The sequence below is a fragment of the Neomonachus schauinslandi genome, chromosome 2 (assembly GCF_002201575.2).
Source record: "Neomonachus schauinslandi chromosome 2, ASM220157v2, whole genome shotgun sequence".
NCBI classification, from domain to species: domain Eukaryota; kingdom Metazoa; phylum Chordata; class Mammalia; order Carnivora; family Phocidae; genus Neomonachus; species Neomonachus schauinslandi.
Window position 1 is genome coordinate 144852714 of NC_058404.1, and position 71863 is coordinate 144924576.

Sequence of the window (71863 nt, forward strand, 5' to 3'; positions counted from 1 at the left end):
CTACACAGGTGTTAGACTCTGGGAAATCTACATAAAGGTCATATCTTCCGGGCTTCCAGTTATCAACCACTTACTATACATTCTTTATCATCATACCTGTGCTAACTGTGTTAGCTTTAAGGAACTCAGTAAAGCCTCATTTATTATTGGGAGAGGGAAGGAGAACATAAATTGCTTATTTAAATTAATTCTGTAGTTTAAATTACTTCTATAGTTTTCAACTGTACTTCACAGAACCACAAATCTCTACCTCTGAAGTTCATTACATAAAGACCAGATCACGATAAAAATGATAATGATAATAATGTAATAATAACCCTTGAGCAAATTGCCAATACAAAGATGGCCACAAAACATCAAACATAATAGTGAAAACTTGAAAGTATTCCCTCTGAATGCAGAAAGAAGAGTGCCTGCCATCTCCACAAAGCTAGAGAGATAAAAGGCATAAGCTTCCAAAGAAGGAAACTAAACAGACATTATCGCCAGATGACTGGACCACCCAAGTAAAGAATTGACAGTTGCAAAATCAATACAAAATTTTATGTCTAAATCCTAATAACAACGGGAACATAAAATTTTATAAAGCTATTCCTTACAATAGCATCAAAAAATATAAAGTGACTAGAAATGTGCTTTTTTTTTAGTAATAAAAAAGACACAGAAGGTCTTTATGGAGAAAATTACAAAACTTTGTTTAAAGACATTAAGGAAGCCTTTGATAAATTGAGAGCTATTTTATATTCTTGAAATAACTTATTCTTGAAATAACTTCTTGAATATGAAATAATTCATATTCTTGAAATAACTCATGATTATTGACATCACAAAGATGTCAATAATTCACAAATTATAATTTCAAAGAAATTCACTCAAAATTATAATTAAATTAGTGCATATTTGCAAGCTGCTTCTAATATTTATATGGAAGAGCAAACAAAGCTCTAAGAAAATCCATTCTGAAGACGATGGGAGAATTTTCCTTTCTTAATGTCAAGAATTAGAATAAAATTAATAAGGATGGTGTACAAGTATAGACAATTTGATTAATGGGACAGAATAGAGAGGTCAGAAATATCCTTACACATTGATGGGAACTCAGTTTATGATAGAAGTAGCAGTGCTGGATTAATTGATGAACCATATAGAAAAATAAAATTGTATCATTCCCTCACTTCACATACAAAATCAGTTCCACTTGGGTTAAAGTCTTAAATACAAAGGAAAAAAACTAAAAACTTTAGAAGACAATATAAAATATTTCCGTGAAGTCTGTGGAAGAAAGTTTTTTGAAACAAGACACTGAATGTGCAAACCAGGAAAAAAAAGCATATTGCTTAACTCAGTATACTAAAAACACAAGCTTACATTAATTGAAAGGACACCATAGAAAGAAGGAAAATAAGAACCACAAATTGGAAAATGAGCTTTGCTATACATAAATCTGACAAGAGATTAATATCCAGAATATATAAAGAATACCTGTGAGCCAATAGGGAAAAGATAGTATCCAGGGAGGAAAAGAAGCAAAGAAATGAACAGAAATTTCACAAAAGGAGGCACACAAATGCTTATAAACATATGAAAAAATATTCAACCCCGTTAATAATGGATAAATGCAAATTAAGAGAACAACTAAAGCATACCATTATATACCCATCAGGTTAACACCACCAGATATTGGCCAATATATGAAGCAACAGATGGTTTTATGTAGGAAGGAGTGTTCATTGGTACCTTAATACAGTAATACAATGTGACATAACCTAGTAAGGTCAAAGGTGTGCAAACCTTAAACCCAGCAAGTAATTCCTAGAGAAACTCTGATATACATGAACCATATATAGAGAATGTTGATAATAGCAAAAATCTGGAAAGAACCCAAATGTGCACCAATAGTGGATTGGAGAAGCAAATTTCATATTTATTGATTTAGTATTCCTCTGACGGGATGCTGTGTCATTTAAATTGAATGAACTACAGCTAAACATGTCAGAATGCATGTATGCAGAATAAAATATTGAATAATAAAAGAAAGTCCCAGAAGAATATATTCAGCATGGTGCCCTGAAGTTCAAAAGCAGGCTGTCTTATAGAGAGAGGCAAACCATGAGAGACTCTTAACTATAGGAAACAAACTGAGGGTTGCTGGAGGGGAGGGGGGTAGGAGGATGGGGTAACTGGGTGATGGGCATTAAGGAGGGCACGTGATGTGATGAGCACTGGGTTCTATGTAACTGATGAATCACTAAACTCTACTCTGAAACTAATAATACACTATATGTTAACTAACTTGAATTTAAGTTAAAAAAAAAAAAGGCAGTTTGTCTTAGTTCATTTGGGTGCCTATAAACAAACAACAAACAAACAAACAAACAAGAAAACAACAAAAACCCCCACCAGCTGGATGGTTTAAACAACAAACATTATTTCTCACAGTTCTGGAGGTTAGGAAGTCCATGATCAAAGTGCCACAGATCTGGTGTCTGGGGAGAACCTACTTCCTGGTTCATAGAGGGCCACCTTCTTACTGTGTTGTCACATGTTGGAAGGTTAGGGAGCTCTCTGTGGTCTCTTTTTTAAGGGCATTAATCCCATTAATGAGTGATGAGGGCCCCATCCTCATCACCTAACCACCTTCCAAAGGCCCCTCCTCTTAATATGGGGTTGGGAGTGGGAACACACATTCAGTTCATAACACAGGCAAAATTGTAATTGCTTTAGATTTCATACACAGATGGTAAAACTATTTAAAAAGCAAGAAACAACAGCTCAAATAGTAGTTATTTCTAAGCGTGGGGTGGGTATATGATTTTGGGGGGGTTCTATTAGTTTGCTAGGTCTGCCATAACAATATACCACAGACTGGGTGGCCTAAACAACAGAAACTTATTATCTCTCTATAGAGGCTATAAGTTCAAGGTCAAGGTATTGGCAGGTTTGGTTTCTTCTGAAACCTCTCACCTTAGCTTGCAGATGGCCACCTTCTTGCTGTGTCCTCACAGGCCTTTTCCTTGTGTGTGTGCATTCCTGATGTCTCTCCTTCTTATAAGGACACCAGTCATATTGGATTAAGGCCCAGCCTTGTGACCTCATTTAACTTTAAGCACCTCTTTAAAGGTCCTATCTCCAATTACAGTCACACTCTGAGTTTTGGGTGTTAGGACTTCAACATAAAAAATTTAGAAAGGACACAATTCAGCCCATAATAGGTGTTTTACACGTGCAGGCTTCTGATGTACTAATTATGTTCCAGATTTTGGCCTGGGTGGCAAGTGAATGGGTGTTTATTACTGATCTTTAAACTGTATGTGGATATATTTATAGTCTTTTGTATGCTTGTTAGGCAGAATTCTAAGAAGAACCACCAAGTTTTCCTCTCTGGTCTCCAGGAACATGATGAGATATTACATCCATGATTATGTCACATTACATGGCAAAGGGATTTTGCAGATGCAGTTAAGGTTACTGATGAGTTGACTACATTAATCCAAAGAGAGATGACTCAGGTGGGCCCAATGTAATCACATGGGTCCTAAAGGCAGAGAGTTATCTCTGGCTGGTAGCAGAAGAGAAAGAGAGATTTGAAATGTGAGATCAGTTCAACATGGGGCAGATTCTCAGCTGCTGATACAGAAGGAGCTATGTGGAAAGAACTGAGAGTAATTTCTAGGAGCTGCAGGTGACCATCAACCAATGGTCAGAAAGAATCTGAATACCTCAATCCTATAACTGCAAAGAACTGAATTCAGCCAACAACATAAATAATCTTGGAAGTGGATTCCCCCCAGAGACTCTAGATGAGACTTCCACCCTGCTGACACCTTAATTTAAGCCTTATGAAACCCTGAGCAAAGAACCTAGTCAAGCCATTAGACTACTGACTTACAGAACTTTGAGATAAATGGGTTTATTTTATGCCACTAAGTGGTGGTTAATTTGTTACTTAGCAATGAACCGAAAAAGTATGTATGATCCAGTCCAAAATTTTGAAAAGTTGCAGTAAAATTCAGAAATGTTCCCCACAGCCTCTAAGCTCTATATTTCTAGGCTGACGCCTCAGAAAGGTTGTCAAGTCAGCTTTGAGAGCCACTAGGCCATGCTGGATTTATTGTGTTCCCCAAGTGTCTAATAGAGACATCTCGAGACAATCAAGATTCACCCATGTATTCTCACTGAGGCCATGTATCTTTGCTCGTTGTACCTGTTCATTGACTTCAAAGGCCACTCAAATCACGTTCCCACGTGAGAGCTTATTCTTTTTGGAGAGGGTACATGATGTTTTCAGAAATGAGAACATGAGCACTGGACAATGATTTTCCCATGCTGTGCATGAATAATGCTCAGAGCCCTGGTCTCCTGTCTTCTCAATCTAGCACATTTTTAATACAAATGTCAGCTTTGAAAAGCCCGGTACTAGAGGCTTCAGTTGTCCCCCACAACTTTACTACTCACATGATTTCTTTTCTGCTGCAGTAAGCACCTTCAGGTTTCAATTGGACATTTGTAAAGAATTTAGGAGAAATAAAGTCAGAATGTGTCTGAATACACTGACATCGCAACTCTTGGCCCTCACAGGGATCGGCTGTGTAAGAAAAGAATGGCAAAACCCTGAGTGAGAACAGAGACAGCCCCATGCTTATCCTTTAATTATCAATACAGCAGGACCCTCAGTTCACAAAATAAGTACTGCAAGGGTTAGAGAGGCAATCACACAAATCTAATCATCTGCTCTATTTATAATCAACACACATTTATGAAGCATCTGCTATGAAGGATGGTTAAGTACACTAGACCAATAATTCGTTGTTTCAAATTATGCCTGGTCAAAAAAATAACTTATTTCGTGGTAAAAATCAACTTGATTTCCTATGAAAAGTTGTAAACATAAAAATTTTAGGTGAATTCTATCAGTTGAAAGTGGCAATTCCCGGGCGCCTGGGTGGCTCAGGTGGTTAAGCGACTGCCTTCAGCTCAGGTCATGATCCCAGGGTCCTGGGATCGAGTCCCGCATCGGGCTCCCTGCTCTGCGGCAAGCCTGCTTCTCCCTCTCCCGCTCCCCCTGCTTGTGTTCCCTCTCTCGCTGTGTCTCTTTCTGTCAAATAAATAAATAAAATCTTTAAAAAAAAAAAAAAAGAAAAGAAAAGAAAGTGGCAATTCCCATCTGCCTACCATCGTTAGAATAAACAAATAAATAAACCTATTTGCAGGAATGCTCCTGTGGTTATCTCTAGTAAGACAAGCACAGACCCTTACAGTTACATATCTTCTAAGAAGTTAAAATTTTTAAAATTACCTCAACAAGAAATTCTTTGACACTCCACAATCTAAACATATGTTCTGCTTAGGTTTTAATTTTACAGCTTTTCCATTTTGCTCAATGCTAAATAGAATCTCATAAGATCTGGAATCTTTGCTAAATTTTGCAAAGGAGAATATAAATCTTTAGCTGCTTTACCAAAGATGCTCAGGACAAGGACAACCAGCAGGAGTGTCTGTGGGCTCTTGGCAGCCATGACTGTGCTCAATCTTGACCCTTGTCTGAATGGTGGAAACAAGGCAGCCCTCTTCTGTGTGCCTTCTGTAGCTCTGAGAATTTTTTGTTGTTCGTGCACTCTCTCCCCACTGAAGAATGAAAGTAGCAGCTTATTAAGTAGTGTGCTTGTCACAAGTGGATAAGGAAATGGGGTTTGTTTTTCAAGCTTTGTTTTATTTGGAGGAGGGCTGAGGTTTGGGAGCAGGATACGAAATTTATTGAAAGGAGAGATGAACCTATTATTTCCTGGGGAGGGAAACTGCATAATCCTGAGGAGTTCAATGCCAGTTAGTTAACGGTGACTTAAAGAATGGAGTCAAAGGAATGCCTATACACTTTCTAGAGGTCATGCTTGTACAAAGTAAGTAATTAAAATGCTTTTTCCTCTGCAAGTATTTGCTTCTGGTGTTTGTACCTCTTTGCATAATTCCACTCAAGGTGATAATAGAATCTGCCAAGCTCCAATTCCACCTTTAAGTAACCTACAAAGAAACTGAAGTTCAGACTACAATAACCCTTGTCCTGTCAAAAATAGCAAATTACAGTTTGCTTGTGGTTTGAAGGCAGCAGTTGTAATGGGCTTGAAGCAAGTAACAGTGAACTATGAACTTTTTCCTTAAGTAGTTTTATAAATGACCTTAATTATTATTCCACACTGACCACATTTTTTTTTTCATTAACAAATCAAATATCAAAGCATTGACGTTACTCTCCTCATGCTGTCATAACAAAGAACCACAGACTGGGTGGCTTAGACAAGAAAAATTTTTTGTCTTGACATTCTGGAGGCTAGAAGCCCACAATCCATTCCAATGGACCATGGTGTTGGTAGAGTTGGTTCTTTCTGGGGCAGGGAGGGAAGGAGCTGCTCCAAGCCTTTCTCCTTGGCTTATAGATGGTTGTCTTCATCTTCACATGGTGTTCTCCCTGTGTGCTTATCTATCTCCAAATTTTCCCTCTTTATAAGGACACCAGTCATGTTGGGTTAGGGCCACCCTAATGATCTCACTTTAATTTGGTGGCCTCTGTGAAGACCCTACCTCCATATGTGGTACTGGAGGTTCGAACTTTAACCTATGAATTTGGGGAGTGGCTGTGGGGGGACACAATTCAACCATAACAGCATTTAACTGAAGAATTAGTGCTTCTTTAAGGGCTGATATAGTTTGAAGGTAAACCTAGCTTAAATAAGGTCTTTTCTTTTGACAATTGTCATTGAACATCTGTTACCTGCCAAGGCCTTTGTTGGACATTAAATAGTCAAAGAATAAAAACTGAGTTTCTGCTCTTGAGGAATTCACAGACTGTTTGGAGACAAACATGTAAATAGACAGAACTAGAAGGTGATCTATGTTAAGTTAGATGTAAACCCGAGGTTCTCTGCATGCAGAGGAGGGGGGACTGGGAGAATTCACTGGGGAAGTCACATTGGAGTTGTTCAAGATGAAAGGAAGTTCATCACAGCTAAAGGCTGACAAATATTCCAGAGAAATGCACAAGAGCTCAGGTTTACAAAGGGTTGCTATGGTCTGAATGTTTGCTTCTCCTCAAAATTTACAGGTTTGAATCCTAAGCCCCAAGGTGATGGTATTAGAAGGTGGGGTAATTAGGTCATGAAGATGGAACCCTCGAATGGCATTAGTGACTTTGTAAAAGAGACACCAGAACCTTGCCCCTCCTGCCAGGTGATACAAGACCAGTCTATGACGCAGAAGAAGCCCTTCTTTAACCATAGTGGCACCTTGATCTCAGACTTCCAGCTTCCAGAATTGTGAGAAATAAATTTCTGTTGTTTATAAGCCACAAGTCCATTGTATTTTGTTATAATAGCATGGACAGACCAAGACAAAGGTCTTGGCATATTAAGAAAGAGAAAAAAGTGATTCCAATCTCAAAATCAGGTAAGTTTTAATAATTTGACAACATTCAATGGACTAATCAGATATTGGCCTTTATAGAAACCAAAAAGCTGCAGATCAGTTAGAAACACCATTCAGATGCAAACTTGATTTCTTTGAGTTTTATTTTCCATCTTTACCAAGTGAAATGCTGTGTCTAGATATTATGGTGAGAATAAGATAATACAAAGATGAGATAATCAACTATCGAAAGATTCAAAATAATTTAGTTTCCTAAAACTTCAAAAACAGGCTTAGACATCATGGCTGTTAAGGAATTTGTTAAAGAAATAGTGATAAAGATCCAGAGATCTTCCTTATCAAATATGGGTCTCTCATTCTAGAACTACTAAAATCTCTGCCTGATCTGGAGCACAATTAATGTAGAATTGGATCTAGATTGTTTAAAATGCTCTGATTGTCAGCTTCTAAAGTTTTATAGATGATCTATTTTATTAGTTGAATTTTCACACACACCTGAGACCTGTACACACATGCAAGTCACCAAAAAAAAAAAAATCCCATTTTTAACCATAATCTTATGTTTCTTTCTTCAAAATATTTACCTACCCTAACAGAGGTACAACAAAATATAATGGTAGTAACAACCATTTATTGAGTTCTGCTTTGTGTCAATACAACTCTATGACCTTTTTGTGTATTATCTGGAAACTTGACCAGGGATGTTTCTATCTTACAGATGAGAAAATCGAATATTCCAGGGAGGATAAATAATTATGAAAGATTAAAAAGAGCTGTAAATTTTTAACAGCTCCTCACTTCAAGAAGTGGAATTTATTTCCCAAACCCCTCGACCCTGTGCTGATATTGCTTTGGGCAGTAGAATGTGGTAGAAGTGATATGGATATTTCAAAACAAAAATTCCAGAACCCTTGAGGGGATATCATGCTGAGCACTAAGGAATGTATAGAATTGTTGAATCACTTTATTACTTTATTGTATACCCAAAACTAATATAACACTACATGTTAATTACATTTGAATAAAAAAATAAAGGGGAAGAAAAACGTGAGAACATTAGGAGCTTCCACTCCTGCCCTCCTGCAAAGCTGCTGCACCATAAGAAGAGGGCCAAGCTCATCCACTAAAGACATGAAGCCCAGCCAACAGCCAACACCAAGCACCAGACAAGCGAGCAAGTCAGTCGTGCTCAAGCCACAGATGACTGCAGCCCCATGAATGACCCAGCAGAGACCATCAAAAGAACACTTCGCCCAAACTGATGACCTACAGGGTCATGAAGCGGGATGAAATGGTTGTTGCTTTAAGCCACTACATTTTGGGGAGGTGATAGATAACTGAGAGAGTAACTTTGCAGATCACATAATGTGGCTGAACCCGTCTTTTACTTCAAATTGTTTGGCTACAATATTCATCGTGTTTTCTTTAGAATACCTTACAGAAGCTTGTGGTATGGATGGACTACTAGCTATTATTTAGTACCCTGAGACTGGTTCTACACATTTTAGAAAGCCAACCCTAGAACAAAAACTAAAGAAATTTAATAATGATCTAGTTAGTGAAAATAGTCCTGTACTAAATATCAGAAAGCTGAGTCTTAACCCGTTGTGAAATAGAACAGTTCTGTGACATTTGGTAATTCCTTGGTGGTCTCTGAGCCTCCACAGTGTCATCTATAAAATGAAAGAATTGATTTTTTGTGTGATCTCTCAGGTTTTTTTTTTTTAATTTTATTTATTTATTTGACAGAGAGAGACACAGCGAGAGAGGGAACACAAGCAGGGGAATGGGAGAGGGAGAGGCAGGTTTCCCGCCGAGCAGGGAGTCCGATGCGAGGCTCGATGCGGGGCTCGATCCCAGGATCCTGGGATCATGACCTGAGTCAAAGGAAGATGCTTAACGACTGAACCACCCAGGCACCCCATGATCTCTCAGGTTTTGAACTAAACTCCTACCTGGCTACTAAAAGATCGGTTCCCAGTTTTAGTGTGCAACTTGTCTATTCTTCTCCAAACTATGTGGTTTTTGTTTTTCAGGAAACTATTGAAAGCCAAAAAAACAATCCTAACTAATTCTCACTTAAAAAAGAAAATATTTATCAATTTTAATTTTGAGGACAGAATGTCAATAGGCACATCATCCTCTTCACAGGGGAAGATAAGGTCCTGAATGTGGGTTTGGTAGACGGTTTCCCCCCAGACCCATTTTAGGGCCTTACGGATCCAATTTCCAGGTTTTGACTTCTTCCCTGCCCCACTTCACATTTTCCTACCTCCTGATTCTCTGGGAATGTACTCCTTAATAAAATAGTTGTACATGAGCCCTAGCACTGAAATCTAACTTCTGGGGAATCCATCTGGGGAATCCAAGTGACCAAGTTCTCCTGAAAGCAGATATTGATACTGAGACTTGTGTGCAATAGTTTAGCTTGGAAAGAATCACAAGAAGAGCAAGTGAGGGACACCTGGGTGGCTCAGTTGGTTAAGCATCTGCCTTCAACTCAGGTCATGATCTCAGGGTCCTGAGATTGAGCCCCACGTCAGGCTCCCTGCTCAGCAGGGAGTCTGCTTCTCCCTCTCCCTCTGCCTGTCTTCCCCAGCTTGTGTACTCTCTCTCTGAAATAAATAAATAAAATCTTAAAAAAAAAAAAAAGAGCAAGTGAGGGAATGGGGGAATGTGGGCTAGGGAAGAAAAAAAACACTAATAAGGTCTATGTAATAAATGGGCTACCACTATAAGATTAATCTTGCTATGGAGCCTCTGAGAAATCTTGTAAAATATTCCTCAGAATTGTCCCATTGAGACTTTCATTTCCAGCCATATTGAAATAAAAGGGAACAGTCCTAACCTCCTGCCATAAACAACTAGAAAACGCGATGGAAAACATTGAACAACTGCTCTTAGACATTGGAATAACAAGCAGCAGAAGACTAGGATCCCTGAGAAAAGGAAACAAAGAAGATCAGGTTCATGATCACCCTGGTTTTTTGCTGGAACAATTCTGGATCATTGTGCAGGGAGGGAGATCCCAAGCAGAGCACAGTGATTTTGCTGAGTTGAGGAGACAGAGAATTGAATTCAGGTAGGTGGATGTTAAGTTGGAATTTCTGGGTCTTGGAGGGCAGGGAAACTGAGGTGACTACAAGTTATGGAGTAGGGTTGCAGAAAGGAGAGATCCACGGAGGAAAATAGAGTTCTGGAAATCCTCATTGAGGTTCCATTGGGTCTCCCTGATCAATACTAAGTCACATGCATAAGGTGAAAGTCCACCGGGTCAAGCAGAGAGTGGCCAGAGATCTGCAAGCTGAGCAATTCTTAGACTACATGGGGTGGGTAGATATTTGAGGTTGGACTTCTTAGAGTGAAGGGACGTTGTAAGCACTCAGGGCATTCAGCAGAGACACAGAAAGGGCATGATCTAGTAGTACAGCTAAACAAAACTTGGGGAAAAGAACTCTCTCTAGATCATCCTAATAAATCTTCCAAACAAGCCTACAAAAAGATCAAGCTGATTCTCCGGTAACTTAACAGGCTGCCATAACAGAGACCAAGATTCTAAAGGAAGAAAAAAAATCTTGACACTCAACAACATAAGATTCAGAATTTCCTGCATCCAATAAAAAATTACTACATATGCCAGGAAGAAAAACATGATCCATAATGGGGTGGGGAGGTGGAGATCAGTCAATAGAAATAAAAAGGACAGAATGATAGAATTAATAGACAAGGATTTTAAACTAGTTATTATAAATATGCTCAAGGATATTTTTAAAGAATTTATTTATTTATTTTAGAGACACAGAGAGAGAGAAAGCTTGGTGGGGGAGCAGGAAAGAGAGAGAATCTAAAGCCAACTCCCCACTGAATGCAGAGCCCAATGGGGACTGGATCCCATGACCCTGAATTCAAAATCAAGAGTCGGATGCTTAACCGACTAAGCCACCCAGGCACCCCAATATGCTCAAGGATTTAACAGAAAATGTGAACATAATGAAGAGAGAGGTGGAAAGCATATATATAATAAATATATTTATAAATAAATCATTTAGCAAACAATGAAATGAAAGTCCTTGTTAAGGTAGCTATAAGAATGTAAATGTTTTTGAAGAGATAAAGTTGAGTAGCAAGGTAGAAAAGAGTTCCTCTTAAAACACACACCCACACGCACGTGCACATGCACACACATATAGTGTAATTTCTAGAATTGTCCAACCAAGGGACTGGAAAATAGAATATTCATCCACTAACACCTGCCTCTCAATGAGCTGGCCTCTGAGGGCATTAAATCACAGGTCATCCTGCCTCTGAGCTAAACAAACTCTCTCTGCCTTTCCCCTCCTCCCCACGCCCAAATGGAGAGAGCCCTCAGGAAGAGGATCAGAAGGATAGGGGAGCTTGAGTTGGGAAGTTGTCAGCAAGGATAGATGCTGTCCCACAGCAACTGTGGAAGTCATTGGTAAGTGAAGAAAATACGGAGTGGGGCATCAATGGTGAAGATGAGATAAGATCTTCCCCTTATTATTTGTGTGGGTAGTCAGAAAAAAAAGAGAAACAGTATCACCTGTTATTCTGGATTGCCCCATTATACTATCGCAGGTTTGCTACCTCCGCCATCCCCCAGTGTCTTTCCAGTCATGTCTGGAAATCCTGCGAGGACATCTCAATAGCATTCAAAAGAAGGACTCATAATGACATAATAGGATCAGCCATATTTCCTCCTTTCTGGGTTTAGCTCCTTTGGTAACATTGCTCAAGAAACTTCAGTCGGTGTTGCCATTGCTATTTCCTGCTGATGACTTTTGGAAGTTGGGCTGTGTCACCCAATAACCTTTCCCCACTTCACTTCATGACCACCACCTCACACACCCTTGTGTCCCATCTCCTGCCCTAACAGTCTCAGTAAGAGACTGCCTTGTACTTGCCAAGTCTCAGGGCCATATGGTGTGAAAAGTATAGTTCATATCCACTTGATCCAGGACAGACACTGAGACAATGTCCATGGAATTGGCCTGAGGACCAATGGCAGATTTCTGGAGCCATTGATAAAGTTTAATCCCTGCTAAAACTTCAGCAAGTGTATTACGTTATTATCTCCATTCTATAGCAGGGGAAATGAGGCTGGTGAAGTCAAGAAACATGCCCAAGAGCACACAGTCAACAAGTTATAGAGCTGGAACTTTGGGAATTTATCCAAAGTCTATCTGATTCTTTGAAACCTATGTCCTTAACCACCATATGAACAGAACATCTCCTTTCTCCTTTCTATGCTGCATGTTCCTTATTGACAAGAGCTCAGTGGCCAGTAGAGCAAGCTCAAGCCAGTGTTTGAATGTAAGGACTTCTCTTAGGTGTGAGGGCTTGACTGAGCCCTTGGTGTTCCCCTTATGAATAATTTCCAGTGTCCCTTGACTTGGGGTTAGGTTAGGGAGTGAATGCTGGAATTTGTGGAGCTGCTAGAATGGCTGACATTTACTTACTTCTGTACCATTCACAAATTTTCTTCCTTCTTATCTCATTGGTAACTAGTAACATTAGAGTTATAAAGAGGTTACCATATTAACTTTATGAAAAAAAAGCTCACAGAGGTTGTTTCTCGCTACGTGGAGTCCTTATTTACCGAGCTGCTTGGGCAAACTCGAACCTGATCTCAAGTATTGAGGGGGCCAGCCCTGCCTTCTTGCCTCTGCTGAAGGCTTTTACCCAAGGCTCAGGATTTCCTGAATGAGTCCCGACTCAGGGACAAGCACACTCCGCATATCCACAAACATTCTTCCTTTTCAGGTTTGGAGTGCGGTTTCAGATTATAGGGATCTTTCCTCTCTTTACATACAAATTTTGTTTCTGTCTTGGTGTTGGTATCATCCCGGGGCAGTGTTGAATATCAAGTACCAAAGGACTTTCTCAGGCTAGACAATCTATCAGGTTCCAGAAAAACTGTGCCAGGAATGATGAGAACTAAGGCACTCAAATCTTAAAACTATTCTATTTGACAAATTGATATCAAGAATTGGAGTAACATTAAACTGAGTGTTGTTACTAATAAATAAAGGTTAGAAAATTGAACCCAAATGTCAATTAGATCTTTTCATAAGTGAAGTACTCAGCCACTCACTCTTTGTGTTTCTCTGAGTGACACAAATTATTTGAGTTTTGAAGGAAAAATCTACTTTACCACCATTTCGCTGCCAGCCTCGTTAAATTGTCAGTAACTGAAAAATCATTTAGCAAAAGCAACAAAATGAGAGTCCCTGTTAAGATTGCTATAAGAATGTAAGTGTTTTTGAGGAGAGAAGATTGAGTATTAGGGTGGAAAGGAGCTCCTTATCAAAAAACAGCAATATATATCAGTGACTCTCACACTGAGGGGCCGAGGGAAGCCCACACTTCGGAAAAGCACATTCTTGGGTTTGTGAAACTCAAGGGGAGTGACAGCTACCGTCAGATAAAGTTAAGCATAAATTATAGTTCCATTTCTCTGTGTAGCAAACTGAATGTCCAGGAAGAAAAATTTTTTTAAAAGGTCAAGGAATATTGGTGTAAATCATCAGCTTGTCCAGTACAGATAACCTTTTTCCCCTAAATGAAACAAACATTTTTTTTTTTACTTTGAAGTACTTTATTTTCAAGTTCTTTGCAAAAACAACAATGAATATTTGAACCTCTCTGTTAGAAGACATAGAGAAACACCACGTAATTAACACTAAACAAGGCATTATGCCTTACAAGAAAGACATAAAATGTCCAAAGGATATTTAGAACATTGTAGTTCCTAAAGCTTCAACATGAGAAATGTTGACCACATACTGTGAAATTATTTCAATAAATAATAGCTGACATTCTTTTAAACAATTACAGAAATAGATGTACACATATATTCCTCAAACTGACAATGACCTCACTCTCTATTTGCTTGAACACCCCTCTTGCCCCAGCCTCAGTCACAGTGGCTGGCAATGCTGTGGGCCCCTCAGAAGTATTAACTTAATGATTGGAGAATATTTGCAAGCCTTTTACCTTCAAATTAGATAAGAATCAGGGCTGAACTAAGTTGGGTTTAACATAAAATAAACAATAAAAATAGTGGTACAGTGCACAAATAGATTCAATTACATCCTAATTATTTTATATATAAAATATTAACATGGAAATCTTTGAAAACCAACCAACCAATAAATAAATAAATAAACAGAAGAACTCTCCTAGGAGATATTAGGCCCAGCGGAGGTGGCATTGGGAACGGATGATTCCTCTTGGGTTCCTGTAAGGGGGGGGCCTGATTCAGGTATTCAGCCACCAATCAGTTTCCTCCTTCCTCTGGTCAGTTGGAGCTGCCCAATAATGAGAAAAATGTCATCCTTAATAGCTGCTCAGGGAATCTGCCTGCACAGCACTCTTCCCTGTCTGACCCGGAGGTTCCAGAGTTTTCTGAATCTAGTTTCCCTTGCCTGGCATCAAAAGGCTACTCCCTATGTTGTGCAGCAGAGAACTCTAAGCTCTTGGATGCTTTTATTTAGGAATGCAGGTGGGGCCTGTGGGGCCTAACTGAAGCTTTAGATGATGATGATAATAATTAATAATAATAATAATTGTCCTTGAGTCACATGGCTAATAGGTGATAGAATCCAGATTTGTTCCCAGTGTGGTGTCACTACGAAGTGTCTGCTCTTCACCTCTAAGTTTAGGGCCTATGTTGCAGAAAACCAAGGGTTCTGATTTTCAGATGTGAAGTCTAGAAGGAATTGGGGAGGGGGGTGCCTCTGTTTTTTAACAGGTGGAAAACTTTTTAATATAACTGACCAACACCAATAAGAATTTTAATGAAAGCAGGTTTACCCACACTCATTTGCATGGGGATGGAGGGCACTGGAAATAGCCTTCTGGCACCAGAACAGATGAATGATCTTACTAGCAGAGTTCATTGTGAAATAATAATGATTTTCAGTCCTTCAGCTAAACCCTGGGTTTCCTTGGTAAAAATGTCCGGAGGCATTTGCCAGGATGTGTGACCAATGACTCTAGTCCCACGTGTGAACAAAAAGCACAACTCACTTGTTTAGCATCTTGTTGATGATTTTCTTGACCATGGGGGCTTCGGGGTTGAGACAAACCTCCTGCCCATTCTTGAGAGTGGCTCTGCAGGGAAAAGGCAGAATCCGCGTTGGCAGGAGGTGGGGCTGGGCGGGGGGTCGGGGGACCGGGGGGCATCGGGGCGGTGGGGGCCACAAGGACGCGAGCAGCCGCAGCGGTGTGGGGTATCACTTACATGACTTCGGTTTGGGCGCAGTGGGGTCCCGAGGGCGTCACCTTGACGTTCTGGATGTTCTTGAGGTGAATTCCCTGCAAGGTCTGCAAGCACTGGCAGCGCAGCTCGGCGACCACGGGCGCACCTGCGGGGAGAACAGACCGCGTTAGCGGACGACCCCAGGGTGGGCGCCCAGAGCACCCCCCCCGCCCTCGTCCCGCCCGTGGGCTGGGGGCGCCGAGTCTCACCTGCGGCGCGGCGGCCGGCGGGGACCAGCAGCAGGAGCAGCAGCGCGGCGCCGAGGAGCCGGAGAGCGCGGGGTGCGGCGGCGGTGGCGGCGCGGGCCATGGGGCTCAGCTCGGAGAGTCGGGGCGGCGGGGCCTGGAGCTGGCGAGCTGGAGCGCGAGTGGCGGAGCGGATTCTGTGGCTCCCGGAGCCGGGAGAACCGCTTTTATCCCTGGTGGGCGCGGGGAAGTGAGCAGCCCTGGGGCCGGGGAAATTCCCGGCACCGCACGTCGCTTCGGGGTCTGGAAGGACCGCGCGGCCCCGCCCCCGCGGTGAAGGGGGACCCGCCCGGCCACCCGCATGTCCCTGCGAGTCGGGGACCTTCTCCTTCCTGCGGAATCCCCATAGGAGGCGCGAGGGGCCGTCACGCTGCAGCTGCAGCCTGCAGGGGGCACCGTGGGCGCCCAGCGATCCCCGGTGGCCCGGCCAGGAGCCGGAGGCGGATCTGTGAGCCCCCGACAAGGGTGGCACCACAGCTTCAGAGGGAGAGTTATGTCTCTTTAGTTATCAGTTTTGGGGGGAATTAAGGACGGTGAGGGGGCAAATTTTGCTTAACTGTCTATCCTTTATTTCTATATATTCTGTCTCTAAATTTCGTTTTGCATATTCCATACACCTGAAATGAAGTCTGTCAAAAATAGCTTCTCAGATTCCAGAGAAGAATGTTCAATCTGTTTCTCTTGTGTATTCTCAACTCACACTTAAATCATCTTGGTCATGTTTTCCATTTGGTGGGAATAAGGATCAGTGTCTAAAGTGGATTCCAGTGTTGATTTTTTAAGTGAGAGTTGACCGTAACATGATCTCTTTTTTCTGTATCCTGCTGCACTTCCTTCTTCCCTCTGAAATATTGGAACTCCCCGAATTCCGAGGAGATCTCCTTTTCCAAATGCAGGAGGGATTCAGATTTGATCTATGAAATACCGGACTGGCGGCCAGTCTGAAGCTGCAGAGGGACTAGTCCCGCAGGCTCACGGAATTCTCCCTTTCTGGTCCATCCCTGGACAAAATAGCACATGGTCCCCAGAGAGTGGGTACCTACTGTGTATCACCCTTGGTCCTGTTGTGTGCGGATGAAGCATGAACCGCCAATCACGCTCAAAATCCCGTTCCATTTACTATGGGGCCTTCAGTGTTCGTCCCCCTTTCTCTAGCAACAATGACATGTCTCTGTTTTCTGACTAGGAATTTCAGTCTTTGAACCTGACACCTTTACTATTTTTTCACCAGAAGCTTTAGAGAACTCTTACTAATTCAATATTAGGTATAGAGGGCTTAAGTGTAATAATTCTCCGGGGTGGATTCAGACCTCTTGGAGGCATGGAATGCGATGGGAAGCGTGGGGCCGGGGTGGGGGGTGGGGGGTGGGGTGGAAGGGGGAGCGGGAGGTGGAGGGGGCAGATGGCAATGGCTTCTGGCCGAGGTGTGGGTATCTAGGAACCAGGCTCCAGGCAGCCTAGTTTAGTGAATAAGCCTGCACGTAGTAGCGAAACTGCTTACCTCCGGTTGCCACCTTTCACCTGCAAGTTGTTAAACATTTCTTTGTCTACCCCAAGGTAATTATCAGAAATGAGTCAACATTTGTGAGAGCCAGCACAGATTAAGCGCTTTATAAATGTTCGTTAAGTGAGATAGCTTTTCCCAGCATTGCCTAAACAGAAACTCAACCTGTTGTAAATCCTTTCATAAAGAAAAAAAAAATTGTAATAGAAAGGTTCACTTCCCAATTATTCTCTTCACATTTAAAATTTTCTGTATTAGGAAGGCACATCTGTACTCTACTAGGAGACACCCTTACACGGGATTTTTAAAAAATTTTACTGTTGAGATCTACCACTGATTTATTTTGTAGTCTTATTTTCTTTTTCTTTCTTTCTTTCTTTTTTCTTTTCTTTTTCTTTCTTTTTTTGGTAAGATTTCTTTTATTTATTTGACAGAGAGAGAGAGCACAAGCAGGGGGAGCAGCAGAGGGAGAGGGAGCAGCAGACTCCCTGCTGAGCATGGAGCCCATGCAGGGCTGGATCCCAAGACCTGAGCTGAAGGCAGATACTTAAGGGACTGAGCCACACAGGCGCCCCACTGTAGTCCTATTTTCAATCACTTCATCTATAAAAGGAGTTTGACCTACTCTCCATCTCATTGGTTGGAAAAGATTTACAAAATGAATGCCTACCTTTAAAGACATTCTAGCCTTTATCAGTATGATCCTGAGAGGGAAAATGAGGGAAATTAAAAGATTAAAATTTGTGTTAAGCAGTAAGAAGTGAGAAAAAGTTGTAAATATGTGACTAGCTTATGAATAATTGAGTCTGTGTGGTTCTCTTCTCATTATAAATTGTTTTCTGGGATTTGATGGGAAACTGGCTCAAAAATCCAAAAATATTCTTTAAAATTTGAAAGATGTGTTGCTTTGTTTTTTCCTTGTACATGTAAAACAGGCTCATTTTATGAAGTTTATAGAATCAGAAAGGCATGAAGAGATTATTTTTCCTATAATCTCTCTTTTGTTTGTTCTACAGAACAAACTTTAAGAAAATCACTGAAATTCGCTGTTTTCTTCAACAAACATAGTAGCTAACAAAGAAGAGTTTACAGGATTTGAGTAAATATGAAACAGGCCACTTCCTTTTAGTTGCCACATACCATGAGCAAATTACTAAGCCAGTGCACCCACCCCAAGGCACAGCATGTTTATTTTGTGCAAATTGTAGGTGTTCTTCTAAGAGTTCTACAAATATTAACACATTCAATCTTCCAAACAACCCTGTGAAGTAGATATGGAACTTTAAGATTATCTTTATGGGGCTTTAAGTTTACAAATATAGAAACTAAGGTGAAGAGAGGTGAAGTAACTTTCCCAAAACCACAAGATGTTGAACCTGGGACTCAAACTCAAAGAGAATGCTATGATAAAGATGCTCTGTGATATATGGTTAAGAATTTCTAGAAAGGAGTGATTTAAAAAAAAAAAATCTGTTTTGTTTGGACACCTGAGTGGCTCCGTCGGTTAAGCATCAGACTCTTGATTTCTGCTCAGGTCATGATCTCGGGTGGTGAGATCAAGTCCCACATCAGGCTCTGTGCAGTGCCTGGAGCAGGCTTAAGATTCTTTCCTCCCTCTCCCTCTGCCCTTCCCCTGACCCGTGCACTCACTCTCTCTAAATATAATAATAATAATAATAAATAAAAATAATAAAAATTAAAAAACTTTGTTATTCCCCTAGCTGAATTTTTCTAATATTCAAACACAGCAAAACAATCTTATAGCTGCATAGTTTTGTTTCACTCTACAGCATAACTCACCTGTTGTAACTTGTTCATATAGCTTGTTGTACTTTCTTAAACTGTCCAATTCTGAGAAACTAGTCACTTGACCATGCAGAAATCTGACAAACATCCCCTTAACTAAAGGATGAAGGTTAATGGTGTAATGTGGTGTTAAGTGGATATCATGTGCCTCCTGATATAATGTGATGAAAGGAGCACTTCAACTCTTTGGTATTTTCCCCAAAAGTTCATAACTCTAGGCTAACAATGAAAAAAACATCCTTCAAACTTAAATTGAGGAATATCAAATAGCTGACTAGAACTCTTCAAAAATGTCAAGGTCATGAAAAATAAGGAAAGACTCAGAAACGGTCATAGTTCAGAGGGAAGTATGAGAGGTGACAACGAACAGTATGGTAACCTGAGATGAGTCTGGACCAGAAAGGACAGTGAGTAGAAAACCTGGTGAAGTCCGGGGGAGTCTGGAGTTTTCATTAATAAGAATGTGCCAATGTTGGTTTCTTCGCTTTGGCAAGAGTACCCTGTTAAGGTAAAGTGTTTGCAAAAGGGGAAACTGAGTGAAGAGTACAGGAAACTACTATTTTTACCAATTTTGTCAATTTAAAATTACTTCAAAATAAAAAGGTTGTTTTTTTAAAAAGTTGCTCTTTCTAAATCCATTTAGAATACCACCCAAATGAAATCAGTGGGCGTGCATGCTTTACTGTTAGCTTCCTAGAAAAAAAAAAAATGAATTTTTGTTGAGTTCATATTTGCTCAGATATGAAAATCTGAACTATCCGCTGCTCCAGTTTGGACACTTCGTCATGTTTTATAGGCTTAAAGAGTTTGACTTCAGCACCAATCATGCCGTGCAAATCTCTCAATTTCATGTAATTAAAGAAAAACAGAAAGCGTTTGCTGTAATGATCTCTAGACCCAACCCAAAACTGACGTAAATGAGGGTGTTCAGGGATATCAGAACTCCAACTTATCTACAGAAGCTGCCAAAAAATGGGACCAAATGAAGCACGTTAAGAAGCAGTTAACACTTGCAGATTGTATAGAATTTGACTTCCAGGAAGGACTTCACATCTCTTGTTTTTTGGAAATGAAGTAAAAAGGAAAGGTTTCTTGTTGTTTGTTATTTTTTCTTTAATATGCCACTTAAATCCATGAAATCTTTCTCAACCAAAATGCAGAAATGTTTATAAGCACAGGACTGCTGTAGCCTACTACAATAAACAAGCTCAATCTCTTGTTTGAACATGTACCTCTCCAAGCTGATTACTTCTGCAAGAGTTAAACACCAAGTTTTTTTGTCTGTTTGTTTTTGTTTTTTAAGATTTTATTTATTTATTTGAGAGAGCGAGAGAGAGCTTAAGAGCGAGAGGATCTGGGGCACCTGGGTGGCTCAGTTGATAAGCGTCTGCCTTCAGGTCAGGTCATGATCCCAGGATCCTGGGTTTGAGCCCCCCATCAGGCTCCCTGCTCCGGGGGAAGCCTGCTTCTCCCTCTCCCACCCCCCCTGCTTGTGTTACCTCTCTGGCTGTGTCCCTCTCTGTCAAATAAATAAATAAAATCTTAAATAAAAAAAAAAAGAAGGGAGAGGGTCAGAGGGAGAAGCAGACTCCACACTGAGCAGGGATCCCCATGCGGGACTCGATCCCCGGACTCTGGGATCATGGCCTGAGCCAAAGGCAGTTGCCCAACCAACTGAACCACCCAGACGCCCCTGAACACCAACTTTTTATGCACATTCTTTAAGCCAGTAGAAGCAACAACTCCTAAGGAAATGGAAGAACCTTTTAAAAAGGGATGCTTTGGTGGTTAAATTCCATTTGCCCCCTGTAATTATTATAAATCTTTCGGAATTGACAATTAATAAAATCCAGGACGTTCACAGCCTCTGGGCTCACCGCTTTGCCCTGGTCATGACAGCAGCAGCAACCAAGCGCACGCAGGTGTAAACTTACACCTCCTCCCCTTGGCCGCACCAGGTGACTTCCTGCCCCAAAGTTTCTCCGTCACTGCAGTGGAAAATCTCTTGCCAATAAGGAAGAAGAGGCAATGATAACTACTTCCTCCTCTGTCATGTTTTAGGCAGATATTCTGCATGGCTTCTCACAGGAGCCCCAGGAGGGCTAAACCCCAGATGCCTACACTCAATTTCACTCTTCCCAGTTCTTCAGTCCCAACCTTGGGAACATTTTGCCCAAATAAATCACCCTGTGTGGCAGGCTGATGACTCAGGTTCTGCTTTGTGGGGGGTACCAAGGCTGAACCACTGCTCCAGCCTGAGAACTACCCATGCTGGTTGGCAAGCAGGAAAGGGCAGAGTAGCTCTGCTCTACTCCTAGATCGCCCCAAATGATCTCTTCTGAGGTAATGACTCCAGCTCTGATGGGGGTAGAGTGAAGATGTCTGAACATGACATCTGAATTTCTGAACTCATCCGCCCTACAGGCCAAAGGCATTAGGGTGTACCAGGAATAGGTCAGCCTCTCTATCGGGTCTCCTCAGAAATGGCATGTTGGGCTCCCCTTTCTCTTTTTCCTGGTAACACATCCTAGATTTGCCCCCTCTCAGTCCATGAAGTTGAGGGGGATGAACTATTTCTTGGCCCACCCTCCAGGCCCGCTGGTTGATTCAGAGATGGACAAGTGACCTAAGCCTGTTCAAATGAGAAACAGCCCCTAGAATTTTTAGTGAAACAATTGAAAAATAAGTTCTTAATTCGTCCTAGGGCTGCTAAACTGGTAAAAGGGGATCCAGAGGTGAGCCAGTGCTTGGGGAGAGTCTGCCTGAGAATGAAGCTGGCCCAGAGGAAAGCACATGAAATGGGAAAAAATTACAAAGGACATTGTTTGGGTACCCATGTCCTCCAGGTGGCTCTGATTTATTCATGGATGCTATGTCAGCCAACAAAGTCTCCCTCCCTCCCTCCCTCTTTCCCTTCCTCCCTCCCTTCCTTCCTTCCTTCCTTCCTCCCTCCCTCCCTTCCTTCTTTTCTTTCGTTTTCTCTTTCTTCTTTCTTTCTTTCTTTTTCTTTCTTTCCTCTCTCTCTCTTTCTTTCTTTCTCTCTTTCTTTCTTTCTTTCTTTCTTTCTTTCTTTCTTTCTTTCTTTCTTTCTTTCTTTCTCTCTTTCTTTTATGCCATTTAAATTAGATGTCTGTTTCTTACCAGTGAATAGTCTGGCTCAATACCTTTCATCTTCCACATTTCTGCTAGAGATAACTTGCCAACACAAGTAGCTCTACTTCTCTATTTCTAATCCACTTATCCATTCATTCCTTCAACATTTATCTACTACTTATAAGCTAAGAAATAAATTAAGCTACACAGAGGGAAAAGACATTTTCTGTCACACCAAACTCACAATCTATAGGAGTAAGAAAAAAAAGATATGGAGTTGTCTGGAGGTCCATGATACTTAGCAATGCATAGAGCTTTTTCTTTTTTTTTTTTTAAGGTGCTATTTATGTATTTTGAGAGAGAGGGAGAGCAGGAGGAGAGGCAGAGGAGAGGGAGACAGAGAATCTCAAGCAGACTCTGCACCAAGTGCTAGGCTCGATCTCTCAACCAACTGAGCCACCCAGGTGCCCCAAAGCACAAAGCTTTATAGGCACTTAGAGAAAGGGGGCATCTGATTCCCTTTCTTGGAAGGGTGGGAGCTATCAGAGAAAACATTTTGGAGGACGGTGCCATTTAAGGTGAGTGAGTAGGGAACCCATTCCAGAAAAGGAGGACAAAATAAGCGAAGGCATGGAAGCTGGAAGCAGTGTGGTATGACACAACTACAAAAGTAAACAGTTGATTTTTTAAGTTGGAGTTTACCATTGAAGCAGGGAGTCCAGAGAGATAGAGCGGGCAGATAGGCATGGCCTGGCCTCCATGGCTCAGGAGCTATTTCAAATGCCACTTCCATCAGAAAGTTCATAACAAGAGTTGGCCCTTTGGCTACAGATCGTGTTGTTGGGAAGCACTGGTTTACATACTCCCACTCTGAAAAGAAGCTATCATATCTCATTTCTCTTTGTGTCCCCATCCCCAGTACAAGTATCATCCATACAAAGCATTCAACCAATGTTTGTTGAGACATTGCATGAATAAATGGTTCCAGGCCACTGTTGTATGTAACAAATGTGTCCTGAGGTTGGGACATCAGGCAATCATCCTTGAAGGATTGGGAACAGCCTAGATTTCCTTCCATTTGCCTATTTTGACCACTCAGCATCAACCTTTCTGGGGACATAGGTGAACGCAGATGAGCCAGAATTTGAATTACAGTGAAAGAGTTGAGGAAGAGTATCGTACCTGAGGCAGCCAGAGAAATGAGTCTGAACTAAAGTCTCTAGAAAGTTCTGAGGCAATGGTCTGCCAACATGTCCAAAGAACACAAGTAGGACCTACAAATGTATTCAAAGCCAGAGCACCCAAACGATATCAGCAATTAAGCAAAGGAAGTCCAGTTTGACTGCCACAAATGGAACTGGATAGTATGTTTGGTCTTTATGGGCCATCTGCCTCATGGTATATGGGCAGGTCCATCTAATTAAAGGTGCAAGATCTGGGCAGGAAGTGAATGGATAATAGCTATTTACCCCATATATTTTTTGGTTCATCTCCGTATGTAAGGTTCAGTGATAGCTACAGTAGAAGAGATGAAATTGGATAAAGTTCAGTTTCTAACATAAATTTATTTAGCCTGTCCGCTTTCTTCTGCAATGGAAGATCTGGATCACTTAGTTTTCTGTTCCCGGCATGATCATCTGATGATATAATCAGTCTACAAATACTTAAAATCATTCAGTTAACACTGAGAACCATTTGATATATTAGTTTTTGTCAGTTTTTTTGAGGTTAATGGGATTTTAAAATGTTTTATAAATTGCTTTTTATCTCCATTTTCTAAAATTGTTTCCTGAACTGTCTACTCACTAAATCAATGGCATCATGATCATATAGTGTAACAGGAAGAAATACAGGATTGCCAAAATTGCAAAAGAATAAGGAAATGAGAAAACTTTTCTTAGAAATAATCACATAAGAAAGCTGTCTTGGAGATGACAACACCCTTATGACCTTATCATATTATGGAAACCAAATTTAGGAAGCCAAAAATGAATGTATAAACCGCAAAAGAAAATGCATAGCATAAAGATACAGATTTCAAGTAGGAAATGTTAATCATCTTAAAAACTAGATATTGAGCATGCTGTCCACAGTATTTTCCAATACTCATTATCTCCCAATTTTTTGGCCAGATACGTTTTGTTTTTATTTTTGCCTTCTAGACTCTGTCCATATACTCAGGTAATCTTGGAGGCAGAGGATTCTGCATGATACTTCCTTCAAAGGGGTGACTCTATTGGTGTACGACTGAGCTAGTTTGTTGATTGACACTTCTGAAGTAGTTGAGGACATTAAGGAAATATGAGATCCAATTAGATATGGTGGGAATTATGGTAGAAGTGGAGAAAGGATGGCTTGGTTGTCTGTACTTTACATATGTGTATGTTGCACATCGAATGTGAGTATCTGCAGTCAAATCATGTTTAATGAGTACATATTATAGCATCTGTGTGTGCTGGAAGGCTGTGGATGGACAGATGAGGGGAACTCTTAGCAGTTTCCCTAATAGTTATAGATGTGACTCTAACTAAAAAGTCATAAAAATCATCGAGAGGGTAAATGGCGTGAATGTGTTATAATGTCTATGAATAATTTGGTGAAATCTCTGAGCCTAACAAAGTCAGGTGTGGGAAAATAGAGTCCTTCATGTTCCACCCACTTTCTCCTGACAAGGTGCCTTGTCCAGCCCCCAACTGTACCATTGCATTATGGTACTAACTACCTTCCTGCTCCCCTTCATGTAGTTAATAAACATCAACCAACATTTATTTAACACCCACTCTATTAGGCATTTTTCTGGAAGTGGGAATGAAGAGAAGAGGCAAGACCCTTATTCCCTGATCTAAAGGAAGAAACAGATAAATGATCACAGTGCAGTCTAATGATTATTCTGTTGGAGATAGATATACACTGCTTTATTCCCCTTTTCCCCAATTGATCCTGTCTTCATCCCTAGAATTATTGCAAAAATAGTTCACCGATTCTCCAACACAGCTGATAAGTAAGAGCTGACTGCTCCAATCTGCTTGATGACTACTCTGCCATCAAGATTTACTACCTCTCATCACAACACTGCCTAATAATAGCATAATTCCCATGGCTCTCTCTCAGCAAAGACATAAATATTTCATGAGGTTACATCCAAAGTTTATTTCTTGTCCTTGTTTTCTTTACTAGATAAACAGTTATGCCAGGCCTCCAACCACCAGATCTCCCGAATATTTTATAGATACACTCTGTGATAAACACTGTGGTTTTGTTATTTGATTTTCTTTTAGTTGTTACCTTGAATGGAAAAATACAACTTGTATCTGTCACGTTAAACTTTTTTCTTAAACACAGTAGCCCGCCCTTAACCACCAAGGATGTGTTCCAGGACCTTCTGTGGTCGCCTGAAATGGCAGATACTACTGAACCCTATATATACTATGTTTTCCCTAATATATACATAACTGTGATAAACTTTAACTTATAAATTAGTCACAGTAAGAGATTAACAACAATTAACAAAATAGAAAAATTGGAACAATATATTGTAATAGAAGTTATCTGAATGTGGTCTCTCTCTTAAAAGATTGTATTGTACTCATCCTACTTCTTGTGATGATGTGAGAGGGTAACAGGCCTACATAATGAGATGAAGCGAGGTGAATGGCATACGCATTGTGACATAGCATTAGGCTACTATGGACCTTCTCATGCTAAGTCAGAAGTAGGACCGTCTGCTTTCGGAGTTTTCAGACCATGGTTGATGGTGGGTAATTGCAACCAAGGAACACAAAACTGCAGAAATGGGTGACTACTATAGTTATCTGCACCCACGCTTGGAGTTGTGGTTCTGCGCAGGGAAAGTTCTGGCTTGTCGACCATGTTCTTAATGCTCACTCATTAGCTCAAGGATGTGGCTGGCCACTATCGTTAGGAAATGATATGTGCTTTGGGGGTAAAACTCCCAAAGAAAGAGAAGAAAAGTAACTTTTAGTCATTACTTTCCAATTCCGAGTCAGACCCATGCTGGGTCCTGTTCTTAGTGAGATTTACCCTTTTCCAGCAAGGTGTGAAGTGGATTTTATTGCCCTGGTTTTTCAGATGAGGAAACTAAGTAACTCAGGTCACACAGAGTCAAAACTCTGTAACCCAAGATTGCCTTATCGAAAGCCCACTGGGCTAAAGCCAGCTACTCAAGGGATAAGGAGAAAAACTGTAAGGGAAGAAGAAATAGCTATAAAACCACCAATTGAATGTACTGAATGTGTTTACTTTTTCCAAGCACCCTGGAAAGCAATGTTTTCTGCCCTCGATTCAGTTTACATTAGGACCCAGACAGGATGTGCGTGAATGAACCTGAATGGGCAGTGAGTATAAGTGGGAGCCCCAACCTGAAAAAGGCAGAGAATCTCAACAGTGTGCAGACAAGTCCCTGTTTGGTGTTATATCTTCCCCTCAAAAGCTGGCTCCTTCTGCGGTTCCCAAAGATTCCAACCCCAGGTCAGTCCTGCAGATTGAGATTGAAAACGAACCTCAGGCAAGGAGATTTAACTATCCAGCTGGTCCTGAGCATCCTGTCCCTGACTCTCCGAGTATCTTGAGAAGCACTATTTTGGAGTATGGCCTCCAACATGAAATGTGAAAACTCAAATCTTTAATCAAAGAACTACAGCAAAGTTTTAAAACTATAAGTTATGATCTATTATTGGGTTATGAAATACTTCACAGGCTTGTGGCCAACATTTTCTAAAACGTGGATAAAGTAAGATAGTATAGAAAATAAAATATCAAGACACACTGAACAAAACAAATATTGTATTGTGAACTTGTTCTAGCGGTGTGTATAAATACGTAAACACACACACTGTGAATACATATATGCACAAGACCTATAAATGTACAAGCGAATGCTTGATCCCCTGAGTAACATTCTTTCACCAAGGAATAACTTATTTTATTACCCCAGGACTTGGTTTGCTACCTGCAAAATTGGGACAGGAATGCTCCCTAACAATGAAGTAGTTACTGTTTCCTTTAATTTCCTGTAATTACAGTGATAATTTATTGAAAATTAGCAGTTCACCTTACGACCAATATCCAATAACTAATATTTTGAAAAAACAGAATATTTTTGAGTGGCAAACTTAGTCATTTTAAAATGTTTCCTTATATTTTCCACTGTGTTTTCCATGTTATCCATAATGAGCATATGTTCCTTGTCTTTTACAACCACAAAACACTTGAATGTTTTTACCACAAAGGCCTCCCAAGGGAAAAAAAAGCAATCCTTAGAAAAAATGCAGAATGACTTCCAAGAGCAAAATATCCTTTGGTGGTTTTGTTTTGTTGATGAAGTCCATGACTATGCAGTTAGTGATTAGTGTGTGGACATTTTTTTTGCAGGGAAAAAGATAATGTAAGTACATTCAAACTTCATCACTCCAAAAATGTTCTAAGAGCCGGAAGTTGCAACAAGTCGCTGTCTGATTTGGGCTTTCCTTTGGCAAGAAAGTTTTCTCCCAAAGCTATTGCTGATAAAGGCGGCCACTTGAAAGTCTTCTCCGGCAATTTTGAAGGAAGGATTTGCAAAGCACCAGCATGGGTAGACTTTTGCAAAATGCACTTGGGCCATTTGAGTCACACCTAGATTATGGACTCTAAGTAGGTTGTTTGAGGCGGGCCATAAAAGGAAAGTAAGCAAAGAAAAAAACAATCTTACCACCCACACTCCACTTCCAATGTTTTGTCTCCCAAAGTTCATGCAATTTAAGGAACTTTTATTCCTATTGCACCAATATTTTGCTCCTTTGCACCAAGAGTCGCTCTGTTAAATGCCTTAGTCTGCACTCTGGACTGGCTGGGATGGGGTACTGACAGCAATATTGAGAGCAACAGTAATAATTATGGTTGCTAGTTCTTAAGCACAGTCTTTGCAGGAGGAATGATGCTAACCGTTTTGCCTATGGCATCTATTTAAGTCCTCATGGACACCACTGAAGTAGGCGCTCATACTGCTCTCACTTCACAGATGAGGAGACTCAGGCACAGAGAGGAAGTAAGTGTTGCCTGGCATTGGGCGCCAAGCTAAGGATTTTGAATCTTGAAGGTTTTAGGCAAGGAAGTATCTGTATTTTTGGAAAGAGAATTCAGGTGACCTTCATATGGTAGACTGAAGGTGAAAAACACCAAATGGGTGAAAACTAGTTGGAAGACCATCGTTTGCTCCCCATAGACACCTCAGCTCTGCCAAATGATAAACTGCCCTCCAGTCATGCTGAGGAGTTAATGGTCTTGTGTCTTTCTACTCATTTTTCACCTCATGGCAGTTCCATTCTTCCATTTGCGCCCCCCCCACCCCACCCCCAGCTCATTCCTATTCCACCTCCAAGGGCTATTCATGGGACAGTTCCTTTCTGAAGAATGAGCTAACAGGCCAATGGCCTGGGTGAAAGGCAGCATACAGGGAGTTGGGGGTTAGACGCATCTGCTCAGCTTCTACCCAGTGGTGGCTTTGGGAGGTTCCAGAACCTTTCTGAGACTTACCTCAACTTTGCAATGGGAATAATATTACCCATCATGCAAAGTGGGTGTGGAAATTCAGATGATACTTTGGCACTTCCAAAGCCTCTACAAATAGCATTTACTTAAATAGTTTGTCATCTCAGAGGCCCTCCCCCGCCCCCAAGGAGAATGAATTGTTTCAATCCCCATTTTCCCTCAGCAGACCAATCCTACCTCTATATATGGTTGCACTAGGTTGAAATGACATGAAATCACGAGCAAGGGTCTGTAGTGTTCTCCTGCCTCAACCAGATTCTACATCCTTGCCCACAATGGTAGGCTGAATAGTGCCACCCTTTCCCAGAAATTTCCCTGGAACGTGTGAAAATGTTACCTTATATGGCAAGAAAATAAAAGGACTTTGCAGATGTGTTAAGAATCTTGAGATAAGAAGATTGTCCTGGACTATCCAAGTGGGCCCAATGTCATCACAAAGGGTCTTTTTTTTTTTTAGAGACAAGCAGGGTATAAGAAGTAGAAAGGTCAGAGGAGAGAGAGGAAATGTGACAACAGAAATAGAGGTTGGAGTGATGTAGTTTGGAGTTGGAGGAAGGAGGCACCAGCCCAGAACTGCAGATGGCCTCTAGAAGCTAAGAAAGACAAGGACACAGATTCTCCCCTAGAGCCTGCAGAAGGAATGAATGCAGCTCTGAGGATACCCTGAGTTTAGCCTGTAAGCCCCATTTTGGACTTGTGACTTCCAGGACCGGAAGATAACAAATCTGTGTTGTTGAAGGTATGGCATTCATGGTACTTTGTTGCAGAAGCAATAGGTAACTAACATGCCCATCTTGCAGCACCCTCCTTTCTCCCCAAAATATAGTAGTGTCTTCCTGAAGCATAAATGAAAGTATAACCTTGCACCTCTCCTACCTTCCACAGCCGTTTAACATACAATTTTGATTTCTCTAATGTTAAGGGATTCATGGAACGGTGGTTGACTGCAAATAAAGTGTTACCGAACGTGAGATTACCAAGGAAAAAAAAGCCCATTCAGAACATTTGCAGGCTTAGAGCAACCCTCATGGTATATAAATGGAATGGAATAAGAGCCAATTCTGTAGGTTTGCCAAATGTGGTATTCACTAAAGGTAGTAATGTGGGTATAGCAACTGTTTTTTAACATTTCACTTTAGTGAAATGTCAACGTTATCAAAGCACTAATTAAGAGTAAAATATTTGTGGGGCGCCTGTGTTGCTTAGTTGTTAAGAGTCTGCCTTCAGCTCAGGTCATGATCCCAGGGTCCTGAGATCGAGTGCCACTGGGATCGGGCTCCCTGCTCGGCGGGAAGCCTGCTTCTCCCTCTCCCACTCCTCCTGCTTGTGTTCCCTCTCTTGCTGTGTCTCTCTCTGTCAAATAAATAAAGTCTTAAAAAAAAAAAAGAGTAAAATATTTGTATGTAATTCTGTGGAAAGTATACAAATACTTCTCTTAATATGTGTAGAGAGTCTTAGTTTCCTTTTTATTAATTTTTCTAATACTGGGGTAGAGTATAAACCTTAAGGGGATAAAAGCAGAATCTGGTTTATTTATTTATTTTAAAAAGTCAGTAACCAGGGCGCCTGGGTGGCTCAGTCGGTTAAGCGGTTAAGCTCTGCCTTCCACTGAGGTCATGATCCCAGGTCATGATCTCAGGGTCCTGGGATCGAGCCAGCCTTGGACTCCATGCTCCACGAGGAGATTGCTTCTCCTTCTGCCTGCCACTCCCCCTGCTTGTGCTCTGTGTCTCTCTCTCAAGTAGATAAATAAAATCTTTTAAAAGAATAAATAAGGGGCGCCTGGGTGGCTCAGTCGTTAAGCGTCTGCCTTCGGCTCAGGTCATGATCCCAGGGTCCTGGGATCGAGCCCCGCATCAGGCTCTCTGCTCAGCGGGAAGCCTGCTTCTCCCTCTCCCCCTCCCTCTGCTTGTGTTCCCTCTCTCGCTGTGTTTCTCTCTGTTAAATAAATAAAATCTTTAAAAAATAAAAAAATAAAAAAATAAAAGAATAAATAAAAATACAAATAAAAAGCCAGTAACTTTTTTTTTACCAAACATTTTTTTAATTTAAATGCCATTAGCCATCATATAGTACATTATTAGTTTCAGGTAGAGTGTTCAATAATTCATCAGTTGCCTATAACACCCAGTGCTCATCACATCACTTGCCCTCCTTAACGCCCATCCACACCCAGTTACCCCATCTCCCCACCCACCTCCCCTCCAGCAACCCTCAGTTTGTTTCCAGACTCAAGAGTCTTTCATGGTTTGTCTGCCTCTCTGATTTCTTCCCATTCCGTTTTCCCTCCCTTCCCTTATGATCCTCTGTGCTGTTTCTTATATTCCACGTGAGTGAAACCATCTGATGATTGTCTTTCTTTGATTTAAAAAGCCAATAACGGTTAAGTGTGATTAATATTTACTGGCAAAGCTAATTATAACATTAATATGTAAATAAATGAAGTAACGCAGTTATGTAAATATGTATCAGCCAATGCATAACACCAAGTGAAGCAGTCTTTATTAGGCCAAACTTTCCTTCAAATTTATTTTTGCTTAAAATTCTGGAGATTCTTTAAAATGAAACTGTGACGTGAGGACACTATTTCTTTGCTCTATTAAGCAATAGTTTGACTATACCGCAAGTCGATTTATTGTATTTATTTAGAATTTGAAAGATCATAAAACGATAAGAAGATTCTTCCACAGTTAGGTTGCAAATGAAAAAACAAAAACAAAAAACATGCTCTGTCGAAAGGGTACAGAGTCAGGCAGCTAAGTAGCTAGCTCTTCAAAAGCTTTCTGATTATTTTCTTGTACAGGGGGGCATTCGGGTTCAGGCATATTTTCCTCCCATCCTTCAGCGAAGCTCTGTGGGGAGGAAAGAGACGCACCTTTCAGGGGTTGGTTTGAACTTGGGATTAGACGAGGGGTGAAGGGGGCGCGGAGGCGGGGGGACCGGGTGAAGAGGGGCGCGGAGGCGGGGGAGTGGGGTGAAGGGGGCGCGGAGGCGGGGGGTGCGGGGTGAGGGGGACGCGGAGGCGGGGAAGGGAAGGCAGAGGAGGCAGAGGAGGCAGAGGGAGGTGGGCGGGCGCCGAGAAGCAAGTGGCAGGACTCACATCATCTGGGGGGTGGGGCAGTGGCCTGAGACACCGATCACTTCCAGGCTACTGATGTGCCTGGGACGGACTAGGGAGGTGGTCTTCATACACACGCAGCGCAGGTCCTCATCTCCTCCTTCCAGGTCCACTGGGGGTTGGGTCCGGGAAACGGCAGTGAAAGAGAGAGTGGTGACTCCGGGAACCCCCATACTTACCTTAGGGATCTTTCTCACTGCGTTTGGCTTTCATTTCCTCCCCCACAAATCCTACCTCCCTCAGAGAAGCGTTATTGACCAGATGGTGAAGCGCACCCGGCGGCAGCGCTTGGCACAGCGCCCGCACACCTAGCGAGACCATGAAAGATGCAAGATTCTGGCCCAGGCCTAGGGGTTCCCCGACTCTCCCGCTCTGCTTCCGCGTGTCCCCCGGACGCCTTATTCAGCCCCCACCTGTGCGGAGGGCGACCCTTGCTGGCAGGAGCAGCAGCCCCAGGAGCAGCAGCCCGGCGCCCAGCCAGGGGCTGGGGGCGCGGGAACGCGCTCCGACGCTCATGTCCAGCAGGTGCCGCAGAAGCCGAGCGTGCAAGGGCAGTCGGGGCTGGGGCTTAGCTGGCCAGTGGCTCCCAAGACTCTCCAGGCCCGTTTTATCCCCAGGGTCCGGAAGCTTGGGGTGGAGGATGGGGAAGCTGAGCTACTTCTGGGAAGAGCTAGGCTCTGGCCAGCCAAGATTAGGGAGGGCGGGAAAAGCCTGAGGTCAGTTGTCCTGGCTGGGAGCTGAGAGCAGGATCCTCAACTGCAGCCTGAATTCATACACATGCACGCGGGCGTAGTTAGAAACAACCCTTGAACCTTAGGTGTCTGTTGCGTTATGTGTTAGGGTAGAATTCTCTGCCGCCACATGTTGCAGTTTACAGGGCTGGGATCTTCTTCAGACCTGAGACAGTTTCTGTTTCTTCCCAACTCCCAACTTTCCAAGCACTGCATACTCCCACCTGCCTTTCCTACAGATTACCAGTTACACATTATCAGTTGAGTTGGGTGGCTGTGGGTGTTCAAGGTGTGTCCTTAGTAATTGTTTTCTGGCTGGTAAAAAGTTGAATGTGGTCTTCAGAGGATGACTTAGTTTTTAATTTCACCCGAATGTGGAAGGCTTCCTCAGTCTCTTGATCTATCCCGCCGGATCAGCCTTCATCCAACATACTCTAGGGAGCAAAATCTGTTATCCTCAGCTATCCTCTTCCTTTGAGAAAAATTGTAAAAGTAATATTTGAACGCATTCCTTCTGTAAAAACTCAGTGCCTAGATGTTTCTCTGCTGGGCTGGGCCCAGAAATGAGGTGAAAAAGGAGAGTTTCCAGGCCGCCTTTCCCAAGCCAGTGCCAGTTTAAGGCAGGCTGCCCTGCCGGCCGGAGCAGTGATGCTCTCAGGAGGACACAGGGCATCCAGGAGTGGAGCGTGGAGAAGATATGGAGGAGTGGGTGGAGGGCATGCCACAGAATCCCACATAGGAAAGGTCAAGAGATCAATATGGACCATCTTCCCTTTCCTGAAAAAGGATGACTTGGGCTCTTGATTAAGGCAAAGGATGCCCTCATCTCAACGCCAGAGGGTTTCTGTCACACTGATTAACAGCGGTGACGGGCATCAGTAGCCCACTGCCGGGAACTAGGTGGTTCTGAATGCTCAGCAGGAACCAGACCTCTGCGGGAGTTAGCAGCTTACTTCCTGGGCCTCCGAGGTTCTTTCTCTTAGGATCCCACCACTTGCCTTTCAGCTGACTAAGTCCTATTCGAATTTCTGGTGTTAGCCTAACATCACTTCCTCAGAGAGGTCTTTCCTGATGGCTACAGCTAATTGTGTTCCCTGTTGGGTTTTTGTAGCACCCTCTGCCTTTGCGATTTCTCACAGATCTTCCAAACATGCACACAGGTACATTTTTTGGTAAAGATTTTGTTTATTTATTTGAGAGAGAGAGAGAGAGACACGTGAGTGGGGGGAGGGGCAGAAGGAGAGGGAGATAGACTCTCAAGCAGACTCCCTGCTGAGCATGGAGCCCAACATGGGGTTCCATCCCAAGACCCTGAGATCATGACCTGAGCGAAATCAAGAGTCAATCAAGACACTCAACCGATTGAGTCACCCAGGTGCCCCGAACACATGTACATTAGACACACAGATAGATATGCATATGAGTGTGTGTGTGTGTGTTTGAAAATATTTAAAATGTTTTCTCTCCCCAGATGGAAAGCTCTACGAGGTGAGACATCATAACGTTTATCATTATTCTAGCGCATGGGTAGGGACTTGATATAAAGAACTATATTCATGAAGATAATAAGTGTTGAAAATGATTCTGAGGCTTTGATTTATTCACGTGTCGTTTCTTTACTAAGTTAGAGCATGTCTGTACATTAACGTGTGTCCCATATGGTTGTGATGATTTGTCAACCTGTCTGCCTCTCCTACCAGACAATGATCTCTTCAAGGACAATTCTGTGTGACTTACATTTTTTTAATATCCAGCACCCAATGCAATGACTGATACAGAATATGCTGTACCTTAGACCAGTTTATTGCTTTAAAACTTGAGATCCGCAGTAAGGTTAGTGGCAGAGGGAATAGATAGAAGGAACGGTTTGGGCTATGAATGGGGGGCACCCTGGATTTGTGCAACCTTACCCCTGGATTTCAGTATTTGCAGGAAATAGTAAGTGACGATTAAATGATTCTTTCTGTGCATTAAATGAAATAGTTTAACCTGTGTACATGAAAATACAAGACATCTGCCTCTGAGGAGGTACAGTTTAGTGGAAGAACTCTGTCATGTCTCAGGAGCTGGCACTGTTGGATTTCAGTAGGAAGCCACTAGAGAAATAAATGAGACGTCTGAGCTATTTTGGAATTATTGGAGAAAAGTTAACGAAAATGACTGCAATCCCCACTTACTGCTTTGATGTATATATATATATATATTTTTTTGTAGTTGTTATTAACTATTACTTAATAAATGCATTTATTTTGTAGACAAACCATTTTAAGGCACTGAGCCTATGATGAGGAGATAATAAAAGGAGATATTAATATACAAAATTTGTGGACTAAATGCTTACTACATGAGTGTTCCCCAAAGTCCGTGTGCAGGTTGGGGTTGATGAACGTACTTCTTCGCCTATAACCATCACAATATGCTACTTATGATCAGGTCCTATCTTGTGTGCCAATAACGTGTGATATATAATGTAATCTCTTTATTAGCAAAAGAAGAATCAAGGAAAGCAGTGTGGTGGTTAAAAGCAGAGTTTCAAATCCCCACTCTGTCACCTACCTAGTTATCTGATCTTGGGGCAAATTTCCTAATCTCTTTGAACTTCAGTTTTCTTCTCTATAATGCTGGGGATGCTTATAATAGAATAATAACAAATAGTCGCTAACATTTATATATGGGTCATTGTGTAACATGCACTACTTCTAGCCCTTTGAATTTATTAACTCTTAATTTTCACATCAACTCTGTGAGATAAGCAGTATTATTATCCCATTTTAGAGATGAAGAAACTAAGGCATAGAGAGGTCTTGCAACCTGCCCAAAGTTACGCAGTTAGCAAGTGGTAGAACTATTTACCCAATTATGCTCTCTGCAGAGGATGTCCTCTTATAGCTATCTTGTGAGAATTATTTCATTCATACATACAAAACACTCAATATGCCTGGTATATTAAAATTTATCAATAAAGTTTAGCTATTATTATAATAAATTAAAAATGACACAAATCATCAACTGGTGATTTTGTTTGCTAGATTGTGGAATACTGAAGTGTAAAAAAACCCCAAAAAGGTAATTAAGGCATTTTTCAACAGTTCTGTTAAAATTAATAATATATGACAACAAAACAATAACAAATTTTGATTTCATGTTAATACTTGTGCAAGAATAGTGTGGGTGTAAATTTCAGGGATTAAGAAATACCAGAGGGAGGGGGGAGAGAATGGGCAAAATGGGTGAAGGGGGATAGAGAGTACAGGCTTCCAGTTATGGAATGAGTAGATCATGGAGATAAAAGGCACGGCATAGAGAATATAGTAAATGATGTTGTAATAATGTTGTAACGAGACAGCTACACTTCTGGTGCGCACAGCATAAGGTATGGGGAAGTTTAATCACTATCCTGAAATGAATGCAACATTGGGTGTCCACTATATTCAAATAAAAACAATTTTAAAAAGAATGAAAGGTCTGTTGATTACAAAACAATACTTATAAGTCTGATAAAGTTTACATTTTTTATTTTACTCATTCACAGGGTTGGTTCTAATACTAAAATTGTAACCATGCAGATATTAAGTGAATGCAAATATATACAAACATGTCAGGTTAAAACATTTAACACTATATAGAACCTCTATTATTATTATTATTATTGAAAATACTGGAGTTTTCTAATAGAGAATATTAATGCTTTTCATCATATGTTTTTTTAAAGGTTTATTTATTTATTTATTTGACACAGAGAGAGAGAAGCAGCAGAAGGAGAGGGAGAAGCAGACTCCCCGCTGAGCAAGGAGACAAATGTGGGGTTCCATCCCAGGACTCTGGGATCATGACCTGAGCCGAAGGCAGCCACTTAACCGACTGAGCCACCCAGGCACCTCTCATCATATTTTTTTTATTCTACTCATATTAAATATATTCTCTTTAAAATAAATAACCACTGCTTACAAGACTCACTTTCTACAACTTTATTCTTTTTAGGGTTTGAAGGCTAAAATAAACACTGGAAATATCTTTCAGAAAATGCTTTGAAACAAGACATCCTAAGACTAAGACAGTGAAAAACTCCATTAAGCGCCTAAATAAATTAGCAAACATTTCTTGAGCAAGTGCTCTATTCTGGGCTCTGTGTGATTCCAAATATCATTGACCATTATGGAATCTATTAATCATCATGGGCATAGCTAGTCTAACAGTAAGGTAGAGCAAGATAGGTTAATGCACATGTAAGTATTTGAAAAGAAAATTTTAAATAAATGAATGCAAAGCAGAGTGCCACATTTAACCAAGAGTTAGGGAATAAACCATACATGATATTTTGAAAGTAAGTTTGCTTATTGTCATCTTCTCTCTGTCATCTATTAACCAGCCTTCTCAGAATACCATGTGACTTTTTGAGGCAGAATGGAAAACATATCCAAAGTTTAATACAATACGAATAGGAATTTTGGATAAATAAGAACTCCAGAAAGTCAAGCCTTCAAACTCCTCCCATTCTTGGGAGATAAAAAGGTTTGACAAAGTGAACCAATTAAGCTGTTGACCCATCGCTTTCCAAAATTTTCTGGACTATTTTCTTGATTTTGGGAGCTTCTGGGTCCAGGCAGATTTTCTTTCCTTTCTTCAGTGTGGCTCTGCAAGAGGGAATGGAATTTTGTGAGTGCCCTGGCGTGACTCTCAGAAAGGATCCACGGGGCTGGATACAATAGAGTTGACGGGGAGAGAAGAGAGTTTCCCTAACGCCCAATGAGGCAATGATTACAGAAGCAGAGACTTACATCCCTTGAACATTGGCACAATGGGGTCCTGCTCTGAGCACCTCCAATTTTGGATGTTACTTGGATGAATGCCAGAGATGGTCTTCATACACATGCAGTAAAGTTCAAAGAACTGTTTCCTGTCCACGCTTTGAGCTAGGGTAGAAAGTGTGGCTCGATTAGCCATTGCGATTATTGCGGAGATCTTATCTCTTGACTTGTTTCCTTAGTCTCCTTGCTCGTTAACTGTACCTCTCTCATAAAGCCACTGGGTATATGATCGTCTTCAAACCTTCAGTAAAGTACCTTAGCAGAGTGCCCACGAAGCATCTCCTCGCCGCCTAGAGTTACTAGTATAATGCCCGTCTCCCGCCCCAGGAGAACCAGGGCAGGGTCCCCCCCCCCCCCCCCCCCTCTGCAGGGCAGCAGACGTTCCACCCTCAGTTTTCCCGGAGTTTCTCTTACTTTCTCCGGCGGCCCAGGGAAGCAGCGTGGTCAAGGGCAGGGATAGCACTAGCAGCCCCTGTAGGACCCGGAGAGGGCTGGTGCGGGCACAGGAGGAGGCGGCATTAGGTCTGAGGCTCATGGTGGAGAAGATTAAGCTGGAGTCGTTCCTGGAGACAGGAGACCTCAGCGTGAGGGTGTATTGCTGCCTAGAAGTCTGCAGCAATGTGACTTTTCATGCTCTCCTGATGCCATTTATGCAAGCTCCCTCAAGGCCAGTAAGGAGGAAAAAGATAAGGCAGGAGAGGTGAGGGTATATGGAAATACATGTGGGAGGGTGGGCAGGCTGTGCCCAACCCAGATAAATGCCAGGCGGGTCAGGGTTCCTGCTCAATTTCATTTTTACTTATTTTCACACTCTCCCCCATCCTTTTCTCAGTCCCCATCTCCTTTACACAAACATAGCCTCCCACTTCGGGAGGTAAGAACAAGACTGAAGTATTACACGTATTTTCTCTGCATCACTATGTGATAATGCCCTGATAAGGCAATCTGTAGGCTTAAAAGACACTTTATGAGTATCTGAAAACATAAATATGCAGCCCTTTCCGGTTGCCAAGGAAAGCAGTTGTTCCCAAATTGGCTGTTGACAAATGCTAGGATTTGTTTGTAGGATGTAGATAAAATATGAGCCAATAACCATAAAAGGCTCACTCTGTGTATTAGTTTATGGGCTGCTTTCTGTTTTCCAAGTGTATTATTTTTTTTATCATTTCATCCAGAAACTAGAAGAAAAATTCCTCTCCCCTTGTGTTATAAAATAAACTGCTTGTTTCTGACACCTGAGTCTACCCTAAAAAGCAAGCCCCAGCATATTTATTTTTTCTTTTATTTTTATTATTACAGGGAAGCATGTAATATAATTTATTGTAAAAGGTTCATACACTGCAGATGTATGTGGAATAAGAAGTGTTATCATCATTATTCTATATCCTCACTCCCCAGTGGTAACCTTTGGTAACAAGTTGGCATTAGTTTTCTATTCTACCTGCATTTATATACACATGTATACATATGCATAGAGACACATACACATCACTCATAGAGAAGCTCATATATAGATAGAGGTAGACACAGAATTTTTAATAAAAATTGGATCATTATATAGCTTGCTTTTGTCCTTCCAAAATATGTCTTCAGCATCCTTTCATGCTACCCCAATGTAGTTTTGCCCCATCCTTTTTTTAATGGCTGCATGACATTCTATGGCATGGGCAATCCTCTGTCCAACCTCTGTCTTATTGGTGACCTCAAGGGTGTTTCCAGTTTTGCAGTATTACAGATTGCAATAAAATCTCTATTCCTCAGTTCTCAGACCCTCCTTATGGGTCTCCATCTCAAACCCCACATGATATAAATAAAGTCCCACAGAGCTGCAGGGCAGACCTACACATCACATGCTGGCTGGTGTGTATTATTGTCTGGATCCCTGTTTCTTCTATAAAACTTGCTGCCTCAACTGGCTTTTGAAAGCCGAGGCGTGCCCTAGGTTTCTTTGAATGCTTTAGGTAGCCTTCGGGGTGTAGGATAATGCAATATACAGCGGGTCCTAAACAGTATTAGTCAATGACTGTGTATCACATGAAGGAAAGTTTCTCTTTCCTTTTTAATCAGACACAATCCTCAAACCAAACTCCATGTGGTCCCAAGTACCTATGGTATAGAAAAGGTGATTTAGAAGGCTGGGAATAAAGGATAAAGTTCGGGCCACAAGCTCTCTTCCTATTAAAACTATGCACGAATACTACACATTATTATTTAAACTTCCCTTTTTTTTGCCAACTTTTTATAACTTTAAAATTCTGGAAAAAAACACTCAAAATATTCAAATGTACAAAATTACTTTTTTTATCAAAAGAATGAATACAGTAAATTATTTTTTCCAATTTTTTTTAAAGATTTTATTTATTTGACAGAGAGAGAGAGAGAGCAAACACAAGCAAGGGAAGCAGCAGAAGGAGAGGGAGAAGCAGGCTCCCCAACAAAGCAGGGAGCCTGATGCGGGGCTCGATCCCAGGACCCCGGGATCATGACCAGAGCCAAAGGCAGCTGCCTAAACCCCTGAGCCACCCAGGTGTCCCTTGTTTTAACTTTTAAGTCAATGTCCCCTGTTGTTTAACAGTGACTACTACACCTACTTAAGTTCATAGGTCCTGTTTTATAAGAGTATTTCTTATTTTTCTCACCCCATTTATTTTCCTCTTGTAACTTCCAGTCTAGCAGTAGAATATCTTAAAATGATTTTCCATCTCTCCCAACTCAGAAATTCATTGTCTAAGAAACAGGATCAAGAAAAAGCTGAGATGTGGAGTGAATTGCAGAGAGATTATCAGTAGGAAACAGAGTAAGGAGAATTAACTTCTTTCTAGTTCTTCCTGAGTGATGGCTTTATTGTCTTTCCTCATTACTGAGATTGAAATGTTATTAATTCTCTGGTCAGATATATTTTTATTCAAATGTAAGCTCAAAACCATTTCCAGAGCAAGATACAAAGATTTTTTTTAAAGCATCATAGTATCTTTCTTTTTCCATCCATCATAACCCCCAACACATATTTGCTCACTGTATTTATTGGCTTCACTGGACACTTTTTCCCTCATACATACACTATCCAACTTTCTTTCCTCGTTCATTTAGTATCAGGAAAGAGGTAGGCACGTAGAAGAGTATCATTAAGTCATTGTCTTAATCAACAAATTTGTCACAAAAGACACATCGTCAGCAAGGTTCATGAGGAAGCATTAACAAATTTCTTGAGCCATTAAAATTTCACAAGCCTATTAGTTGGCATTTGAGGTAAATAATGTTTTGCTAGCTTTCGCTGATTCAATAAATATTAAGTATCTACTATGTACCAGGTGTTTAAAAGTTCTCTTCGTTGTGTGACTTGGTCATTTAACTATTTCTTTTTTAAAAGTGAGACCTCAAATATTTGTGCAAAACAATGGGACATCAATACTAATCTGCTACTACTAGAAAAGATACTTTGAAATCAGTTATTCAACTAAAAGAAGTCAGCTTATACAAAATAGTATATTTAAATCAATGCTATGAAATTAGTGTCCGGGTTCTTGGGTTTTAAAATGACAGCCTTTTTATTGATCTGACATTGTCATGCTGTTCATTTTATTTTATTCTGTGGTAAGTTACTTTATCTCTTTTTCCTTTAAGTCATTGTATAAATAGCAGAGTCATAGAGTCATTCAGGAAACTAGCAAGTTTTCTAAGACTCAAAACAACTTATCTGTTAGCTATTTTAAAAGAAAATATCTAGAGGCATTGGAGGAACATTATCCATGAAAATTAAGATACATTAACTCTGTCTTACATAAAAGATTTTGAACTGACATCCCCCAAGTATGAAGGAAATAAGCTATCACTTGCAAATTAGTCCTAAAAGCAATTGGCACAGAAAATCTTAGGGCTAATACAATTTTGGGTCTTGTTGTTAAAGCACCTTCAGCAATAAATTGAAATTCTAGCCAATAAAAGATTTCCTATATGTGCTGAAACCAAATACGTTTTCTGTATAATTCTGAGTTGACAAGAATGATCCAGACCTTAATTACTCTGGCAGTCAAGTCAATTGAGGCTGGAGACTGCCCAGAGATGAAGTGGGGGGGGGGGGGGGGAAAGGGGGGGGAGGGGGGGGAGGGTGAAAGAATTCAGGGGAAATGTCTTCCTGGGTGCTGTTAGACAGAAGCACTCACTGCAAAGTTTGGCAGGCCTGAGAATTTTCACTTTATGTTGATGAATACCATCCACTGAACATCCAATGCATAATGATACTCTTGTGGAACAAGCCAATCCCAAATTTAGTGGCCTACAACAACAATTTATTATTTCTAATAATTCCGTATGTTAATGAGTGGCACTTGGACCTCACTCAGGCGGGTGTAGTCAGAGCACCACTGGAGGGGCTGAGACCCCCACCACAGCCTCACCCCCCTGGGAGGGCCGGGGGCTGGCTGCTAGCCCCGGTGCCTGCTGGGGCAGCCCATCCTCCTGCTCCTCCTTCTCCAGTGGCATGATTTTACTTCTCAGGAATACATGAAGAACAAGAACGGAAGGGAGGTAGAAAGGGAGGAAAGGTGAGAAGGAGGGAGTGAGGAGACAGGAGAGTTGGGAAGGGAAGGGAAGGAAGAAAAAAGAAAAAGAAAAGTGAAGGCACAAGCCCTCCACTCTCCTCCCTTCCCTTCCCCTCACATCCTCTCCTCCTGGTCCCCTCCGCCCTCCTCGCCTTTTCCACCTCCTCTCCTCCCCTCCTTGCCTCTCCTCTTCTGTGATTTTTCCTTTCTCCCCTTCCCTCTCCTCCCCTGCCCCTGAAACCCGACTGCACCTCCTAGATTCATTCCCTTTCAGGAGCCTTCCTCCGGCGGTGGCACACCACAACAGTGTCCCTCGGCTGCTAATGATGGCTGCCCAAGGTCCTCTCTGGGCACAGCCCAGGGCCTAAAGGGACTGTCTCGCCCAAAGTTGTGCCCGCCCCCGGAGATAGCCCTCATCTAGTGACCGGTCGGTGGGGGGAGTACAGAGATCCGCTCTCTTGCCACAATTCAGAATGGCTCTGAAAGGCTACCCCAGCTCCAGAGCTTCGCAGAGCCGCCCGGGGAATCTTCTGCTGTAGCGGCAGGCTCTCCCTCTACCCGACCCTCCCTTTACTTCCTGACAGATGGGAATTCTTAGAGCACTCCTCAGTAAACTTCCTGCACACAAATGTCCTCTTGGAGTTTGATTCTAGGGAATCCCACCTAAGGGACTCTTTCTCTCTTTTTTAAAAAAAAACCTAGTCTCTTCATTCAGCTTTCAAGTAAAGCTTTGTCAGAGAGAACTCAGTATATTGGCCGTCAAGAGGCCTTAACTTCGTCTGAAAGCTTCTCACTTTTGTCATCTCCACATTGGAAGGATCCTGGGCTTGGTCTAGCATGTAACAGGATTATCAATAAATGGGTGTTGATGGATGAATATTTATAAGAAGGAAAACACACCATACATGTTAATAATGCTAACATATGAATGACAGAGAATAGAGAGAATATGAATACATTGTTTCCAGAAGCTTCCTAAAAAAGACTCCTGGAAACAAATTCTTAAGTGTACTAAACATCCATGCATAGATAGAAAGAATATGGATATGTTTGGGGAAAAAATGATGGCACTTAAACTATGGAGCTCTCAGTTTTCTGAATTTGAATGAGGAGAAAGGAACTAATATTTGTCAAATATCTACTTTGTTTCAGGATTAGGCCTTAGTGCCTGTGAGATGGATATTTCTGTACTGATTTTACAGACAAGAAAACTGAGGGATGGAGATGTTAAATAAACTGCCAAGGTCAAATAGCCAGAAGTGCTCAAAACTAGATCTGAAACACAATTACTCTGACTTGGTACTGTACCACAAAGGGTAAAGAACTATCTCATGCCTCTCATGCTAGAAATGAGTCAGCCATTTTTCTCTTTGTCCATTCTGGAGGTGAGTCAGAAGCAATCACCCCACATTTATGGGGCGGCAGAATCACCTCTATTAAGAATGTGGATTTTTCAGAGGAGGAAGGGGTTCTTGTCATTTCTCAATATTTAAAAAAATGGAACTCTAGACTTTGTAAAAACAAAATTTTACACATAAACTCTAGGTCTTTCTACGTCGTTATTTCACTGCACATATTTGAAGTATGAATAATCCTTTTTGGGAATGTAATATTAATTTTGCTGACTAAAAGCAAACCAGGACCGTCAGCCAAAGTCAGAATCATGTGCACTCTCTTTGTCTTCTGTGATTCAGTCAGGCAGGAAAGTCAAAATCCCCAGGTGCTCATTCTATGTGGTAAATTTCTCAATTTGTAACATCCAGGAAGGACCTTTGAAGTTATGTTGTACAATATGAGAGTTACCCACAGCAATTCTTTTCCTTGTGCAGGAATTAAAAGTATGATAGAAAAACAAAGCCACTAGTCAGATTTTATCATAGATCTTGTCATAACTTCAGGAATTGAAGGATTATGTGAAGGTGTCACACCCAGAGGCAAGCAGGAGAATATGGTAAAATGAGGGACATTAATTAAACATGGAAAATTGTCTGGTTTGGGGGAGTAACATAAGTATTTTAGCTGACATCTTTTTCAAGTCCCAGTGATTTTATAACTGACAGTGAGTTTCAGATGGATAACAGTGGGGGTGTAATATTTAGGAGTTTGTATGAGGAAAATATAAGCTATATCCCTAGAAGAACTTCAGTGGGTTAATTTTCCCCAGATATGTTAGTCCTTGAATTTGCTAGTGGCAGGATCAATAGTAATAGTAGGATTAGTGAGTCGTAGCTGTCACTGAGATTCTTGTATAGGTTATCTACATCAGTGATATAATCTATTTTCTTTATAGAACAGCCAATTATAGCATGAGCATGACAAACGGAATTGCAAGAATATTACAAATGAGGTCTTATTCTATGGTCTATAAACAAGCTAAACTTACAAATCTTGCTTCTGGAAAAAACAAAGATCTAGAATGATGACAAAGAAAAAAGTAATCAGCAATGTTTATTTCTTCACAGAACATACATTTCACCTATTCAAAGGACATGTAATATGCTTTCAGTTATTATTGTCACACAGTTACTCAATGAGTATTTTGGGGCCGATATGACAAATCAGAGACTGTTTAAAACACTGAAATTTGTAGTTCTCACATCTATGGTAATTTGGCTTGCTTTCTTAATGTTTCCCTAATATTAGTGTATGGTTATAGGTTCAAAGGGAAGAAAAAAATACTGTTTGAGAGTATGTAGCTTAATGATTTTTTTTAAGATTTTATTTATTTATTTGAGAGAGAGAGAGAGCACAAGTAGGGGGGAGCAGAGGCAGAGGCAGAAGGAGAAGCAGGCTCCAACGACCCAGGGCTCCATCCCAGGACCCTGAGATCATGACCTGAGCTGAAGGCAGACACTTAGCCAACTGAGCCACCCAGGCACCCCAGAAGTGTAATGAATTTTTAAAAAATTTTGGGGTATTTTGTGCTTTTATCTATTGCTAAAAAAATTTGTCAGCAAATCATCTCTGAACTTTTCCATATCTTTGTATCTTCCTGTCTTTTTTCCTTTTCTCTGTCATATAGATATATGAATATATAATCATAATGTATTGCTATAATTAATATACTAAATTAATAATAATATGTTAATACATATATGAATCTAATTGGTATTCTACATATAAGGGAAGAGATGAAAAGATGTAGAATAAATTAAGTTAGATATAGATATACTAATAATATATTAGCCTGTACTAAGAAATACATGTGTTAATATAAGCATATATATTAATCCAGTAGGGGTATGAGTATATATGCATATCAATTGGATTAGTCTCCTTCTTTCCATTTTCTTGCTTTTCCTAAGAATGAGCTATTTATTTTTTTTAAGATTTTATTTATTTATTTGACAGAGAGAGAGACACCGAGAGCAGGGACACAAGCAGGGGGAGTGGGAGAGGGAGAAGCAGGCTTCCCGCCGAGCAGGGGCTCGATCCCAGGACTCTGGGATCATGACCCTAGCTGATGGCAGATGCTTAACGACTGAGCCACCCAGGCTGTTTAGATGAGCTGTTTAGATGAACTTGCTGTTTTGATAGAGACAGTGGGACTCGTTTAGCCTGGACCACACTTCTGCTTAAGCACCTACTATGTGCTCAGAGTGTCCTAGAAACAGAGATGAATGTGATAAACATATCCTTGACCTCATGGAGCTTACAGTGAAGTTGGATAGACACTAAATAAATGATCACATGTATATCGTCTCTATAGATTCTGTAATCATGTCAGTGACAAAATGTTAGGAAGGAAAAGAACAAAGTTCTATGAGAGGATGTGAAAGAGGCCTTCATCTGGTAAGGGTAAGGACCAGTGGAGGCCCTAAGTGACAGGTAAACTGACCTCGAAGGAAGGATGGAGTTAGCCAGATAAAAGTGAGGTGTAGATGTTATGGGTTGAGGGGACTGCATAGGCCAAAGCTCTTGTTGGATTACTTGTAGATAAGAAGAAAGAGAGTGAAGGAATTACGATTTCTTCAACACCACACTGAGCAGGTTACTGATGTTAGGACACGATCTGATTACCTGAGGTTCGGGATACTTTACTAATTCTTAAGCCAATCTGTGTCGGGTACTGGGGATGCAGAGATGAATGGCATATGATTGATGATCTGGGGGAACTCAGTAGAATAAAGAATCTACAAACAAAAAAGCCCCGCAATACATTTGCTAATCAAAGAAATTCACGTATCTAGAAGATGCTAGCAGAACATCAAAATGGAAACCAACGAGTTACTCCGGGAGTGCCAAGGAAAATTTCCTGAAGGAAATACTGTTTGAGCTGAGTTCTAAAGGATGAATAAGCTTCTTCCTATAGGCAGAAAGTGGTAAGGCCCTTCCAGGTAGAGGTTCCATCAAATGCAAAGGCGTGGACCCTGGAAAGAACACGCCCAGTCAGGGAACTAAGCTCCTGACGGCATTGATGCAAGGGGAAAGGGACGTTGAAGCAGCAATCAGGGGTCAGATGAGACAGAACCTAACCTGCCCTGCCTTGCAACTTTGATGTCACATCTAGGAAATAGGGAGCCAGTTAGGGTTTGTGTTTTCTAAACAGCCTGAAGGCTGTTGGTGCTCTGGAGGAGTAGCTAGAAGGGGACTGAGCTTGGAAAAAGGTGGGACGAATGTAATGGCCCTGGGAAATGAGGGTCCTCTCTGCTAGCCAGAGAGTAGCATAGTTATTTTTAAGATAATGTGGAATTAAAAATAAATGGAAATTTTGTAACAGTATAGGAAGGAAGAAACAACATAAATAAATTTTATAAATCTTTTATTTTTTTTTCCCAAAGAACAAAAGAAGTGCTACAAACCAATGAGACACGTAATAAAGAGTAACTTTCACATGGTAAGTGTGATGCATAGATAATTCTTTATCACAAAATGATCAAAACCTTAACCTGTGTATACTTTTTGAAAACTAAATGTGAATCTATATTTAAATAGCTCAAACATCTTTTCAAAACTTTACAAGTACAAATCATTGTGAAGTTTGCTTTTATTCCTAAAAAATGCAAACAATGCATTTCTATTAAAAAAAAAACTAGAAATAGGGAATTTGCCTATTTCCTAGCTTCTTCATCTGTCCAAAACATATATTTAGTGACTAGAATTATAGTACTCCTAGTAAAATGGTTAATACACACCATATAATCAAGATTTAGTAAGTCATGACATTATGCCATACTAAGAAGACATCAAATGTCTAAAATTATAGGAAAAAAACATATTAGTTCTTATAGAACTTAAACATTTAAAAATTCTAAATAAGGAAGCATATTTTTTACAAATAACTGCATGTTACACCAGCTTTTTAAGGCAATATAACTCAGCATCCCAGAGTCAAGAGCAAGGAAACCTAACATATTCCCCAAGAAATGATACCAAAATATCTCCTATTTCATGAGGCGTGAAGATAACAATTTACCTCCACCTACAGCATTCTAATGAAATAACATTCACATATTAAACCCACAGTCTTCTCAGTAACACTGTAAGGAATATATTCTAAAAATACAAGTCACTTTGAAAGCTTAACGACCACTGATTCTTGACTCACAATTTAATCAATTGCCAAAGATTTCAAATAGCACAGCAGATAAAATAACAGCAAATAAATAGCGGGAAATACTGTGTTAAATACTTCATAAGCTGAGCATTAAACTTGAGGGACAAACATAGGTGCCTCCCCACCATCCTTTTCTCAAAGTGGGAAATTTATGAAGAAGCCTAACTCATTGGAGAAAACTTGTCCTTGCTTCTTGTCTTCACTGGTTCCTGAGACACTCAGGAAACTGCTCTGCTAAGGAACTGGGCGATTTTTCCAGTGCATGGTCCTTTCTCTTAATCAGTTTTTCTTCCGCTGTTGAGAAAAGAATCATATTAGTTTAACCAAGTTTCTACACTCCTGTCTACTCAGACCCGTTTTCAAAACACAGAGCTTAAGAGCAATGAAAAAAAGCAAAGGGTGGACGCAAGGACTATACTAACAACAACAACAAAATACATCTCCGTAATGAGCTCTATGGAACCACTTAGGCAATGACATATGAAATTGGTGATAAGAGTCTTCCCAGGACATTCCACAACAACTTCTCCCCTTTCTCTTGAACCATCTTTTATTCTAGCGTGGTCTGGAATGTGGTAGGCAAATCCCAGGCAGAGAATAAGGACCTTGAGAAGTCTGCACTCTCAAAAGAGAATAAAAAGCACAAAGATCAAAGCGGCAGGGTACCTGTCCAAAATTTTCTGGATGACTTTCTTCATCACTGGGGTTTTTGGGTCCAGACAGACTTCCTTCTTGTTCTTCAGGGTGGCTCTGCAGAAACCAAAAGAGGATGAGCCCTTGAGCCCTAGGGGCTCAAGACTCGGGCTGAGAGACTTCTCTCTTGTCAAGGTCACAGTGGACACCGCAGCGCAGGAGGACTTACAGGACTTCCACCTTGGAGCACTGTGGGCCGGCAGCGATCACCTGAATCTTAGTGATCATTCTGGGATGAATCCCTTGTGTGGTGGTTAAACACATGCAACGCAGCTCCCTCACTATGGTCGAGACGGGACCGGCTGCGGGACAAAGAGAGACACCGTTCTAGGGCAGGTTGGCGGAGAGCTCTTCCCCCCGCAAGCCCGCCCGGGCCACCTCCCAGCGCCGCGACCGCCGCCGAGGCTGGGCGTGCCGCTCGGCCCGGGTGCCTGCCGCGTGCTGTGCGCGCTCACCGCTGGCGAGGGGCCCCGGCGGCGTCAGCAACAGCAGCAAAAGCAGCGCGCACAGCGAGCCGGAGGGGCCAGGGAGGCGGGCGGCGCGGCTGGGCGGGAGGCTCATTGCGGCAACCAGGGTGGTGAGGGGTGCGGTTCCAGAGGCAGGAGAGGAGCCGGGATCTGAAGCTCCTGAGCACTGTGGCTTCCCCCAAGTCCTTTGCATCCCTTTTATCTGCACGGGCCCCTGCCCCCCGGGCAGGAAACTCAAGCGTTGGGATGCTCGGGAAATTCCCGGGATGAAGGGGGGCGGGGCGGGAAGGGGAGCAATGGGTGGAGGGGGGCTGAGCAGAGGGAGTTGAGGAGGAGGGTGACTGGGAGGAGCTGCCTCCTCCTCAGCTGGTTGCTGCAGGGATTTCGTCCCCTAAGCCAGCCAGGGCTAGCGAAGGCCGGCTTCTCCTGGGGACGGAGCCCTTTGGGAGAATCCCCTCGTTCCCATCTAAGGAGGAAAACTGGAACCAAACTGCCAGGTTTGACTTTAGAAAAATTTCTGAACGATCTTTCTAATTTATCATCATCATCATCATCATCATTCAGGAAAGTAAGGTGTGATTAAAACTGCACTAAACAGAAAGGCCTTCCTCTTCGGCTTGCAGGCAGGTCATTCCAGGTTTCTGACTCGAATTAATTTCTGATTCTTTGGATTTCGGCTAGCTTTAGAGGCCAAGATACTTTGATGAAAATATCTCTATTCCCGCTTGAAGCCAGTGGCAGGGACTCCCAAATCAATTCTGCTAACTGGAAATGCTGTCCTTGTAGCTTAGCAAGCATTGGCGTGTCCGGGTGGTCTTCCAAAATCTTCAAAAATCACTAAGCAAATTGCCCTGTAAGATGATGCCTTGCTTTCGGCAGTTCAATACACTGGTGAATTGGAAGAGGTGGGTCTTTTTTGGGGGGAGGGGATGTGATGGGGTGCGGTGAGTGCAGACTAAAGCGGAGTCCCAGCTGAGCCTGTTCCAGCGATGGCTCCAGACTCTGGCCAGGTGTGTAATTGACCCAATTCTGACAGGCTGTGGGAGGCTGATGACTTTGAAGAGCTCTTCTGGAAGTTTGGTGTGGGGATTTGAATTCATGTGGCAGCAAGACAGCACCAACTCTGGTTTCGCTCAACTTCATGGGAGAGAAGAACCACAAGCTTCTGGAGTGATTCAGCATCATGATCAGTGGCTGCTTTAATCCACAGGTCTGTTTGAATCCAGGTGAGCTCAGAGCTGCCCGCTGAAGTTGAGGGGTGAGGTAGCTGGAAAGGGATGAGGTAGCTTCCAGCTTCCTCACCCTCTCTCTTCTCTCTCTCTCAACTGTGGAAATAGAATGCTGAAGTTTTAAAGGTAGGTCTTTCACATGTCTAACTCTGTGGAAGGCATGAGTATGATATTGGAATGACACATGGGCTTTCGTTCATGGAACTCTAACTAAATCCTCTTCTGGATTGTTCTCAATACCCTTGTTGTCACAGTAGGCCAGCAAAGGCAATGGGTAGACATGACAGCAACTGGAAGCCAGTCATGGAAAGAAATTGCTTTCCTTGTCCCCAAAGACCCTGGGGAATTTTATTGACTCCTCCACATAGCTTCCTTGGCAGAACATCACCTCCATTGGTGAACAAGGAGGAGGTCTCATAAACCTTTAGAACTTTTGGTCTGAAAGGAAACTTGAGAAATTGATGAAGACTGGGAGGTTTGGCCTCACTTTTGGGGAAGCTAAATGGGAAGTTTTCTGTTCTGCACAGCTTCCTGATACCATCAGCATCATACCTGACTCAGCTGATATAATCCTTCATCCTTCTAGGGAATGGTAATCTGGGAAAATAACCTGCCTACAGATTTATTATATTGACTTTTTAGAGATTAGAATGCATCTAAAGACAAAAGGTAAGCCTCACTGATGTGAATAAAACAAAACTTCAAAAACGTGACTAAAAATCTTGGGCAGTTAAATTCAGCTTAACCACAGCAAATAAACCACAATATAATAAGACCTTGAAAAAAAAGCTTCATGACATAGGTTATTTAGGGGTGTGTATGTGTGTGTGTGTTTAGATCAGTTCCAAATAACCTATTTAAATATAAATGAATTTATGGGTTATTTTGGCACTAAATGGTAAGATCAGAGAAGGGTCATGAGACATGATTTCCAGTTCCTCCTGACATTCTTATAGATGTGCGTGTTTCACTGGTTTGCATTCTGAATCAATTTGCCATGGATTATTTACGGAATATAAGGCAAAAAAATTTTCTTCACCTGGCGGGCAAGTAATAGAAAGTTCCCAGGAGATGTAGGCTGTTGGGTTGCCCAACCTAACCAGGAAACGGTGTGTAACTTAACCTGGGTTCTCATTGGAATCATTCTGGCCCACTGCCCATGCCTAGCTCCTGTCCAGGCATCACTGGTGTGGGCCTTCTGCAAAGACAGCTAGGAATGTGGATGGCCCAAAAACTCCCTGATGTTGAGAATGACAGCACCAAGTACCATAGGAGGCAGGGTTCTTTAAAAGTAGTTGTTTCTTTTAAAGGGAGGCTATTTGCCTTACCTGCACTCTGTCTAGGTAGTGGAGAAAGGCACTGCGTTATTTTTGTCCCTAAATATAATCAAACAATCCACAAAAGGACATTGACATCCTCATAGCCTGAAAGACTGACTTGTTTGTCAGAAGCAATCGAATTTTAGTCATAATACCACAGACTAATGTAATAGGAATTAAAACATTCTTAATGGTTTGTGGCTTCCGAAACACTTTCATGCTCATTATCTTTTGAGCCTCATATCGATTCTTTGAAGCAGATAAGAAAAATTCTCCTATCCTCATTTTAGGAGCAGCTTCTCCTGCTGACAGGGGATGATACACAGGAAATAAGAAGTTGAGAATTAAAGTCTTAAATGTTTCCAAAAGCCCTGGGCTTCTCAGAAATAGAACCATCCATTTGGTCTGGGCTAAGCAAATAATAATAATAATAATAAAATTTTTAAAAATCATAACAGTAAGGCCAGAGAGTTAAGTAGAAAAGCAACGACTAGAAGTGAAGCACTAGAGAATCTGTCACAAGAATTTTTTTAATTGGGTAAAATTGGTCCATGATATTATGTAAGTTCCGGGTGTACAACATTTAATTCATTATAATTCGGTATCTGTACACTACAAAGTGATCACCACTAGAAGTCTAGATACCATCCATCACCATATAATTGACACCCTTCACCCATTTTGCTCACCCCCTCCTCTCTTCCACTCTAGTAACCACCAGTCTGTTGTCTGTATCTATGAGTTTGTTTTTGTTTCATTTTGTTTGTTCATTTGTTTAGTTTTTTTTTTTTAGATTCTACATATAAGTGAAATCATATGGTATTTGTTGTTCTCTGGCTGACCTAATTTACTTAGCATAATACTTTTAAGGTCCAAGGTTCATCTATGCTGTTACAAACAGCAAGACTTCATTCTTTTTTAGAGCTGAGTAATATTCCGTCATTATTCCATATATATGTGCACACACCACATCTTCTTTATCCATTCACTCACTGATGGATGTTTAGACTGTTTCCATTTCTTGCCTATTGTAAATAATGAACCTAGGGGTGTATATATCCCTTTGAATCAGCATTTTTGTATTCTTCAGATAAATACCAAGAAATGGAATAGCCGGACCATATGGTAGTTCTATTCTTAATTTTTTAAGGAATTGCCATATTGTTTTTCATAATGGCTGCACCATTTTACATTCCTACCAACAATACACGAGTGTGCCTTTTTCACCACATCCTCTCCAATGCTAGTTATTCCTTGTCTTTTTGATAATAGCTATTCTAACAGGTGTGAGATGATATCTAATTATAGTTTTGATTTGCATTTCTCTGATGATGAGTGATGTTGAGCATCTTTTCATGTGTCTATTGGCTATCTGTATGTCTTCTTTGTTCAAAACCCCTCCCTATTTTTTCATTAGGTTGTTTTCTGTTTGCTTTTGAATTGTATGAGTTCTTTATGTATATTGGATATTAATCGCTTATCAGGTATATGATTTGCAAAAATCATCTCCCATCCAGTAGGTTGATGATGACTTCTTTTGCTGTGCAGAAGCTTTTTAGTTTAACGTAATCCCATTTGTTTATTTTTTCTTTTCACAAAAAAATTTTAGTGTTTTTCAGATTATACACTATATTCTTCACAGTCACTAGCAAATACCCCATGGCTCTCCATATGTGGTTAACCACTTGTATTGCAAAACAAACTGAAGAAACAAACATATTTTAAGCTGTTGAAATCCCCAGTCTATGTATTCCTGGCCTTTGAGGCAACACTGATGTCAAACAGTCAAGAGATTTCCAGATTAACCAGCCTGAAACTGTCACCTGCTTTCCAAATTCCTCTCTTTCTTCAAGACCAGTGTGAGGTCCTGTCTTCCCGGAGAAGGTTTATTCTGGCAAAGCCAATTGTTATGTATTCTTTTTATCTTCAGTCTTTGAATATCTAATGTACTTGTGAAAACTGTCTCATGAGACAGAGTTTATTTATTCCTTAATTTTGCATTTGTCTCTCTCCAGTCAATTATAAACTCTTTAAAATGAGGGGTGATGGAAATGTTGAATCACTATATTGTACACCTGAAACTAATATTATAGTGTATGTTAACTAACTGGAATTTAAATAAAAACTTAAAAAAATAAAATCAGTGGTAACGTCTTCTATTTCTCACATAGCCTCCTTATGTTCCCAGTTCAGTAACAGTCTATGAACATTTAATGACAGATAATGATAACTTTTTATTTTGCAATGTTCTCTGAATTACAAGTGGACCTTAAAGTCAAGGAGAAGAGAATAGGGTGGTTTGCTGCCATTAATCATTTGAACTGTCCCTAAGAATAACCATGAAATAATTTTCAACACGGGGGAAAGCTAATTCAAAATTGAGGAGTTCAAATGATATTTTCAGTCTTTGGAATTTGAACTATTCAAAAGAATGTTCAGAAACCAGCAGGATATTTGATATTAAAAGAAAAAGATTATACAACTACAGTATCAACCAAATAAAATTTTTCTGGGACTTAGAGATTGTCGGAGATAAATGATAAGGAAAAGTTCTGGTTAAGTCATACTGTATTGAATGTTAATGGTGTGGTACTATTATTTGAAATTGATCTCTTCCAACAAATCAAAGAGGCCTTTAATTGTGTGATTAAGTATATGACCTAGGCCTTTTAAATATTCTTCTAAGTTTCTATTTATATTACATTATTTTTAAGAAATGCTATATGATTACAGTAATAAAAGATGTAAACATACAATTGTCAGGTTAGGCGCAACAAAGATATCAGTAAAAGAATTTACTGATCAGTAAGAGTTTAAGTAGAGGATAGAGTTACTTGCTTGTATGCAAAAGAAAAGGAAAAAGCCAGCTCCTTATGGGTTAGCTTTACAACATCCATGCAGTCTCTCTCCTTCCACATTGGATTGGCAGTCCGATGAAGAAACAATATTATTTAGGGAACAACTTTACTTCAAAGTTGCCCCAACTGTACTGTGAAATATCAGAAATGTTTCCCCTTCTCTTGTCCATTCTCTAATTTTCCTTGCTGCCCATTTCACATTAAGTCTACTTGAGAAAGGAGTAAATCAATGATCCTTAATTGGGTTCAAACTGAGCAAGGCTCCAAGTAACCATAGATGGACTTTATCTTGCCACCTCCTGCGTGGATAGGGTAGCTAGTTATTTTTGTTCATCTGTGCAAAGGCTGCAAGATGTTTTGTTGACAAGAGAAGATACAAAGACGAGGATTAAATCTTATTTTCCAAATAAATCTATATTTCCAAAAGCCCTGGGCTTCTCAGAAATAGGAAGCATTCATTACTTTCTTCAGAAATTGGGTCTGGGCTCAGCAAAACAACAACAAAAATCTTTTTAGGGGTTGGCAATTTTAAATAAGTTTTTTGAGAAGTCATGTATCTGATACTGCAGAGGTCCTTTATGAAAATTAGACTTCAAATGCTGTACTCAACAATGGTCATTTACTATACTGTTTTTTGACTTCCATTACCTTCATACTTTTCTAATTTAGGAGAATATCCACTTCTTTGTGAGCCACAATATCTTTCATTCTCATTTAATATATATTAGAACCTCATTGATTGCTGCTTTAATAGGAATAATTGTGATGTATTTGTATGTTTGTGGTTTATATACTTTGAAGTTAATCAAAACCCTCTGTTGGCCTCCCTTGTCATCACTTGAACAAATAACAAAGACTCATCATTTGACATGTATCTAAGATGATGTTCATCTTGACGTAAAAGTCAAACACACACACACACACCACCACCACGACCACCACCACCACCACCACCAACAACAACAACAATGCTACGGTCCGAATGTTTGTGCTCCCCTCCCCAGATTCATATGTTGAAATCCTAACACCCAGTATGATTGTATTAGGAGGCCAGGCCTTTAGGAAGTAATTAAGTCATGAGGGCAGATCTCTCATGAATGTGATTAGTGCCCTTATAAAAGAGCCCCCACTGAAGTCCCACACCCCTCCCTACCAAATGAAGACACAGCAAGAAAGTGCCATCTATGAACCAGGAAACAGGTTTTCACCAGACACTGAACCTGCCAACACCTTGAACTTGAACTTCCCAGTGTCCAGAGCTGTGAGAATAAATTTCTGTTGTCTATATAAAGATCAAGAGAAAAATAAGAATAGAACGTATCTTATAGTTGATTTCTTGCCACAAATTTTTTTTGTAAATCTGATTATGAATTCTCAGTGAATAACTACTTTTATGCATTTTTGAAACATTGCCATAAGAGGGGGTGTGGGGATGGGCAAAATGGGTGAAGGAAGTGGGAGGCATAGGCTTCTAGTTACGGAATGAATAAGTGATGGGGATGGAAGGTGGAAATGCATAGGGAGTGTAGTCAATAATATTGTAATAGCATTGTATGGTGATAGATGATAGCTGCACTTGTGGTGAGCATAGACTAATGTATACAGTTGTCAAATCAATATGTTGTATACTGGAAACTAATGTAACATTGTGTGTCAAAAATTAAACTTCAATTTAAAAACATTTAATTAAAAATTTGCAAAAAAAAAAAAAAAACAGCAAAAAAACTCATCTCCTTGGCCACAGTTAATGAAATTTTTTTTTTTAAGAATTGAGAAATTGATCCTACTGAAATAAGAGGTGTTGTAATACCAAAGCAAAAATCACAAAATCCTAGAAATTCTGGCTAAAGCTGGGCTATGAGTAGCATACTAACCAGTTGGGATTTTAAAGCATGGCTTCCCCTGGGGAGTAAATTGACAAAACCACTTGAGTAAACTGCTTTGCTTTGAGTCATTTTGGTTTCCAAAAAATTCAGCATTAGTAAATCAGACTGCAAGTCATTTTCTTTGGAACTGAATGTACCTTGGAAACAGCTTTTATTTTTCCCTAATTTAAATTTGAGAACCAGACCGGTGAATGCTATGACCAGGCATTATGTCATAGAAAAGAGAAAAACAGTAGTCACTAATGTATTAGGAAAAAAACAAAGCTGGTTTCTCTCATATTATGATTAGGTACAAATTAGTTGTTTGTAATAAATTAAAGTTATGAAAGTTTGATATGAAGTGTTTCCAATTAGCTTTCTATGAATGTTTGAAAATAAAATCATAATGTAAATTTAGGCAGTACAATTGGTGAAGGAAAAAATTGGTAAGTTGAACTTTATTAACATTAAAATTTTCTGTTCTGCAAAAGACACTACCAAGAGAAGGAAAAGACCAGACCAGGATTAAATATTGGTAAAAAACATATCTGATAAAGGACTGTTGTCCAAAATATACAAAAAATGCTTAAAACTCAACAATAAGAACACAAATAATATGATTTAAAAATCATACAAAGACCTTAATAGATGCCTCACTAAAAATATATGTATACAGATGGCAAATAAACATATGAAAAGATGGTGCACATCATATGTCAACAGGCAAAAGCAAATTAAAAAAACAATGATATATCACTATGCATATATTAGAATGACCAAAATCTAGAATACTGATAACACCAATTGCTGGTGAGGATGTGGAGTAACAGAAACTCTCATACACTGCTGTTGGGAATGCAAAATGTCAGTTTCTTATAAAACTAAACATACAGCTCAACAGTCATGTTCCTTGGTATTTACCCAAAGGAGCTGAAAACTATGTCTGCACATAAATCTGTAAATGGGTGTTTAAAACAGCTTTATTCATAATTGCCAAAACTTGGAAGCAAGCTAGATGCCCTTCATTAGGTCAACAGATAAATAAACTGTGGTACATCCAGACAATGGAATATTATTCAGTGCTGAGAAAGACATGGAGGAAGTTTAAATGCATATTTAACCCAATCTGAAAAGCCATACGATTCCAACTGTATGACATTCTAGAAAAGGCAAAACTATGGAGACAGTAAAAAGATCAGTGGTGCTAAGGTTTAGGGCCTAGGGAGAAGGAGCACAGAGGATATTTAAAGCAGTGAAACTATTCCGTGTGATATTGTAATGGTTGATACCAGCCATTCTACATTTGTCCAAACCCATAGAATGTACTACACCAAGAATAAACACTAATGTAAACCTTGGACTCTGGATGATAATGATGCATCCATGTAGGTTCAGCAATTGTAACAAATGCACCATTCTGGTGGGGGATGTTGATAACAGAGGAGGCTATGCATATGTCAGGGCAGGGGATACATAGCAAATCTCTATACCTTCTTCTCAATTTTGCTGTGAACCTAAAACTGCTCTAAAAACAAAGCCAATTTTAACATTTTAAAAATTAATTTCTAAAAAGAAAAAAGATGTTTCTTCAGCCATTCATTAATCATTGCCCTATTTGGATGCTATTTCTATGCCACTAACTTTTTGTGTAAACTTAACTTATCACTTCTTTAAATGAAAGTACCAATACCTTTTTTTCTTCATAAAACTATCGAGAGGAACAATAGTTATGAAAACTTCTAAAAATATTTTTTATTTTTATGTTTTTAATTGAGATAAAATTTGCACAGTGAAATGCATATATCTTAAGCATGTAGGTCAATGAATTTTGGAAAATGTAAATGATTAATCAAGATAGAGAACATTTTCATCCTCTCAGAAGATCTGTGCTTATTTATTCAATCTCTCTTTTCCAGAAAAAAACCGCTATTCTGATTTGTAGTTTTGTCTACACTTGAAATTTACATAAAGGGAATTACCCAATATGTACTCTCTTGTACTCTTTGGTGTCTTTTGCTAAACTTAGTATCTGTGAGATTCATCCATGTTACTGGGAATATTAATACCACACTCCTTTTTATTTAGTAGGATATTCCTTGAGTAATTGACATGAAGTATTCAATTGTACAAAGTTGCCAAAATTTGTTTATCCATTCATTTGTGGATGGACATTTGGATCTTTTCCAGTTTTGGGTTAGCAATTTGACTATTAGGAAGAAAGCAGCTAAAAACATTATAAAATATTTTTGTGCATTGTGGGATAAAGATAGCCATAAATGTATTCCCTTTCTTCTCATTGAAATGTGGCATCTATCTGAATCTGAACTGTTTCTGTGACTGGTTTTGATCAATATAATTTGACAGAAATGATACTGTGTAACTTCTCCAAGTGTATCCGCTGCTTCCACCTCTGTTGGTTTGGAACCCTCCTTCTTGGAACCCAACTGCTGTGCTGTGAGAATCCTAAGTTCTATGCAGAGACCATATGAAAGAAACTCCAGGCATACCAGCTGATTTCCTCAGCTGAGCTCCCAGCTAAGAGTCAGCACCAACTGACAGTCATGTGAATGATCATGTTGTACATGCCAGCCCAGTCAGGTTTCCCGAGAACTGCAACTCTAGCCACCCAGAGCCAAAGGACCACCCAGATGAGTTCAGTCAACCCAGATAAACCTGAGACAATCAACAGTTATTGTTTGAAGTCACTAAGTTTTGGGATAACTCTTTTACACAGAAATAAATAAAATAGATATTTTCATTTCTTTTGGATAAGTATGTAAGCCTGGAATTGCTAGACCATGAGACATGTATATATTTAACTTTACAAGAAACTTCCAAATTATTGTATTTTCACCAGCAAAGTAAGAGTGCTGTGATTATCCTATGTCTTCATCACCCATCTTTTTAAAATTTTAGCTTCGGTTAGGCGTTTAGTGGTAAATAATCGTGCTTTTAATTGCTATTTTACAACACCTTTCCATGTGCTTTGCTATTTGTAAATCTTCATTGGTGAAGTATATTTTCAATCTTTTGCCTATTTTGTTTTAAATTGGTTTGTCTTTCTACTATTGATTTGTAGAAGTTCATTATATATTCTAGTTACAAGTCCTTTACTTGATAGATAAATGTATTGTGATTTTTTTCCAGCTTATAGTTTGAATCTTTGTTAAGAGTCTCTTTGAGGAACAGAAGTTTTAAATTCTAATGAAGTTCAATTTGCCAATTTTTTCTTTTATGATGAATTTTTTAAATTCCCTCTAAGAAATTGTTGTCTACCCCAAGGTTGAAATATATTCTCTTGTGTTTGATTCTAGAAGCTTTACAGTTTTAGCTTTTGTGTTTAGGTATATGAACTGTGTCAAATTAAGTTTTTTTTTTTTTTTAAGATTTTATTTATTCATTTGACAGAGAGAGACACAGTGAGAGAGGGAACACAAGCAGGGGGAGAGGCAGAGGGAGAAGCAGACTCCCCGCTGAGCAGGGAGCCCGATGCGGGACTTGATCCCAGGACACTGGGATCGTGACCTGAGCCGAAGGCAGATGCTTAACCGTCTGAGCCACCCAGGCGCCCCTCAAGTTAAGTTTTTATGAATCATTCAAAGTAGTGGTTGTGTTTCATTGCTTTATATTTGTTTCCATAGAGATATCCATTAATTCTAGCAAAAATCTTTGAAATCTTTTCCTATAGGCTTTCCTAGAAGCCATTATAAAACTTCAGTCAATGGTATATATGTGTGTCTATTGCTGTCCTTTATTTGGTTTCATGGATCTATCTATCTTTTCTTATACCAATAACAGCGTCCTCATTAATATAACTTTATAAGTCTTGAAATCAGATAGTGTGATTCCTCCAATTTTGTTCTTCTTTTTCAAAATTGCATAGGCTGTGATAATTCCTTTGCTTATCTATATAAGTGATGTAAGGCATGTGACAATTTCTCAAAAAAGAGCTTGCTGGGATTTTTGTTTGATATTGCACTGTGTATATCAATTTGGGGAAAATTTTCATTTCCACAGTTTTAAGTCTTCTAATTTATGAACACAGAATAAATACCTTTCCACTTATTTGGATCTTTTTTTCTGTGTGCTATGTTTTATAATTTACAGTGTAGAATTTTTTTATATCTTTTTTTAAAGTTATTCTTTCTTTGTTTCAGGTTTATTTAAATTCTAGCTAGTTAACATATAGTGTAATATTAGTTTCAGGGGTAGGCTTTAGTGATTCATCACTTACATATAACACCCAGTGCTCATCACAAGTGCCCTCCTTAATACCCATCACCCATTTAGCCCATCCCCACCCGCCTCCCCTCCAGCAACCCCGTTTGTTCTCTATAGTTGAGTCTGTTTCTTGGTTTGCCTCTCTTTCTCTCTTCCCTTAGCTAATTGTTTAGTTTCTTAAATTCCACATATAAGTGAAATCATATGCTCTTGCACTATTGGTGGGAATGCACACTGATGTAGCCACTCTGAAAAACAGTACTGAGGTTCCTCAAATAGTTAAAAATAGAACTCCCCTACGATCCAGCAACTGCACCAGTAGGTATTTACCCAAAGGATACAAACATATTGATTCAAAGGGACACATGTATCCCAATGTTTATAGCAGCATTATCAACAATAGCCAGATTAGGGAAAGAGCCCAAATGTCCACCAACTGAAGAATGGATAAAGAAGTTGTGGTATACATATACAATGGAATATTACTCAGCTACAAAAAAGAATGAAATCTTGCCATTTGCAATGATGTGGATAGAGCTAGAGTATATTATGCTAAGCGAAATAAGCCAGTCAGAGAAAAACAAATACCATATGATTTCACTCATATGTGGAATTTAAGAAACAAAAGAAATAAACATAGAGGGGAAAAGAGAGAGTTCTTAAATTTATTCTTTTTTTCTATGCAATTTATTTAGCAATTAATTAATTTTATTTTATTATGTTAGTCACCATACAGTATATCATTAGTTTTTGATGTAGTGTTCCACGATTCATTGTGTGTTAAATTTATTCTTAAGTAATTTACAATTTTGATACTATTATAAATGATATTTTAAATGTTTTATTTCCAATTATTTCCTGCTAGAATACAGAAATAAAACTTTAATATGTTGACTTTATATCCTGAAATCTTACTACCTTCACTTATTAATTCTAGCAAATATCTCTCACTCTCTCTCTCTACTTCTCTCTCTCTCTCCTGTATTAGATCCCGCAATGATATTTATCTTATAACTGGAAGTTTGTACCCTTTGGCCGACATCCTCCCACTCCCTCGACCCCTTAGCCCCTGGCAACCGCCATTCTACTCTCTGTTTCTATGAGTTTGGTTTTTTGTAGATTACACATATAAGTGATATCATACAGTATTTGTCTTTGTCTGATTTATTTCACTTAGCATAATTTTCTCAAGGTCCATCCATGTTGTTGCAAATGGAAGGATTTCTTCCTTTTTAATAGTTAGATAACATCCCATTGTATATATACATATATACCACATTTTCTTTATTCATTTGTCTGTCAATGAACACAAGTTGTTTTCACATCTTGGTTATTGTGAATAATGCTGCAATGAGCATGTGTTATACAAATATCTCTTTGAGGTAGTGATTTCATTTCCTTGACAGAAGTGTGATTGCTGGCTCATATGGTAGTTATATTTTTAATTTTTTGAGGAACCTCCATACTGTTTTCCTTAGCAGCTGTACCAATTTTCATTCCCTTTAACAGTGAAAAAAAAAGTTTCCTTTTCTCCAGATCCTTGCTAACACTTGTTATTTCTTGTGTTTTTGATAATAGCCATTCTAACAGGCATGCAGTGATAATCTCATTTTGGTTTTGATTTGCATTTCCCTGATGATTAGAGTGATATTGAATGGCTTTTCATGTACCTGTTGGACATTTGTATGTCTTCTTTGGAAAAATGTTTATTCAAGTCCTCCACTTATTTTTATATTAGATTATTTGATTTTTGTTTGATTGTTATTGAGTTATATGAGTTCCTTACATATTTTGGATATTAACTCCTTATCTGATATATGGTTTGCAAGTATTCTCTTCCATTCCATATGTTCATTTTGTTGATTGTTTTATTACAGTTTTCCACACAAAAGTTTATTTAATCTGTAAATAAAGACAGTTTTACTTCTTTTTGTCCAATCTTTTATGCCTTTATTTCTTTTCCTTGCCTTATTGCACTGGCTAAAACCTCCAGCATAATGTAATGTTCAAATAGTGAGAATGGATACAATTTCCTTATTCCCTTTCAAGTAGGTGAAGTTGATTGATAGGGTTGTTGAAAACGTCTGATATTAAAATCTCTGTGTTGAAGTTAAGGTGTTTTTTTTTTTTTTCATGTAATTTAAAGCTTTGTATTAGGCACATACATATTTTGGATTGTTATGTTTTCTTGATGAATTGACCCTTTATCATTATGAAATGTTCTCTTTTTTATCTCTGATATTTCAGTGTGAAAAACTCCTTTTCTTGAAGTTGTTTTGGTTAATATTAATAATGCCACTCTAGGCTTCATAGGATTACTTGTTGCATCATCACTTATTTACAACACCAAGGGCTCATCACAAGTTCTGCCTTTTTATTGGAATTTTTTTAAAAAATTTTTAAGTAATCTCTACACCTGATATAGGACTCGAACTTACAACCCGAAGATCAAGAGTTGCACGCTCCACCAACTGAGGCAGCCAGGCACCCCTCCGTACTTGCAATCTTAGCATACAAATATCAAGGAGGAAATAAGCTACCAATCATGGAAGATTGGCAGTTTTCTCTAGGGCACATGCAACTTCTACAGAATTTTCCTTAAAATATTATCAGTTTCGGGGCACCTGGGTAGCTCAGTCATTAAGCATCTGCCTTCAGCTCAGGTCGTGGTCCCAGGGTCCTGGGATCGAGCCCCACATCGGGCTGCCTGCTCCACGGGAAGCCTGCTTCTCCCTCTCCCACTCCCCCTGCTTGTGTTCCCTCTCTCACTGTGTCTCTCTGTCCAATAAATAAATCTTTAAAAAAAAAATTATCAGTTTCAATCACTTTACATTAATGTAATTATTGATGTGGCTAATTTTAAGCCTACCATGTTTTTTGTTTACTAATTATAAGGGTTTTTTTTGGATCTATGTTCTAATTTTCATGCCTATTCACTGAAGTTATTTTTTTTAGTGAAGTTATTTCTAATGTTGCATTTTTTAGTTCTAAAATTTCCATTTTTATAGTTGCCATTTTCTTATTAATATGTCTTATTTATTCACTCATGATTATATTATTTTTTAAATTCTTGAAAATGTTCATAATAGTTGCTCTAAAATCCTTGTATGCCAATTCCAACATCCACTTTACCTTGGTCTAATTTAAATGATCTCTTTCTCGGGCGCCTGGGTGGCTCAGTTGGTTAAGCGACAGCCTTCGGCTCAGGTCATGATCCTGGGGTCCCGAGATCGAGTCCCGCATCGGGCTCCCTGCTCAGTGAGGAGTCTGCTTCTCCCTCTGACCTTCCCCCCATCATGCTCTCTCTCTCTCAAATAAATAAATAAAATCTTTAAATAAATAAATGATCTCTTTCTTTTTTACTTTTGTCATATTTTTCTGCTTCTTCATATGTCTAGTCATATTTGATTACATGCAGAACATTGTATATGTAACACTGTCAGGAGTTGGAATAATGTTGTTTTCTTTTAAAGGGTATTGGCTTTTTTCTGGAAAGTACTACAGTATTGGTAGATTATTTTGGTCCTTGCAAGATGGGTTATTTTTCTATTTGTTTTTGTATTTAATCCTAGGATATGTCCTTTACACACATTATAGGTTTTTGTCGTCTCACATGAATAATGGAGATATTCAACAAGGTCTCTACTCTTTCTAGACCAGAGTTGCACCATTCCTAGCACTACATGACCTCAGGTGGCACTATCCAGCTCACAGTCACACAGCAGTCCATATTTTCTAAGTCTTGGAGGCTCACCCTGTACCTGCCTTTGGCCAGGGCACTGCAGTACTCTATTTCCCCAGTTCTCTGCCCCACCAATTGCAGCTAATTCAGGAATCCACTCTGCTTGAGCTCTATTTGGGTTCCTTGTCCTTGCAGATTAAAGATCCCCTAACACAGAATGACAGAATTATTGAAGGGTTCACACCATCTGTTTCCCTTCTCTCAATGATTATGATTCTTCACTGCCTATTGTGCAATGCCTGAAAACTATTACCTAATAATTCTTGTTAGTTTTTAATTGTTTTTGGCAGAAGGGCAAGTTTAGTACCAGTTTTTCCATCATGGCCGTGAAAGAAAGACCTGGAAAGCTTTTTATAAAGTGTAAGGAGCTAAATAGTGTTAAATGTTATTGATAATATTGCTGTGTGGTGGTAAAGTTAAGTAAGAAAGTATTTCAGGATGAGTCTTACCAAGTAACTTCATGGGTTCAGAAAGTTAATTTCATTCATTCATCTGGGAGTGCACCTAAACATTAAATACTCCTTTTTCTTTGCCCACGTTAGCCTTTTTGTCTCTCAAGTCTGTGCAGAAGCTTCTAGGGGGAATGTCTCATTTTCTTGCCTTAAAATTTGTTAACTTCAGTTCTGTCACTAGCAAGAGATTTTCATTATATGTGCATTTCATTTTTTCTTCTTGCAATGTACATAGATTATATGGCATACCACGTCATGACTAAGAAGAGTGAAATTTTTCCATAGTCAGCTATTTTATGCCTGCTTAGGACTCCTCAACTTCTGTAAGTGTTCAGGCTACAACTACTGAATTTTACTAAGGACTGGCCTGCTGCACTTGGGTCTACATACACTCAGTGACGAGTGCAGTGGTTATGGTCCATAGCATTGACCAATTTTCATGCTTCCTTTCTATTTTTAGCTTTTTAAAATGTCTTCCTTCCTTTACCTAATATTGAATCGAGCATCTAGAATCTCTACGCCATATCAAATATCTGTAGGTAGCCATAACTTTTAACCAAATCTCAAAAACAAACAAACACACAAAAACCAGAAAGAAAGCCTGTGGCAGAATTATTGGGAACATTTCAAGTATAAAAGATTAGTACATATTTGTGTGTAGCTTTGAGTGTCACCAGTCTTGTGGCTTGGGATAGGAGGAGAATTAGTTTCTATTTAAATAACTATTTCTGCCCTAGTACATGTTCAGGCTTTCCTTTATATACTACCATTAACCCTCTAGAAGTATTTCATTTTTTATTTTGAGATTATATATAGATGGGACCTTGAAAAATGGGTTGTCCACATGGCGTGTTTTAGAAAGAAGCTGAGTAAAGTTTAGATGAATAGATAGTCATGATTACTTCATGATGCTCAATGAATGACATACTGGATGATGCAAAGGGTATGACTTCAGTGGTGGCTACCAGAAAAAGGCATATAATTTTTCAACAAAGGTGATATACAGGGCTCATTTGACTGGAGATGGATGATTTGCAGGTTTTAGGGTAAGTTCCATGTGACTCCCCAGGACTGACAATGTTCGGTAGAATCTGCTCACTTTGCTGCTGTTGGCAGATAGAAGGGGAACACATTAGTTAATATTTCAAAATATTATCCCATTACATAAACCTGTTACAAGATTGCAATAGCTGACTCTAATAATCCTTAACTTTGACTTAAATGTACACAATATAACTGGCAAGGTCTAATTAAATCTCTCTGGTTTTATATTCAATAGACATGTCTCACATTTGTACTGGCTGTCTTCTGCCATTTTGGGCCAATCAATCAATCAACCAATCAAACCTGGACTCATCCCAGTTTTAGATTCCCTTCTCTTCCTGGATTATTAACTTGTAAAGTAATACGGTTAGAATAAAAGATAATACTTCTAGGGAAAAATTAGTCCTGATTTATTTTTCTGAAGTTTTGGTTTGCCTAGAATGACTGTTTTTTTGTTTTGTTTTGTTTTGTTTTTATCCTTCTTAAATGCTTTTCTCTTGTTCTTCCCTGTATTATTTTGGCTCAGATTCTTTCATCCTGTAGTTTTTTTTTTTTTAAAGATTTTATTTATTTATTTGACAGAGAGAGAGATAGCTAGAGCAGGAACACAAGCAGGGGGAGTGGGAGAGGGAGAGGCAGGCCTCCCGCCGAGCAGGGAGCCCGATGCGGGACTCGATCCCAGGACCCCAGGATCATGACCTGAGCCGAAGGCAGACGCTTAACGACTGAGCCACCCAGGCGCCCCATCCTGTATTTTTTTGAAAATATTTTTTTTACTGAGAAAGTTCTTTAGCATCCTTTTTGCCATCATCTGACTTACAGAATATGTTGAAGTAACAATCAGTAGGATTGCCAAATACCTTTGCCCATCTGTGTTTACCTTTGCTCTGGTAAAAGACACAGGTAAGAGAGAAAATTGCTGTCAGTTCATACTTGACATATTCTATACTGGACATATTCTCCTTGAAAACATTTGTTGTTGTTTTTCTCAAGGAAGAGATTCTGGAATGTTGGGTCATGAGCTGATTTATTTTGGGGGAACAAAATCCATAAACTCTTATTCCTCTTTATCCTGATATAATGAATTTATAGATCCTTAAAATTCATATTAGAATTAAAACTAAGGAGTTGTTTAGAGTCCGGCAATGGTATCCCAGGGTCCTTTATCAATTACCCTAAAACCTTATATGTCTAACCACAAACAAATCTCAAAACAACAACAAAAAAACATATCCTTATAAGCAAATAGACATCCTTGCATTATGACCACAGGTTTTGAGGAGCTAAAAAGACTGTCTAACTGACAAGCTGATCTTGAAATTCATATAGAAATGCAAGAGACCCAGAATAGCTAAAGCAATCTTGAAAAAGAACCAGTTGGAGAACTCATATTTCCCAATTTCATAACTTACTACAAAGCCATAGTAATCAAGGTTATGTGCTTAAAGGTAGATACATAGATCAATGAAATAAAATTGAGAGTCCAGAAATAAATCCATACATTTATGATCAACTGATTTTCAACAAAGGGGCCATGACAATTAAATGGGGGAAGAAAGTCTTTTCAACAAACGGTGGTGGACAACTGGATATGCACGCACATATAAAAGAATGAAGGGACATCTACCTTACCTCATATACAAAAAATAACTCAAAATGAATCAAAGACATAAATAAAAGTGCTAAAACTATAGCTTCTTAGGTGAAAATATAAATGTCAAAGATGTTAGTCTTCATGACCTTCAATTAAATAATGGTTTCTTAGGTATGACACCAAAAGAACAAAGAACCAGAGAAAAAATAGATAAATTATATTTAATCAAAATAAAAGACTTTTGTCACAGGACATTATAAAGAAAGTGAAAGGGCAATCCACATAATGGTAGGAAATATTTGCTTATCATATATATGATAAGCATCTAGTATCCAGAATATATGAAGAACCCTTATGACTCAATATTAAAAAGACAACCCAGTTAAAAATGGACAAAGTATTAGAATGCATGTTTCTTCAAAGAAAATATACAAACAGCCTTTGTCTTTCTCTGATTGACTTATTTTGCTTAGCATAATACTCTCTAGCTCCATCCATGTCATTGCAAGTGGCAAGATTTCATTCTTTTTCTATGGCTGAGTAATATTCCATTATATATACATATATACACCACAACTTCTTTATCTATTCATCAGTCGATGGACATTTGGGCTGTTTCCATAATTTGGCTATTGTTGATAATGCTGCTATAAACACTGGGATGCATGTATCTCCTTGAATTAGTATTTTTGTATCCTTTGGATAAATACCTAGGAGTGCAATTGCTGGATGGTAGGGGATTTCTATTTTTAACTTTTTGAGGAACCTCCATACTGTTCTGCAGAGTGGCTGCACAGTTTGCTTTCCCACCAACAGTGCAAGAGCATATGATTTCACTCATATGTGGAATTTAGGAAACAAAACAAATGAGCAAAGGGAAAAAAAAGAGAGGCAAACTGAGAAACAGACTCTTAACTATAGAGAACAAACTGATGGTCACCAGAGGGGAGGTGTAGGGGGATGGGTTATATAGGTGATGGCACTTGTGATGAGCACTGGGTATTGTATGTAAGTGATGAATCACTAAATTCTACTCTTGAAACTAATATTACATTATATGTTAACTAACTGGAATTTAAATAAAAACTTGAAACTAAAAATAAAATGAAATAAAAGGATGAACTTTCTGGCATATGAAGTATATCCTAATAAAAAATAAATAAAAAATATTTTGGGGTCCTGTCCTTGCACTACTGAATCAGAATTGAGGTGGTGGGATGATTGCTAGGAATTTGTATTTTAACAAGCTCTCCAGAAGATTCTTGTGCAACTAGGCTTAAGAAGTCCTCTTTTAAGACATTAAATAATTTTATTTATTTGCTTTTAAAGATTTTGTTTATTTATTGGAGAGACAGAGAGCATGAGCAGGGGGGAGGGGCAGAGGGAGAGGGAGAAGCAGGCTCCCCGGTCAGCTGGGAGCCCGATGCGGGGCTCGATCCCAAAACCCTGAGATCATGACCTGAGCCGAAGGCAGATGCACCACCCAGGTGCTCCATAAAACATCAAATAATTTTCAAAAAACTCTAGCAAACTAGTGCTTATAATGTCCTTTCTGGCACCTTTCTCTCATTAAGGCTTCAGACTATATCCTTATAGAGCTTTATAACAATGAAAAATTTTTCACAAGTATTGTAATAACAACAACAACAATGCCTATCATAGGTGCCAAACAGATTTTTAAAAATCATACAGTCAGATCACAGCACCTCATGTTCTCCAAATACTTTCTGATGACTCAATGCCATGTAAAGGCTTTTATTTTCTCCTGGTCAGCTCTTTCTCCTATTCCCCTCAGCAATAAATTCCTGATCTGGTCTCTTCAATTCCTGATCTACTCACTCTCTGGTAGAAAGTTCCTCAATTCTCATCTCCTTTTCTTCAGACTCTTCTATATTTGTACCTAGCTTTGTCTTCTTCCCATTCATTCATTCTTGTGTTGTTGATTTTAGCTGTTCTGACAGGTGTGAGGTGATATCTCATTTAGTTTTGATTTGTATTCCCCCAATGGGTGATGCTGAGCATCCAATTCATTCATTCTTATACTCAATTTCTATTCATTGAAAATTTCCATTGAGTTAGGAGCACTAGGAGTTAAATACATAATGATGAACAGGGTGGCCAACTTATAATCTAATGAAAAAAGTAAAAATAAAACAGTCAAGGAAACAAGATAGAGATTGCAATATGCAATAGATGCTATGAAGGAGGCAGAGTAATTTCATAGCTTGGGAAAAAGTAACATGGGCTGTGAGTGCTTACATTAAAATAATGGTCAATGAAGAGATGACATTTAAGCTGACTCCAGAAGCATACACAAGACAGAGACCTGCAAACAGCTTAGTGAAGAGGGCTTCAAACAGAAAGAACAGTAAGGGCAGAGGTAGGAAAGAGCGCGCTCACGCACGTGTGTGTGTGTGTGTGTGTGTGTGTGTGTTTGGCCATCATAAATCTGTTTTGTTTTGTTTTGTTTTAGATTTTATTTAATTCAAGTTAGTTCATATATAGTGTATCATTAGTTTCAGGGGTAGAATTTAGTGATTCATCAGTTGCATATAACACCAGTGTTCATTACATTAAATGCCCTCTTTAATGCCCATTACCCAGTTACCCCATCCCCCCACCCCAAGCCCCTCCATCAGACAGAGAGGGAGGCAAACCATAAGTGACTCTTAACTATAGGGAACAAACTGAGAGTTGCTGAAAAGCTTGTGTTTTAATAACTAAAAGAAGGCTGACGATGGCTAGAACTTGGTTAGAAAGAGGAAGAGTGGTGTGAGTGAGGTCAGAAAGATGAACAAGCCAAATCGTACAAAAATTTCTAGGCCAAGGAACAGAACTAATACTTTATTTTATTTCCAGTGAAAAGCCTTTCAAAGACTTTATGTTGCAAGAAGATATGACTCGTTTTATGTTTGAAAAAACATCTAACTTTTTGCATGAAACAGTAGTGTAAAATTTGGACACAGGCTGAGGCAGGAGGATCGCTTGAGCCCAGGAGTTCTGGGCTGTAGTGTGCTATGCCAATCGGGTGTCCGCATTAAGTTTGGCATCAATATGGTGACCTCCCAGGAGAGGGGGGCCACCAGGTTGCCTAAGGGGGGGTGAACTGGCCCAGGTCGGAGATGGAGCAGGTCAAAACTCCCATGCTGATCAGAAGGCAATTCTAACAGTTTAGGTGAACAGTAGGCAAACTATATAATTCATGAGACTGCCACATGTTTTTATAACTGAAGTCGTATTGAAATACAGCCGACGGTGACTTGCAGGCACCATGCCTATGACTGTTTTCATGCTATAATGACAGTATTGAATAATTTTGACAGGGACCATAGAGTCTTCAAAGCAAAAATATTTACCACCTAGTCCTTTACAGAAGAAGTCTGCCAACCCCTTGCCTAGATGAGAGATATGACGTGGATGGGGAGGATATCAAATGGAGATGTAGAGATGTTGGAAGATTATGAATATACTTTGTAGATGCAACCTTCTTCACATGCTGATGGATTGGATGCAGGCAAAGAAAGTTCAAGAATTACTCCTAGTTGTTTGATGGAAACAAGAGAGTGTATAGTAATACTACTTACTGAGAGGCAAAAGACTGGAGAAGGAACATGTTTAGATGGTTGTGGAATTAGGAATTCTCTTTAAGACATATAGAGTTTGAAATGCCTGTGACATATCCAAGTGGAAGTATCAAGGAGGAAGTTGTACAGGAGTGTGAAACTCAGAGAAGTGGTCTGTGCTGGAGCTCTTGTGTGAGTAACATCAGCATGAAGAATGACTTGTGGAACCTACCTAGTGAGAGAGCCAAGAAGTCATGGTCTAGAAAAGTGGCTCGAGGACTCTAATATTTAGTGGTCTCCTATCTGAAAGTATTTGTCCTCACATTCAAGTCGTTTCCTTTTTTCTGCATTTCTGATCCCTTCTTATCTCCAGGTTTTGGCTCAGTACTTTATATAGATTTTCTATCATCCCTATAACAGGCCTGCAAAACAAATGCTATTATGCTTTGTGTACATATAAGGAAAACACAGTTCCAGATAGCTTAATCATCTTGCTACATATCTTATAAGTGGTGGTTTCTGATTCCAAGGCCCATGACCTTTCCCTTTGCCACATTGCTTCCCAGAGAAAGTCGTTAGGCCATATTTGGTGGGATGTGGCTAGAGAGTGCTGTCAGCTATCACTTCTTGCTGTTCACCCCTTCCTGGAGTGCAATCTGCTTTACATTATATATAAAAACTTCACAAAACTGGCCCTTTTCAGAGACCTATTCAAAGAGACCTCATGCAGACTCTCCTGTGATTCTAATATTTTGCTAAAGGCAATGATCTCATTAGTTACAGATAACAAATAACAATTTAAGCAAAAAAAGACAGGCATTAAAAAGATACTGAGAGGTTCATACAATTTCCAGCAAGGTCAAAGAACCAGTCTCAAAAGATACACATCAAGAAAAATGTCCAAAACCACATAGCAGAACCAGGCTGGTGCAGACAGCACAAGCTTCCCTCGATGGTCATGAACACCACAGTTTGCATTACTCCTACACACTTGCAATGCTGGGCAGCGGATGCTTTCATGAGAGCTGCTGCAGCCGGAACAAGACATAGCCACCATCACTGCCACTGTCCATTGCTGGAGTTACCCTACCTCCTCTAGATGGGTCTCACTACAGATATTTTTTTCAGTAAGTGCTGAAACCTATCAAGGGCTTCTGATAACATCTCCTG

At 39.9% G+C, this 71863-nt stretch overlaps 4 protein-coding genes across 4 annotated transcripts; all 4 read right to left on the bottom strand.

Moving 5' to 3' along the window:
• Positions 1-14014: 14014 nt before the first annotated feature.
• Positions 14015-16069, bottom strand: LOC110591461 (growth-regulated protein homolog gamma-like). The gene is made up of 4 exons (XM_021702372.1): positions 15907-16069; positions 15680-15803; positions 15466-15549; positions 14015-14744 (listed from the first exon to the last, which is right to left on the bottom strand). Exons 1-4 carry the CDS (start codon positions 16004-16006, stop codon positions 14735-14737), a joined length of 318 nt encoding a protein of 105 aa, XP_021558047.1. The 5' UTR covers positions 16007-16069; the 3' UTR covers positions 14015-14734.
• Positions 16070-31581: 15512 nt separating this feature from the next.
• Positions 31582-32581, bottom strand: LOC110591527 (platelet factor 4-like). The gene is made up of 3 exons (XM_021702436.1): positions 32423-32581; positions 31992-32121; positions 31582-31743 (listed from the first exon to the last, which is right to left on the bottom strand). Exons 1-3 carry the CDS (start codon positions 32523-32525, stop codon positions 31656-31658), a joined length of 321 nt encoding a protein of 106 aa, XP_021558111.1. The 5' UTR covers positions 32526-32581; the 3' UTR covers positions 31582-31655.
• Positions 32582-37271: 4690 nt separating this feature from the next.
• On the bottom strand, positions 37272-38083 carry LOC110591477 (pro-platelet basic protein). The gene is given in 4 exon segments (XM_021702398.1): positions 37272-37374; positions 37519-37564; positions 37567-37653; positions 37963-38083. Coding segments are annotated over 4 exon segments (357 nt in total).
• Positions 38084-46840: 8757 nt separating this feature from the next.
• LOC110591476 (C-X-C motif chemokine 6-like) lies at positions 46841-48964 on the bottom strand. The gene is made up of 4 exons (XM_021702397.1): positions 48795-48964; positions 48509-48641; positions 48313-48396; positions 46841-47940 (listed from the first exon to the last, which is right to left on the bottom strand). The coding sequence occupies exons 1-4, from the start codon at positions 48898-48900 to the stop codon at positions 47922-47924; spliced, it is 342 nt and encodes a 113-aa protein (XP_021558072.1). The 5' UTR covers positions 48901-48964; the 3' UTR covers positions 46841-47921.
• Between the last annotated feature and the right edge of the window lie 22899 nt (positions 48965-71863).

Excerpts from the sequence above, each read along its gene's own strand:
- LOC110591527 (XM_021702436.1), bottom strand. The coding sequence starts at position 32,525 with ATGAGCGTCGGAGCGCGTTCCCGCGCCCCCAGCCCCTGGCTGGGCGCC. Across the intron at positions 32,122-32,422 it reads AAGGGTCGCCCTCCGCACAG|TGGACCTGGAAGGAGGAGAT; the intron begins GTGGGGGCTGAA and ends CCCAACCCCCAG. Across the intron at positions 31,744-31,991 it reads TGCCCCACCCCCCAGATGAT|AGCTTCGCTGAAGGATGGGA; the intron begins GTGAGTCCTGCC and ends TCCTCCCCACAG.
- LOC110591461 (XM_021702372.1), bottom strand. The coding sequence starts at position 16,006 with ATGGCCCGCGCCGCCACCGCCGCCGCACCCCGCGCTCTCCGGCTCCTC. Across the intron at positions 15,804-15,906 it reads CGCCGGCCGCCGCGCCGCAG|GTGCGCCCGTGGTCGCCGAG; the intron begins GTGAGACTCGGC and ends TTCTCCCCGCAG. Across the intron at positions 15,550-15,679 it reads TGCGCCCAAACCGAAGTCAT|AGCCACTCTCAAGAATGGGC; the intron begins GTAAGTGATACC and ends TTTTCCCTGCAG.
- LOC110591476 (XM_021702397.1), bottom strand. The coding sequence starts at position 48,900 with ATGAGCCTCCCGCCCAGCCGCGCCGCCCGCCTCCCTGGCCCCTCCGGC. Across the intron at positions 48,642-48,794 it reads GCCGGGGCCCCTCGCCAGCG|CCGGTCCCGTCTCGACCATA; the intron begins GTGAGCGCGCAC and ends TTTGTCCCGCAG. Across the intron at positions 48,397-48,508 it reads TGCTCCAAGGTGGAAGTCCT|AGCCACCCTGAAGAACAAGA; the intron begins GTAAGTCCTCCT and ends TGGTTTCTGCAG.